Genomic DNA, 72,089 nt, shown 5'->3' on the forward strand with positions numbered 1-72,089 from the left:
CATTTTGATTTTTTTCGTCTTTTCATAATTCAAAGACCTGATCATTTAACGGAAATATGTCGTAGTCAACAAAATATCATACAGACGCTATAATACTTTAAAATTACCTTAACTACACCGAGAACTGAGTTGTGTTAAATGCCGACTAGTCGACTATATTCCTTAACAAACCGACTACAAGTTGAAAATAGCCTTCTTTAGGGTGAGGAGGGGGGTGAGAGGGAGTTTAGGTGCTACCCCACCCCCTACCTCGATAAAATCGCCCCGGTTTATAATACATTTTGTTTAATATACGTATTAAGCTTGCGAATTTTTTAATAATTTTTATTTGTATTCAGAATTTTAAATAGCTAATTTACTAAACTACGTTTTTATAAAATAAACCAACTTAAATAGTTCAATTTGATTTATTTAAGTTTGTTTATTTTGTTTGTTAATTTTATTAAAAAAAAAAAGTTTATTTAATAAAACTATTGTAAAATAATTAACAAAAAATAAAGTTTTGGAAAATAAAAACAAAACTAAAAAACTTAAAAGATTGTTTTCAGTAAAAACAACCGAATAAAACAACCGAAAAAACAACCGAGTAAACAACCGTTAAAGTTACTTTGAATAGAGGGGTTACTTTAAAGTAAATAATAATTTGACAAATAACTTTTTTGTTAAAATAAAATCAAAGTAAAAATTTACAGAATACTTTAAGTGCGAAAATAGAGTTATTCAAGGCCATTAATTAATTACTATTTGAAAATATAATTTATTTAAAAATTATATCTGCTTCAAGCAACCCCAAACTAAGTTCAAGTTTACCCCGTTTTACGATAGTTAATGGTATTACCGATTATATTTCGGTATTTGAATTAGCTTGTTATAAAAACAAACCGTTCTTATCACGACGAAAAAAAATAAAAAACAATTTCAATGAAAGAAAAAAGATGATTTTATTAGTTATTTTGAATACTACATAAGTTTTTTTAAATATTACGTATTATGTACTGCAATGGTGCGCAATTAAATTAGTTTTGTATGACAAAGTTAATACGACATAACTTTATTGTTTTTTTAATACAAGTAGGTGATAACACTAAACTTTTATTCAAAGAAAGATTTTATTAGAGCAATTTTTTCAATTATTTGAACTCTGGAAAAATAAAATCTACTAGATTCACTGAAGTTTTACTGTATATATTGAAATGTTCTTGAATTGGGTTAAAAAGAAAAAACAAATGTTTTCAAAAAGAAAAGAAAACGCAGTTTTTGATAAACGCTTATTCATGGATCTACTTCTTCATAAACAGGAAACGTTTGTCAAAAAAGAGGTGAGAAATATAAAAGAAATTTAGAAGGGTTATCATTGGGGAAGCAAAAAGCGCCACCATAGGGTAGATAACGGGACTTGTAAAAAATTTATAAAATTTCACAAAATAAAAACTAAAACTTGCTGGAGATCTGCACAAGCCCTATATGTAATTTTAAGTATCATTTAATACAATCGATTTTATTATTTATATATAAAAAGCACTTTTATTATAATGTTTCGTTTGGTCCGGCCAACTTTTACATAAATCTTTACAAGTTTTGAAGGGGTACTCTCCAATTTAACAACTTAATAATTGTTCATGGTAATTAATTTGAAGGTATTAACAGGCTATTTTAGTATTTTTGCTTCGATGCATATTATAAGTTATAAAATTTTATAAATATTTTCGAAAAAATAAACTGATTTTATTAAAAGTGTTCATAAGTTTTCACTAACCTTTATCACCAAAAAAAGTTATCGCAATCTTTATGGTAACGTAGTAAATTTAATATTTGTATTATTAAATGTTTCCAAAACAAATATAAATTAGGAATATTAGTTATAAGTAAATATTAAATTTTTTTTGACAATTGAAAATTATTTTAAAAAGTCACAATATTAGATAGTGTTGAAATAACGTCAAAGAATTATTTTGACGTTTTAAATAATTTATCGTACACTTTTTTAAATTTATTTTCATTTGTTTTATTTGTATATAAACTAAAAATATAAGCTAATTGGCCAATATTGAATTTTTTTTTTCTGTTTAAGAGATATAGCGTTAGACAGTCTCTAGTTTCAATTACAAATAAATAGTTTTATAATTTTATTTAACGGATTAGATTTATTGAACGAACTCTCCATTTTGAAAACATTTTTTCAAATCGAATAATAATACCCGTTAACGTCAAAAATAAATGTATTCTACGCTTATTTTATAATAAGGTATTTCTTATTTTGCAATTCGCAATATTTGCTATTTTTTAAGCTGTGAAATAATCGGAAATAGATGTACAGCAAGTAAACACGTGTGTCAATAATCATCATTTAGTTTTCCGGTTTATTATAAAAAGCAAGCTGTTTGCAATTAAGAAAATAAAAAAAGATCTTCGTAGTCACTGATTTATGACAAAAAATATTTAAAAAAATTAATTTCAATTGACGTCAAGCGTCATAAACATCAGAATAAAATAGCGTAATTAAAACTATAAATTAAGTGATAAATTATTATTTTATAAAAGTTTATAATATCTCTTTCAAATTAAACGCGTGTTTAAAGGAAACGTTTTTTGAGTGTGTCATAAAATAAATGTTGCGTTATTTAAAGAGCAATTGCGCACTGTAATATAATTTGAATCAGTTTGAAACATATTTGGATAAAAATAAATGAAATATGTATAAAGTAGGAAGATAAAAATAATTGAAATATTTTAATTTGGATAAAAATAATTGAAATATGTGTATAGCAGGGGTAGTTGAGCAATTTTTATTAAATCTAACAGATCTCATGGACTTTTTCAATATTTGAAAGATAATTTAACCTGCTAAAAATTCGTTCAGTTAAAAGAATAGTTTTTAATTTTTTTGAGAAGATATTTACTAAAGTTTGCGGAGCTGCTCAACCTGCCCCTGTGGGGTAAGTTGAGCAATAGTGTGAGGTAAGTTGAGCAATCAACAAATAAATAAATATGCATTGTACAAAACTTGGGTGAATCATTAATAAAACTTCTACTAACACTAAGCGTTGAATAATTTACCAACTTTTTATTTTATACACTTTAACGACGTAAGTAAGAGAAGAGAAAAAATTAAATAGTAAGTAAGCGTCATAAAATATAAAAATATTATTTTATACAACACTCTTGAACTTTTGAAGCCCGATTTAAAAATGACTAATTTTAAAAATATATTTAAATAATGTACCGCTAAATTATTTCTTATCAAAGTTGTTACGTTGTGTTCGATAGTTTAGTTTTATTTAATTTTTTCAAAGCTGCCCAACTTATCCGTACTATACAAGGGTACACATTAGTTTTAAAGTTTTTAAAGGTTTTAAAGAGAACAGTAAGAGTTAGTAAAAAACGACTGATTTTAATCTCAAGTCCGATAAATTGGTAAAATATCAACGCTTAAGTGGTTGCAGATAAAAAAATTTATAAAAAATTTATAAAAGTGGTTGCAGATAAAAAAATTTGCAGATAAAAAAATTCACAAGAAAAACAGTGAAAACTTTTTTTTTTTACTTTTTTGGTCCAAAATTAAAAAAGTGCCCATGCACCTTACTTAATTGCTTTTCAGCAACCATTTGTTGTAAAGTGTGTTGACATTCTAGTTCTCTAATTTTCATTCATTAGAATTGTTTTTTCGTGTGATGCGTAGTTTTTGAGATATTTTAGTTGCAAAACTTACTCCTATGTTCAATTTGCCCCGCTTTACCCTACTACAGTTAAAAAATGTTACTTTTTTTTATGGAGAGAACAGGGCATTTGTTAGGTAGTAATAACAGTATCGAAAAAAACCAAACTGAATTAATTTAACAAGGAACGTTTTGGATTAATATTGAAATAGAGAATAAAACCAAAATTGTGAAAAAAAGGAAAAATGAAAATTCCAAAAGCAGAATAAGGTCGAAACTAGCAGAAAATGACTAGCAGCACTCCTTGCATGTTCTACCTATTTGTCAGTCGATGCACTATGCGTCACTAAGCGGAAATAGGATTTTACTTATGTTTACTAAAAGATTTATTCACTTTTAATTTTTTATATATTTTTAAATTTTATTTTTTTAAGAAGGGAAATTTCAGGGTTAAAAAAACTCATGTTTTTGATAAAGTTTTGAACTGCTTATGATAAAAATCAAAATTCTGCATTATATTTATATAATTTCAACTTAATGGTATATCAAATTAGTTAAAAGCCAAAAAAAGTAAAAAAATATTTTTGCATAGCATAAGTTTCTTCTTGTTTTTTTCAGTTCGCAAAGACTGAACCATATTACTACAGAGGTAGCAAGTTTTTTATTTGATACGAATTCTATGCAACTAATCAAGTTTTTATAAGTAAAAAAATATTCTAGTTACCTCTGAAGCAAGATACTTTAATTCATTTTTTCGAGTGTGAACTGTATAAAAAACTCTTCTCAATTTTAGTTAGTTAGTTAATTAAGTTCCACAAACCATAGCCTTGTTAAACTTTTTATCAGCTAAGTATACGCGTATATACCCAACTCGTATGTCGGCCACTTTTGTGTGGCATTTACAGTAAACGATGAGTTGCAGAAACTACGATAACTGAAAATTGTCCAGTAGTTGTTTAAATTTATCAACTAATGTTGCCTTGATGACATTATCTAGTCATTGACTTCACGGTTGTTGAAAAAGTTATGGCTTCGCAGTTCCTGACAATCTCGCGATGAAATTTGATTTGATGTTGAGCTCTGGGTGCTGTGCTGCAAGGCTTTACGTGCTAATCAATTAAATTTAAGTTATTGAGGAGCTTATAGTCGCCTATTTTTTACATTTTTTTTACATTTAACTCCATCTGCCAGGTTTGCGTCCAAATAACAATCTTGTTTAGATTGGATTGTAAACTTGCTCGGTCTTCATCATTTTCGACAACTTTAATGAGCTTTGTGTTATCTGCGTACATTTTACAAGTGTCTGATTTGACATGATTTGGCATGTCATTAACAAATATGACAAAGAGTGTTGGTCCTAAAGCAAAACCTTGCGGAACACCGCTAGTAACATCAATCCAGTCAGATTTTGAATCTTCAAGTATATGACGTTCCTTGCGGTTTGCGGAGGCCGGATTTAAGAATTAGAATTGTATAAAAGTCCAGTTTTAAAGTTTCCTCTGTCGCTCTAACCAACTGAGCTATCCAGTCACATTTACATGTAGACTTTTAGCGCAGAGATTATTGTGAACTGGCGGAGCTTGTATTGATGTTTCTTAACAAGGATCAGACTGTCAGGTACAAATTTCACAAATCCGGAGCTATTCACACGCCTGGTATTTAACAAAGGCATTTTGCTAAATGAAACTCAAGTTGCTTTCCAAGATTCGATGGGTTCTTCTTCTGGGTAATTCAACCATCAATAAATAGAAAAATAGTTCTTTTGATTTTGTCAGGATTGGTTCTTTCCAATAAAAGAAAGTCTTTTTCAGTTGAAGCAATTTTTTTAGATGTCAAGACGATTCCAGAACAAATTAATTGAATTTTCAGACTGGATTGATTTTAATGTTATTAAATCTTTTTTAACAACTTCAACAAATACTTTTGTTGAAGTTGTTAAAAGTATTTATTGACTTTGTAAGCTTTGTAACAAATAAAGGATGTAATAAATCTTTATCAATAACACTTCATTATTTTCAACTTTTCAGGATAAGCAAAACAATTGTCGGATGTGCCATTAAGGTAGAGCGTGGCTAGTTGAGCATAAGCGTATGTTGGGCAACTAAAATACCTCAAAAACTACGCATCACATCACAAAACATTTAAAGGATAAACATCGGGGAATAAGAATGTTAAGACAATCCACAATAAAATATTTCTGGAAAACAGTTAAGTAATATATTAAGTAACACGGGCGCTTTTGTCAATTTTGAACCAAAAAAGTAAAAAAAATATTTCACTATTAAAGCGTATACCTTTAATGACGTAACTAACAGTAAGCATGTGTATAATTTATAAATTTTATATTTTATATATAAAATATATTAAATAAAGTTTATAAATTATACACATGCATACTGTTAGTGAAAGCTTTATTTGTACTGTTAGTGAAAGTTTTAGACGATTCACTCAGGTTTTGTACCACGCATATTCATTTATTTGTTGATTACGCAACTTACCGCACACTAGTTGAGCAGCTCCGCAAACTTTAGACAATATCTAATCGAAACAATCAAAAAATATACTTTTTCCTTAACAAATTTTTAGCAGGTTAAATGCTAAAAGCATGAGATCTTTTAGATTTAGTAAATATTATTTATCTACCCAACTCTAGTTATGCTACAAAATTGGTATTGAAACCATGACAAAATTATTAGCGGTATTTGGATCCATTAACGGTGCTGCTGGTGTTAGAATCTTCTGACGGAAACCACTACATTAAAAGGGAGAATATAGAAAAATTTCTTTATTCGACCCAAAGGAGATCCCAAAATATGTAAGACATATGTTTGATAAATACCAGCCACCAGGTTCGGAATCTTATATTTCACCAAACTCCAGGTTGATTTTTGATATTCTAGGTCATTGTTTATAAAACGTCAATAGATGAAATTCCATTAGATATTTGGAAAAGGTTTCCTGGGTAAAATGAGTTTCAAAGCGTTGTAAAGTTTGCCGAAATTGTATATGGTCATCAAAACAAAACTAATTTAAGAAAATGTAGAGCATGTGAAGAGCAAAGAGAAGCTCCAGAAACTACTCTAAACAAAGAATATTTAAAAAAGACTATGTGGGTAGAAAGAATCAGCTACAACGTCTACTCTCTCACTAACGGCTCTTCAATGTTAACTCAAAATCCTTCTTATGCTTTTAATAATATGGATGTTAACGGTTTTGATCCCATATAGATTGTTGAAATTTTTTAATGGTGTTAGAATAAAATTTTAATTGAAGACTAATTAAAGTTTTCCCAGCCGAATGAATGGAGAGAGATTTTTTTTCTTTGTTATGTTTTAAACTAAGTATTTTTCGCTCAAACAGCAATGTTAAGTTTAAAACCCAATTAATAAGCTTTTATAAAAAAAAAAAAAGATTTTTGAGAATCAGCATCTCGGAGGTCTTGGGTTGAGGTTTGTTTGATCCTGCGATCCTTTAACGGTAATTTTATTAAAAAAACATCACCATTTGATATAAATATAAAGGAAAAAAGATTGAAGTTTGCTGCAACCTACATAAATATAGCCTCAGAGCAAGTTTTATAATAATAAAATTCTATAAAAATTAATAAAACAGTAATAATAAATAAACAACTTTTTTAATCTAAAATCTTAAAATCAACATGTTTAAACACAAAAATTTTTCAATTAGGATAAGCTCAAAAAACTGATGGTAGAACGTTGCATTATTGTGTTATGCCACTGTTAAATTGCTACTTTGTTTTAAAAAATATAATAATAATATAAAAACAGCTATTGGGGTTTATGGAACGCATGCTTGTATATTATAACAAATGTAAATTACAATGCAGTTATAAATTTACAGTTTTATTTTACTTACTAATATTATTTAATAACATAAATAGTATTACTCACGTAAAAACTTCATAAAAACAATAAGTTATATGAAAAATAAAAAAATCTTAACCGCAAAGCACAATTTTGTAGACCAGAGCGTTTGTTATTTTTGAGCCAACAATGGGTTCTAGCTGGCCGTATGTTGGCAATGCATTGACATATACTTGGCATATCATTGAGTGTAATAATAAATTATTTCAAAATCAATCGAAATAAGTCGCTTTTCTTCTAACCGTCAATGCGGTAACGCCAGTGCCTAATATGAATAACAAAATATTATATAATAACAAATATTAGTAACAAAAATTAATTGAAAAAATAAAAATTAAAAAATACGAACTTTTTTAAAAAATACGGTCTTAATCAGTTTTAACTTAGAGAAACTTCTCTCAGCTAAAGCTATACTTACTGGAATTGTGAGCATGATTCTTATTGTTTTGTAAAAATTTGGATATATTTCTTGAAACTTATTTTCTAAATGTACTGTATAAGTCGTTTTGCATCATTTATATTTTCTAGTGAAGTTGATTCTAAAATTTGAAGTTCTTCATAAAGTTAGAAGGGATCTTTGTCGCTGTTCTCATATTCCCGAAGTATTGTACCTAAATCATTACAATGCTTGAGCAGGTACTTTCTTGGCACAAATCTTAAATAATTGATACAATAAATAAAACCAAAACAATCAAAATAGTTTTTATTTTTATTAAGCGCTTTCAATCAAGATTCAGTGTCGACTATTATTAATAAAGTTAAAAAATCTTTTAGCTGATGTTGAAGAATTAGCTGCATCTATTAGAAGCAAATTCCGACTATGACATTTGCACGGTGTGAATAATGCTTTTGGATTATTGTTGAGTATTCATGTTTTGACACCTTCATTAATGTCTACCGTATTGGTGCCATTATCAAATCTCTGTTCTCGACAACTTTGTATATCCAGATCATTTCTTTCTAGTTCTTGTTTTATAGAATTTGCTAAATACTCTCTTGTAGTTTCTGTAACGGCATTAAAACCAACAAAATGTTCCGCTTTGCTCCAGTTAAGGAATTGCAAAATCTTAATTTTATTGACATTTGTTGAACACGATTTGAATCGCTGGTACAATCGAGCAAAAAAGCATAGGATTTTGCTTGTTTAACTCTGTGTATAATTTCATCAATAACTGTTTTAGACATCAATGTAATTAATTCATTTTGAATATCGTGGTTCAGATAATTTTGAGCAACTTGTATTTCATTAATTTGTTCCAAGTGCTCTTTTAGCGTCAGATTATATTTGGATAACAACTTAAATAAGTGTATAAAATTACCACTATTTTTACTATTGTCCAGGTTAAGACCTCTAAAGGCCAGGTTGTGTAAAGCTAAAAAGTTTATTATATCTATTAATCTTTCAAACAAATAATACCAATATTTTTTCCTCATATATTGTTTTTCCGTGTTTGCTTCTTTAATAAAATTCCATCCATTTAACCATGAACTCCGTGTTTCCTTAATTTCGTGTGCATGAGATGCCCGACGGACGCCCCCGGACAACGCGCTCACACTGGAAATAAAAACAATACTTAAAAATGCTTTTATGTTATCAATAGCAGTTAAGATATTTATTTAAAGTCGAAGTAATATAATCCAATGGTCAAACCGATAAATAAAGATGTTTTTGTACAGCAAAGCAAAATAAGATTTGTAAAAATAGCATCAGTTATATTTAATATATAATATGTATACTTTAGTAAATTTTTGCGAGGCCCCCTCCAGTACAAGGTCGTCAACAGTTGCCGTCTTCGCCGACGCTTAACGCCTCACTGCATACAGTGACACTGTGACTATTAAAAATTATGCTTTGATTCTTTGTTAAACATAAAAATTTTAATAAAGTAATAGTAGGCTTTTATAAAAAAAATAATATCATTGTATTTTTAGAGCACTATTAAACTACTTCATTTATCATGCGTGTTGGATCGTGATGATGTTCTTAAAGAAATATTATGTCTACAAGGTATTGACGTTGATGCTCAGAATGAGGTTTGTCATTCATAAAAAACTTTGTTATTTTAAAATCGACTTTAAATAGGAATAAAGAATAGAAAAAAAAAGGCGGGTATAACTAATTTAATTTTATTACATTTTAATTTAAAGCAAGGCCGTTCACCATTATTTACATGCGTTGAAAATGGCTCTTCTGATTGTTTTGATATACTTATTACCCATAATGCAAACATTGAAAATAAAGATCAGGTGAGAAAGTATGTAAACACTGTTTTTTATAGTTAATCAGTATATCTTTGAGATTATTTAATCGATTTACTGAAAAATTTTGGTCCCTCCAATATATATATATATATATATATATATATATATATATATATATATATATATATATATATATATATATATATATATATATATATATATATATATATATATATATATATATATATATATATATATATATATATATATATATATATATATATATATATATATATATATATATATTGATTGGTTGTTTATGTATTATATTATATAAAAATAATACAAAAACTCTCGAACGTAAACGAACTCTCGAACAGTGCTCCATATTTCTATAATAGAGCAATAAATATTTAAGTTTTGTTTAAATGAAAAATAACATTAATTAATATAAATTAGATAATATAAAAAATCGTCCTTGTACAATAATTGAATGTACATGTGCGTATGCACGTGTGAGTATGCGTATGTGTATTAATGTGTGTGTATATGTGTATGTATGTGTGTTGTGTGTTAATATGTGTGTATGTGTATGTATATGTATGTATGTGCGTATGTATACGTGTATATGCGTATGTGTGTCGGTTCACAAAAGATGAATACCAACAAATTTATCCCAGTGACCCAATACCACCTCGTATGTATGGTGTAGTAAAGGCACATAAGCCTGAACAATCTTACCCAATGCGAATTGTAGTATCTAAAATAGGTACACCAAACTACGGAATCTCAAATTATTTAGTAAGACTAATACAACCAATATTAAATGAAAACCCAACTCGATTAAAAAATTTGTAACAATTCCTAGAATAAGCAAAATCGTGGGACATACCCAGAGACGAAATTCAGGTACCATTGGACGTTATAAACTTATACCCGTCAGTTCCTCTTAAAGAAGCAACTGAAGTACTCATAAGTTTATTAGAGGTGAGCGATAATTTTAAAAAAGCGACAAAATTAAATACAAAAGAAATAAAAATTCTGATAGAACTATGTTTATACTGACCATACTTTTTATGGAACAATGAAATACATGAACTTGAAAATTCATGTCCGATAGGTCTTTCATTTATGGTAGTTTTAGCTGAATCTTTTCTTCAACATCTTGAAAAAAGAGCACTTAAAACAGCGCTGAAAACCAACCTACTTATTGATTTAAAGTTGTTTTATAGATACGTAGATGACAGTCATGCTAGAGTCTCTAACGTTGCCCAGAGTGATCAATTTAAGACAACACTTAATCAACAGCATCCAAAAATACAATATACTATTGAATTTGAAAATGACAAAAAAACACTAAATTTTCTAGACATATGCATAATAAATAACAAAAATGGTAAATACGAATTTAAAATACACAGAAAAAATGCTATTACCAACATTCAAGTTAAGGCAACATTAAATCATGACCCACAAATTTTAAATGGAATATTCAAGGGTTTCGTACATAGAGCATTCAATGTATGCAGTCAGAAACATATGAAAAATGAACTGAAATTCCTTATTCAAGTATTATCAAAAATGGGTACAAACAGTCCAATTTCATAAACATCATAAAAGAAATAAAACGAAAGAAATCACAAGTGACTACTAAAAACATTGAAATATCACCAGTACGTATCCAACAATTTCATTAGCTTGGGTACCAATATTGTTTACCAAATTACGTAAGGTGTTTAGGAAGGTAGGATATAAAACGGACTTCAAATCAAACCTGAACCTACAGGCAATATTAACATCAACAAATAAATCCAAACTACAAATGAACAGCCACCCAGGAGTATACCTTATTAAATGTCATTGTCGCAAAAAGTATATAGGTGAAACAAAAATGCAAATAAAAACACGCATACAACAACACCAAAACGGTATAATAAAAGTTGATGCTAAAAAGTTTGATAGGAAAGTCCGTGAGGCACTTGAAATACAGTACCACCAATGTGTCCCTCAATAAAATGGCATCAATTTAGATAAGGGACAATATTGTCAACAAAATTTTGGACACCATTTCTGTCTATATACATACATATATATATATATATATATATATATATATATATATATATATATATATATATATATATATATATATATATATATATATTAGGCCATCCCATAATTTTTTTTTGACAACCAAATTACATGCGGAGTCGCTAATGAGTGGCGTAGAGGTCATATTTATAAGTCAAATTTTTTTATTTTTTCCTGTTAGAAGTATTCGCGCCGGTCGTTCGAAGTTACGCACTAGGCAATTTATGACCAAAATTGAGCAGTTTTCAACACAACGGCGCGAATCGATTCTGATGTCGAATCTAGTTAATTTTTTCATTTATATTCTCTTCATGTGTTCCCATACCAAAAAAAAACACTGTGCTTTTCGAGTTAAGAAATACACAATGCCTACCGTTCACTGATTTTGATAGAAAAATCAACATTTGTGTTATTTCAAAGTGCCTTTTTGTTGATCTATGAGGTCATTTTCAGTCATGGTGCAATATTTTTTTTTTTTTACTTCTTATTGGTATCAAATGATGTTTTTAAAAAAATTACTTTTATTGGAATCTAAGATTAAACAAAGCCAAACTTAAAATGGTTACCCCCAAAAGATTTGTTATAGGACTTTAAATATTTTGGTGTAGATTTAACTAGATCAAAATGTGTTGATATATTTCAGAAAATATCTACTTAGATTTTGTGTGTGTTATTTTAAATTCTCATTAAATTTTTAGTGCTGATCACAGAGCACCGCGGGAAAATTTTTTACTAGTAAATGTCGTTTATATGACTAAACCGGCATCAATCCTCGGACCTCCGATATTAAAGTAAGAACTCTAAGTACTGCCATAGCTGCTATTATATTTATTATATATATAATAAATTCTTTCCTTTAAGACACATATCTCTAAAAATCACATAATTTAGTTTTTTTTTAAATACATTTTCAAGGTTTAGAGTCTACAGTAAGGTAATTCTAATTATTAGAGATATTGGAAAGGTTTTGAATTATTAACTCACAGCCAGTAGCGAGGGAGCAGGCGTTGTAACTGACTCCTTGTATCCATTCTTCGTCTTTTTAAATGGCTTTTTCCAAGTGTTTTTCATTTGGAGAAGGTTCTGAAGTTTTTCCTCGCTCTTCGCACGCTCTACATTATCTTGAATGAGTTTTACTGCACGTTCTGATGAGTCGTTAACAACTTCGACAGATTTTACGAAGCTTTGAAACTCATTGTATCCTGAAAATTCTTTCCAAAAAATCTGAGGGAGTTTCATCCATAGACATTTTTCAGAAGTATGACCTAGGATATCAAAAATTAACCAGGAATCTGGCGAAATATATGATTCAAGACCTGGTGGTTGATCTATATTAAACAAAAAACTGCTATCAGAAAGGATTTTAGTTTTGGTTCTAACCGTTCCTACATTTTTAATGCCACTCCGTTGGGTTGAATAAAGAACTTTTGCCATCTTTTCCATTTCGATGTAATGATCTTTATTAGAACATGCTAGCGCCAGCACCACGGTTGATGGATCCAAATACCACATATGGTTTCGCCATGATTTTAATACCACTTCTGCGGCAGGCTCATACGCATTGTAATGGCACATCTGCCAATAGTTTCGTTGATCCTAAGAGTGTGAGTTAAAAATAATGCAATACAGATAGTAAGTAAGGTTGATAATGACACGTCTAACATCTAATGTAATAAGTGTCATTTATTTATGTCATTATTCTAAAACAATTTAGTTGGTATTTTTTTGAGACAAATTATTCTTAAATTATGAGACTAATATAAAAATATTTAGGAAATTAAGTTTTACTTCAAAAGCTGCAGAATCAGAAAACTCGCAGGTCAAAAACCACGATGCCCAGAAAAGAGAAATGTATTCAGCCATTCTGTTGATCTCTTTGACAATTTCATCACTCAGAAAAAGAACCTGTCTGATCTTAGGGAGAAGCAAATTGAACTTCATATAGTACAATGCCTTTGCCATGAACCTGGCGTGTGAAATAGCTCCGGTTTTGTGAATTTTATACCTAACTGTCTGATCTTCTTCAAGGAACATAACTACAAGCTCTGCCAGTTCACAATAATCTTTGCGCTTCTCAAAAGTCTAAATGTATATAATTTACAACTTAATTAAAAACTTTTATGTTTCTTCTTTCTATTTTTATAGTTGGTATATATATTTGGTATAAAGTTGTTTTAAAGTAATATATTTCTTTATTTTAACCTTACCTGACTATTTCTTAACTTGTTTTTATCTATCAGGTCCTTGCAAGTTTTTAGCGCCAATAGAGCTTGCTTTTCCAACCAGGTACCCTTAACATTCTGGTGATTAAATTTCAACAGCATCCTCTCGTTGTTTGCATCAATACCATGCCAGTTCTGCTTTAGAGATTTAAATAGTTGATTCTCTGGTCCAACAGATTTGTTTACTGCAACTTCATTACAAAAGTGTTTTATATGGAGCTCTCCTACATGATGGCGGCAGGCTAACAAGAGCAATGGTCGGCCATGAAAATTAGCTAATCTTGCACAAGCTCCTTTTAAATAGCCAGTGTTTGAAGCAGTGGTATCAAAACAAACTCCGTGGATGAACTGCCCTAGATCAAAAGAATCTAATAGATTTTGAATTGCTGCGAACTGAGCCTCACCACTGCCGTGTTCCAACCCTGGAGCGCCTAACAGATGGGACTGATTGTCATGCCTTATAAGCACACAAATTCGGTCTTTTGTCTCATCTATGCTACCCGTATAATCTTTGATAATTTTGCTATCAAAATGCACAATGATGGGTTTGCCGCTCGTCTTAACCATACTGGTTATGTTTGCTCTAAGAACACGAGCATCATTTCTTATTATTGTATCAAAAATCCTGTGAGTTGAGCTGTGGGATAATGTAACATTTTCTATATCTCCACCGGCATTGCAAAGAAAAGAAGAGATAAGTGCTGTTGCCTGGTTAGTAGATATTCCCATCCCAATAGCAGTTCTGGCAGTTTTTGAAAAAATGTCTTTTGGTATCTTTAGAGTCATACTTTTAACTGTCTTCTTCTTTGATGCGTTACCAATCTTAAAATCATCTTCGGAACATGTATCATTAGAGTCATCAGTAATCATTTCACTTTTAGAGGAAAATCCGGAGAAATCATGGAAAGTTTTTTTTACTATACCAGAGGTTTTAGAGTTATTTCTTGATGCAGATCTATTACTAACATCTACAAACCGACCGTCCCGTATGAAGGTTAAATCTTCAATCTTATCTGCTTCCAGTCTTAGCCTATCAGTCTTTAAACTACGTTCAAGAAGCGTAATGTCTTCTCCAGCCCAAAATAATCCTTTAAATTTAATTTTATTAGGTAAGAACAAGAAAAAGTAAACTATTTACTTCACAATAAATTAGCTTAGTACTGGCTGTTTGACTAGAAAATCTTAACATTTAATATTTATCCCCTACCTGTCATTGATTTCTCAAATTTATTTCTTGTCTCAAGATAACCAATTCCAATTTTTTTTCTGGGATTTCTTCAATGCTATGTACTTTTCTACAAACTTCTTGATATGATACATCATCCTTTTGTCACTGATGACTTTGAAGCCAGTTTTTCTCCAAGGAATTAAGATTCCGGAAAGGATACAACTGACATTGCAAAATTCATTGTTTGTTATGCATTTTAATCTATGAAGAACTTCCGTAAATTAAAAACATAACTTATTAAATTATCTTTACTATATTTGACATAAAATAACGTTCTTATCTATTGATTTCTAAAGCTAAAAGCTTACTTGAAAGTTTTGGACATTAAAGGACAAGCGACGAGATCCTTCAGTGCTTTCTTTGGAAATTGTTCTCTTAAAAATAAGTAGCGTTGGATAACGTGAATCCTTAGGGGCAGCTGGTATGTTTCCATTCTCTCCAGAGTGACGTTAACTAGGAACATGTTCTTGCGACTCGATCTTCTTTTTTTAAACATCTTCTTGAGACAGGGATACACCTCAGATACTTTTGTTGTCATAGCTAGCTTTAAAACAAAATTTCATAATGTTACTCATTGATGATAATGTTAATCACTATAAACATTTTCATAATTTGTATGAAGTTTAAAATTTTTTAAAAGTTTATTTAAAATATTATAAATGTTTAAATAACCTAATTCATTTAACTATAATTATAAAATATAACATGCATTATTATGTTATGTTGTTATAATAAACTTACTTGAGGTGGTAATATTAGATTTTTTAAAATTAAAAATTGTTAAGTAGCTTGATAAAAAAATTGTTTTCTTAACTGCGCTTTTTTTAAATATTACCCGATTTTTGCGTTTCTAAAGTACCACCTGGTAACAAATACGATAATAATAAAAATGCGCACAATCGGTATGGATAAAAAACCTTCCATTCGTTGTATTGACGCAGTTAAATTGTTAAAGGTTTATAAATTTCTATTCGCGCTGATCATTTGAAACTGCCCATAAAAACTCAAAAAATGTAAAAAAGTTAAACTTTAAACGAATGGCGCGAGAATAAATACTCATCCAGAAAAAAAAAAAAATTCATTAACAAACCAATATTAAACCAATTAGGAACATTTTGAGACACTCCGTGAAATAAAATTCGTTCATGAGGGTCAAAATGGGATGGCCTAATATATATATATATATATATATATATATATAGGTCTTTGGCAAAATTTTAGAATCAGTTAAGTATTTTTAGGTAAGTCCATAATTTATTGAAACTGACAAAAACCTAAGATTTAATTTATATTATACACAGATGTATGTTTATAACATTAATTAACCCAAGACCACCATTATCTAAGACCGCCATCCTGAAACGTTTTCTGGTGGTGTTGTATTTCTAATGCTACCCAATCAAGCTTATTAACTTCTATTTTTAAACTGTTGAGACTGTTCCACTGGATATTACCGCTACAACTTTCAAATGCTTAACTATTGCCGAACTTTTTCTCTTTCCTTAATGTAAAATTATTTTATGTCGAGTTAATACTTTGATTAATACAAGGAAAAAGTTTTCCACCTGGGTTATGGCTGAAGCTGGTTTCAGTTCTGGTTAGAAATATGTCAAGAAAAGTTAAATAAATAATATAAAAATTTTGTTACTTTTGATCATACTAACACCTTAAATAACTCTATATGCTTTTGGCTCGTATATTGAAGGAGTATTTAGCAATCAGTTGTTTAGAGTTTGCAGCAATCGATAATCTCTTATGCTATAAATATTCAAAGCAACTTTATTATTTTCAAAACACAAACCCTGCTAATCAAGGCTGCTGCGCAGAGTAACAGGTTGAGCGCGGAATATCCAGAGGTGTAGGGTGGATTTGTACCTCAAATTGTAGGGTTGATTTAAACCTAAAACATCTTAATTAAAAGTCAGGTGTTTCACAACTAGCCTATTACCGCTTTGTTAAAATATACTGAAAAAGTCTAAATGCCGATTTAAGTCATAATACAACTGATACAGTAGTAACACATTAGAACCAAGCTGCGATACGAAATGATATCATCTATATCAAAAAAACACCAATATAAACAATACAATTGATAACAATATCACAAAACCTTGATATAAATACTGTATGGTATTGTATCAATACCAGATAATAACTGATATTCTATTCCGGTTATCAATTGTAAGAATTTATATTCTAGCGGGCACAGAACGTCCGCTGAATGTGTAATAATGTTTTGGGACGCAATATCTATTTGCAGACGACAGCTGTTTTTATACTTTATTAAAGAAGGATCACCGTTCATATAGTTCCAAAATTGCCCAGTAGGATTCAGAGCCCTTTCATATATCAAAGTGTAAAACAATAGCTGTTGACCAATAAAAAATAAGTTTTCAATCCGTTCCTTACTTCTTTGCTGGAATTTAACTTTAGATACCGAAGCTTTTTTAATGCCGCTTTAATCAAAGCATTCCTATTTGACTGGTTTTATATTGATCAGTGATGTAATTAAATTTTAAATTATAATTGTGCAATAAGTGTTCAACTTTGAAATGGAACTAAAATTACAATACTGATTGCAATAAAATTGTTTAAACAATAATTAGTATTATTTGTAATAAGAATAGATGAATTCCAGATTATTGTTTGCACATCTAGTAGCGTAATATGTATCTCCAACCACAAATACTAAAACAGTCATTCATTATATTGCATATATATCACATAGTATAGCTTAAATTCTCAAAGATTGTTTGATATGAAATCATATTTATCATTATATGTTCTACATAGTATCGCTATTTTTATTTAATTGTGTAGTTTCACCTCTGTAAATTTATTTCTTATATGGTATCGTATGATACGAGACCATCTCTCTAGGTATCGACTTACACGATACCAATTATCTAGTGCTTAATTATTACAATAATTTAGTTATTAGATAAAATCTAACAACCTAATAATAAACACTAAAAATAGTTGTCAAATACCAAAAAAAGTCAAAAACTTGATGAAAAAAGACAACTTATTTTACTTTTTTGATCAATGAGTTGCCTGCAGCATGGCTATAACAAGACACACGGTAGACAACTATTGTTACGGTATTGTTAAAAGATAGACATGATGGTTACAGTCTGGCTATTCAACAAAATGCTTTCTTTCCATTTTGAGCGCTAAATAAAATCATATATGAGCTCAGTTTATAAATTTAGCACAAAACTTATCATTTTAAAATATTACAATATCTTCTTTAATATGACTTTAATAGTATATTAATTTATTTCACTGTGAGATAACAAATGTCAAACTTCCAAAGTGACTATTTTTAAGTTTTGATTGATTGTTAACGTATTCCATACCGCAATTTTTATATAATACTGTTGTAACTTCGTTTTTTATACGATTTAGATAGTATTAGCTGAGAGGAAGACTGTTGTATGTTACATACAACTATATGCTTATTTACGGAATAAAGAAATTTATAAAATTGTAATAGTTATAATAATAAATTAGATAAAATTACATTAGATGAAATTATAAACAACGTTAAGTTACTTAATTTCAAAACCTACTTTTGAAAGTTACGATTCTCATATCACAACGTTTCCATAACAACGAGACCATAAAACGCTTTTCTTTAATTCTTTAGCGAGGAAGATCAATCCTAATTGCAGCCATATGTTCAAATAACTTCATCTTTGTCAACAAAATTATGAATGTGCTACCTAAAAAGGTTTATTTTGTAAATTATTATTGAATTATTTTATCATGGCAATTGCAATTATAATATTGTCAATGTTTTGTTTAGCTTATAGAAGAATCATTGGAGTTTTGTATTTCTTCAAAAAATAGTGAAGCGCTAGCTATTTTAGCCGAATACGACTCAGTCTGTTTATTGAAATTTTCAGGACAATTCGATTTTGTTGATAAGGTTAGGTTCTTTATTTTTAGCGAGTGACTTAGTGCAGAGTGTTTAACCTGGGACTGAACTTTCCTAGGAATCGTAATTAAATATTTATGGTGCTTTAACTAAAGTTAAGGGATTATAAATCAAGTAAAAGTCAAAAAATATGGCTCAGCCACAAGTTGCCACATCTTTTGTGTTAAAATTTATGCATTCAAGTTTAAATTATTAATAAAATTATTTAAATTACTGCTTCAATCAGTTGTATAACTAAAACTCACAAACAAAGTAATGGAAAATCTTGTTTCCGGGACAAAACGTTCCTTTAATTTATTATAGAGTAATGAACCATATGATCTATTGGTCATTTTTATATGCAGACTTTTTTTTTTTAAGATGCTCCAAGAAGACCTATTGGTCTTATCACAGAGCACCGCGGAAGAGCATTAAACTAGAAAGTTCACACCTCCTTTCATACCAATGTCACTTATTATCAAACCTCATGGTTCGTGGTTCGAAACCATTGTTGCCGGTTTCAAACCACAAACTTTTTGGTTCTGATTCAGAACTCTAACCACTGAGCCACATGCAGCAAAATTTAAGTTTTTAGAAAAATTATTTCAAAGTTGCTATAAAAATAGGTATAGAAATTGCTATTAAATCTTAGCTTTATAATATACTTATATTATAAAACTAAGATTAATATATATCAGTTTTATAATATATAAATAAATAAAAGAAAACTTTTCTTATGCTTATTTACCATAAATGAAAAATTGGCGATGAATGCGACAAGAAATTTCTACATGAAATACTAAGTTTTAAAAAGGTCTTCTTTTCTTTTCTTTTCTTGGAGTATCTTAAGAACAACAAGAAAAAAACTAGTTTTTATGGAAACGAGGTTCGATAGAAGTTCTGTTATAATTGTATAAAAGTACTCAAAAGAGCTTTTCACATACTTTAAAAGCGTATTTATTTATGAATATTATTTTATATATCAATAATAATAATAATAAATAAGTAGGTATTTATTTCAATATGATTCTTTTTACAAAATAGACAAATGAAAGTCATCATGTTGATGACTTTCATTTGGTAATCCTTTAAAACTACCTTCTTGATGATAAATTAACTTCTTTCATTTATCTAAGGGGGAAAAACACCTGATTAAAATTGAATTAAAAAAAGCAAAATAAATAACTGCCTTTAAGCAAAAAATATTCCCTATTAGGCATCCATAACATAGCAACACTACTACTAAAAAAGGCCGGATTATCTTCGAGGCACGTAAAGCGCTTGCCTTAATTATACTAGCAAAAGGATTTGAACCCTCGCAATGCTCATAATAAACTACTGCAGTTATCAAAAAATTTGATGATTGGTTGGAACACACTTTTCTTCAACACGATTTCGGCTTTCCGTTAAATATATTTTCTAGATTTACAAATCTTCTATCCTTTATTTCTTAAACGAATGAATCTAAAATTCTTATTTCTGGCTGTTTGTTGATACAAACTATAAGAACAAGGCGTATCTGGATCCTTTTCTGTAAAAATCTTTATGCGCATCAATAACTTAAAGATTGTCTGGAAGCTTAATGCATGTTTATTGTGATAGTCAGAAATTTGAAGGCACCTTTTATACTCTTGTTTTATTTTTAATATAATTTTATAAATAGAAATAAGTTCTTGGCTATTTTTTTTCCCTAATTTTCCCCTAAAGTTACTCTGCATATTATGTTGTCACTTGTTAAATCCAAACTCACTCTTTACCTGATGACTCAATACACTCTTTACCTGATGACTCAATACACTCTTTACCTGATTTCCATCAACCAATAATTACACAAAGTGTATTAATTTTTCAATATAAACTTTTACCCAATAATTTCCTTTGTTTAGTTTCTTGTCTAAAAAGTAATGAAAAAATGGTTATTTTATCAAAACTTAGTGGATCTAGTCTATATGTCTCAAAAGGTTTTATTGATTTCAACTCTTCTTTTTTCGTCAAAAAAAGCAATACAGTTTTTACTGCAAACTTCCGTACATCGAGATTTTAGACAGTGATATTTTTGTTTGCGTATACTTGCTTTTTTGTATTTAATTTTCCACTCGATATCTTTTCTAGTGGTTTTTTCCTAGCTTTCTTCAGGTAAACTCACTATAAAAGTTGTGGAAAATAGTAACAATTGTCTATAAATTTGAACAAATCTTATTTGATATATATATAAAATTACATTTTACATGTGAGCGTTTTGCGTGTTTTTTTAAGACTCTTCGGTTTGTTAGATTCCATGATTCGTTAGACTCCATGATATGGATGTCAATAATGATGCTAATAACTAGGTATTTTAAAAATATTGTTAATTACATTTGAGATTTCTTTGTATTATTTTTCTAAAAATTCTAAAAATAAAGGCATAAGTCGTTTATGTGTGAATGCTATTTATGATTGTGAAATAAAGGCACTTCAAGTAACTCTAAAAACATTCAGAAAAGTCAAAATATCATAAAGTTTAACGACTTAAACAACCGTAATACAATATAAATATAAATTAAATAAACATTATATACATTGGTATGTTATTTATTCTTTTATTTATTTCAAAGAAATTATGTTAAAAATTTTAAAAGAACAAGGTGTATGATGTTGTACATTTGTTTCCAGACTTCCAGGTGTTCTGCACGTGGTCTACACGTGGAAATGCAAAGAATGCTTTGAACTTTTAGAGGTTGTAAGTGTTGAAAGTGTTAAATGCTCTTTTACAAAACCAGAAATAGTTTGCCAAGTAAGTTCACTTACTCCAAGCACCTAGAATTCATGGCTTTAAACACACTGGTATTTCATCTTGAAATTATGTGTAATTCTTTCAATTCTTTAAAATAAAAATTAAAAGTAGCTTGTTCCGATTGGGTTTAGAAAAGGTAATAATATAAATATAAATAGGTAAAATAAATAAAAAAATAAATAAAAAAATAGATAAAAGCATAAGGTTCTTTGATGAAAGTAAAGTCAATGGAGCAGAAACAGTTTTGTTAACTAAAGAACATTTAGAACGAAAATGTTTTCTGTTAATGTTAAATCGTTTTTATTGCAAATGAAAAGTAGTTTAAAAAGGTATTCTGATTTTATTCAAATAGACTTGATAGAAGTTGGCAACGTATCAAAAATGAAATATTTTTTCAAAAAAATTGATTGTTTTTTGCAACAGTTTCGATGTGATTTGAATGCGGTTTCATATATTTTGCTTTCCTAAATGTACGCCTTGCAACTTAAATTCAATTTAGTATCTTATATAAATCTTGAGAATAAAAGGGTTTTTCACAACAATGAAAAAAGTATGAAAATTTTCAAGATCAATAGCAAATTTTCTTTATCTTTGAACTGAACATTGATAAAGTTTGTATCATCATCATGATATGATATAACACAAAAAAAAAGTTTTTTTTTAAGTTAGCACAACAAATGCCAATCTCATGGTGTTTTTGCATTCTTGCGTGCTTAATACAAAGGAGGGGACGGTTATTATTTTTCGAAAAATTTTTTCACCCACCCCATGCTTATTGAGACTTTGAGCCTTTGGTTTATTCCTCTCCATAGTATAAAACTTATGTAAACATATTAAATCCTATTTGATCGTAAGCAACACTAGAATTAAATTGATTTATGCATGTTCTGTATAAAGTATTAAATTAGATATACGATGTTTTGGTTATTGGCTGACGATTATTTAAATTTAATTCAAGCAAAAGTTCGTAGCCATCTTTATATTAGGACCTCCCCCCCTCCTTCCCCACTTTCTTTATTAGATTGGGACCAAAATTTCCACTCATCTTTTATTTCCACCTCTCTAAGTATGTAAGATGAAATTCTTTGTTTAGTAAAATTTTAATAGTTTTTACAAAAAAATTTTATGTACGTAGACATTCCTATACTATAGACGTTGTACTTACAACATTTTTATCTGTATTTTGTCCCAGACTTAAGAAATGATTAGTCAGACCCTGTTAAAAAATATTTGCAACTCAAATTTAATATTTCTTTAAAAGTTAGTGAAATCAATTACTAAGAATTGAAAATGTACGAGGAGTTAACATAAAATTTAAATTTATTGTAGGCAAACTTAACCCCTCTGCATTATGCTTCAAAACGAGGATTTTATAATACTGCAGAAAAACTCATATGTGCAGGTAGCAAAAGCTGCAATCGAAACGTAAGAGAAAATTAAATTTTCACATAATATTTTAAACATTCTTAAACAAATATATTATCATTTCAAAAATTAAATTTTTTTCATATATATTCTTTAAATCTAAAGTGTAAATATAACCTATATAATTGTTCATTTATTTATTTCTGTTTAATTGTTGAATTTTTAATAAAGTTATTAATTACATAATATAGATATAAAACTATAAAGTTGAATTTCAATACAAAATATACCAACCGTAAAACTGAATTTGAATTAAGTTTATTGATTTTTTTATTATACAGTTTATTACTTATTGTTCAGAATGATAAATTTTAAATAAAAATCTTTTAAATTGTAGGATAGTATTGAGACTTTGGCATGGTCAGCTGGTCATTACAAAGTATATAGCTTACTTGTTTGTGCAGGATACACACAGGGGGATACGGTAGCTACTTTTTAGTTTATTGTATCTATTGACGTATCTGACTGTAAAGGGATAGGGCTAGAATCTTTTTTTTTTAATTATGTTTTATACAAAATATTTGTAATGCCATAATAATTAATGCCTTTATGGCACTCTTGCATTTCCATTATAAAAATATTTATAGTAGATAACCTTTATTTAATCTCCCTTTCAATAAAAAAGTATAGAGTCCATACAATAAAATTATTTGCCAATCAGAGCAACAAAAATCAACATCAAATCAACAACCCATCAAACTAACCAGCCAAATTAACAAACAGAACCTTTAGACTTACACTTTCAATCAAAATTTTCCGTTATAATATTTTTTTACTTAATAATAATATTGTTTTATTAAGAGTAACTAAAATCTATTTAAAATAATCAAAATAGTTCAAGTATGTAGTCGATGCTTTCTTATAACTTATTTAGAAAGTTTCTTCCAATTGGAAACTACTTTCAAACGAATGGGTTAAAGAAGGGAATAGCTTAAAAACGCTGTTTGACCAATTAAAAGCTATATCAGACTGCAGTGTTGACTTGATATGTCAAAATTTTACTGATCAACTTGATCTGTTAGAACTCTTCTTGAATAATCAAGTTAAGAACTTAGCTTTTTTGAGTTGCCAACTTAAGCAACTACCCACTTCACGACAAGTTAAATCATTATGCTTACAATCGTGTGTTGTTGAATGCTTTAGCGAATTACAAAAATATGCCGAGTTGGAAATGTTAACAATACGAGACTGCAATTTACAAAATCTTCCAATTTTTCTTAAAGAGTTAAAACATTTGCGTTTTTTAAATTTAAACAATAACAAAACTTTGACCAACTTGCCTCATTGGATCAATCAAGTACCTTTAAGTTATCTATCTATCAATAATTGCAACTTTAAAGCTGTTCCAGATCTTCTTCCTCCATCTTTAAATATTCTTTTGTGTGATAAAAACAAAATTCAAAGACTTTCTCCGTTTCTTTCGCGACTTGAAAGTTTAATGTATATTTCAACAGTTGGCAATCCTCTAACATTTCCAGAATATTCAATTAATAAAAGAACTACAAAAGAAATAAAACAGTATTTGGGCGCTTTTTTAGATGATAGTTTACCAAGTAACTGTGTGAAGGTCTCCTTAATTGGAAAAGAAAGGGCCGGAAAAACATCATTAGTAGAAGCTATCAAGTCGGCAAACGGTATATGCGATACAGAGTTTGCCAAAAAAACAGATGGTTTAGAAATATCGGTAGTTGAAATAAATGATCTCAAACTTCGAGTTTTTGATTTAGCCGGAGACATAGAGTTTATTGAAACACATACAATGTTTTTTTCTGAAGAGACGTTGTATTTAGCTGTGTTTGACTTGAGATCTTATTCACTCAAGTCGTCTAAAACCAATTTTCTTGCTCGAATTGAAGTTTGGCTTTCATCTATATTTGCACAAATACCTAACGCTCAAGTAATAATTGTTGGAACTCATTCTGATGAAGATGTGGTTACCCCTTCTATGTTAGATTGTATATGGGAGAACGTTTATAAAATTTTGCTCAAAGCCAAAAAAAATCATACAAATTATTTTGAATCTTCCCCCGTTCATAACTGTATTTTATGTTCAAGTAAAGAGGTGTTTAGAGAAAGTATTCAGGGAGTAGCAGGTAAAGTATTGGTTTCACAAGATATCTTTAATAAAAATGAAACTATTACAAAAAATATAAACCAAAAAACATATTTTGAAAATTCAAGTTTTGAAACTGCAGCATTAAAATCCGATGAAGACATACCTAATGAGTTTAACGATATTCCGGACGGTTCCCAAAGCTCTAGAGAAGAATCTCACAATTACAATTTTCCTCACATTGTTGGCTATTTTGAGGTTAGCAGTACATGCAAAATACCCAGAAAAATCTTTTCAAAACAAAATACCAGTATAGAACAGCTGAAATGGAATATATATTTGGCTTGTAAACAGCTTAAATCCTTGTACCCATCAATACCAAGGAAATGGATAAATCTACACGAAGTGCTATTAAAACAAATTGAAAAAAGTTACCCAGTGTTGAACTATAGAAAATTGGAAGAAATTGCAGAAAGTTGTGGGATTGCTCCAAATGATGATAACCTTATTCCTTTCTTGCGTCATTTTACGTCTTGTGGTGAGATTTTGTATTATTTTGATATTGATGAGCTCCGTGATGTAATTATAACAGAACCGCAATGGTTAAGCAATCAGCTGCGGGCAATAATTAGCTGTCGCAATCTACCTTGTATAAAAGAAGGCCTTATTGAACACAAGTACTTTAAAGACATATGGACTAACCTTGAGGATGCACATAGGTACAAATTAGTACATCTCTTTCGTCAAGCTGGAGTTTTTGTTCCTTTTTCAGAAACATCTGAACTCATTCCGTGTAGACTTCCAATTGGTCGTCCGTCAGATGATATTTGGCCACCGTTGCCATCTGCTGGAGAAAACCAAGTTGATTATTTTATTCAATTTGACAACCTTCCTCCGTCTTTTTTTTCTCATCTAATATCACTTATTGAATATCGACAACCAGCAGTTGTATCAAAAATAAAACCATTGTATCTTAGCAACCATATTGTATATATAACCCAATCTCAAGGAATTTCTTGTGAGGTTCACACAAAGGGTATGAACTCATTCGTTCTTTCATCCCCATCCAATAACAGTAAATTAAAAAATGGGATGCACTTAGCTAGATTTTTATCCCTTGACGTTGAGTGTGTTGATAGTTTGCTAGATTCTAAAGTTAGTTTATTTAGGTGTTCTGGTATTTTTGATGATTCAGAAGCATTATGTATTGATTCTATAAAAGAAACAGGAAGACATCGAATTCACTTTGCTGTACAACCTCACAAGCAGTCATTAACTATAAGCATACGAGGACCTAAACCGTGTTGCTTAGCTCCTGAAACATTAGATCTTGTTAACCGAGTTCGTTTAACAAGATACCAAACAATCAAAAGTAAATTCTACATATGTTGCCCTCAATGTGTGCGAAAAAGACAATATGATGTGTGTATTTATTCTTTAAATGACGAGAAAACTATTTTACCAATATGTTCTAAAGGCCACGATGCGGGTACTTGGATAAATGTATTCACGGGAAAGTGCGATTTTATAGCACCACTGACTTCTGAAAATATTGTTTGTAGCTTGACGGATTACCAATCTCCTCGACTTTTTTTGCTTATTCCCATAAATTTAGAGTCAAAAGATTTTTGCAGCTTTTTTACATTTTCCTATTTTAAGGAAGGTTATTCAGTTCATCTTCTTTGTGAGTATCCAAATTGTTGGCATTTTCTATCATCTCCCGGTTATCGTCTAAGTAGACCCAAAGAATTTGTTAAAAAATACGGGAGCCGGCTTAAATCGTTATTACGCATTTTAAAGTCATTTGAAACGCCAGCAAAAATTTTGAGTCCATTATTTAATCCTTTTGAATCAGTTGCAGAAACGTGTGCTTCGTTAGGATCGCTTGCTAATTCATTAGAAACTTACTTGTCTGATTTTAGCGAAGAATTTTCCTGCTTTAACAGAGATAACTCGAAAAATGAATATGAATACGTGATGAGCTATGATGGGTTAAACCGAAGAGAATTTAGGCGATTTCTGAACGTAACTGATAAAGATCATCGCTTTGCCGATCTAATACCTACTTTTATTGGTAATCAAGTAATGTGGGTGTGCGAAGAACATCATAATATGCTGATTGCTAAGGAAAATAATGAAATTTTTCTTCCTTTAATTTTTAGCTAAATTTATTTTTTAAATTGCTGTTTTAACTCTTTTTTTGAAGTTATATGTATATTATGTAGTAACATATTTATATTTTAATTTCATTGATTTAAATTTAGCAAAGCAATAAGTTCATTTTTAATATTGTTGTGAAATAACTAACGTTTTTAATATCAGCATTTAATAAAATTTATTGACTATTTGATCTCTAAAAAGTTTATGCGTATATTGATCCAATTTTTATTAAACTTAACATTATATGTTTATTTTTTATTAATATTATTATATGTTTATGTAAATTTATTAAAAAAAAATTATATACCACAACAATTAACAATTTTATTAAAATATTACAAATATTACAATTAAAGTATTAATAAATAAATAAGTATTTAGTAAAATAACTTTCAATCTTTGTTTATAAATGATTATTCTTTGATATTATTTAATAACAAAGATAATAATAAAAAAATAAACTAATTCTTATATTTTTGATAAAGAAGCCAAAATTGGCTTCATAAACTAAAGAAACAATTCCAACTTAAAACATCCCCTGCCTTGGGGCTCTTGGTTTAGTAAAGGCTAGAAATGGTGTCTCCATAAAAATATTTATCTTGGGCAGATGTTAAATGCATCCGGCAACTGTCTTGTAGAAGGCCTCCTAAGCAAAGACTCAATGGATAGGGTTTGCTTGAGTATCTGTTTTTATGACTAGGCAACTCATTCTACTATACTAGATTCTGAATACTTAGAATCTAGAATACTATTATCTCATTCTTCTTCATCATTAGAATTTTATCATCGTACCTTTTACAACTACCTTAAAGCTGACTGGGACTCTTTCCGTAAATTTCTTCGTGATGGCCCTAGGTTTCCTACAGAAGTGACCTCTAGAGCTGTCGTTTATACTTTCAAAACTATTTAACAAGTGCTTATCAGAGTCTTTTTTTTCCAGTAAGTCCTTTTTTTTCTGGTAAGCGGCATCTGTTATTGCTAATTACAAAAATTCTGGAGAGTGATCTGACTCGTTTAACTACCGTCTCAATAGTCTTCTTTCTATTATAAGCAGGATTTTTGAGTCTCAACAAACACTTAATTTCTCATCTTGAATCTAATAACTCTAATTATCAATATGTATTTCAATCTTCTTGTTCTACAGCTGATTTGCTAACAGTAATATCAAATAGGTTTTATCGTGCGTTAGATAGATGTGTAGAGGCTAAGGTTATCGCTCTTGACATTTCTAAAGCTTTTGATAAAATTTAGTACGCTGGTCTTCTCCATGAGCTTTCTTCTTGCAGCGTATCAGGTAACATTAATAAGGTTATTGAATCCTTACATACCAATTGTAGTATTAAAGTTGTCCTTAATGGACAGCACTATGCTTCATATCCTCTCACTTTAGGGGTTCTTCAAGGGGCTATCCTTGGCCCTATACTCTTTTTAATTTACATTAATGATCAGATATTTTCTTATCTAAGGTAGCATCGTTTGCTAATGATACAACCATTTATTCTTGTCTTAATAAGAAGCCAACACTCTCTGATTGCTTGGAGGGGGCATTTGAGCTTAAAAAAGATCTTACTTCTGCACAGCATGGGCTCTCAATGGCTGATGAACTTTAACTCAGATAAAACTCAAATTTTTTCAGCCAATTGTTATCGCAATAATTTAGATCTTCCTATATTTATGAACGGTAATTTACTCGATGAGTACATTACCGTTCTCGTACTGTACTTAATGAGTATATCTACCCTTTATTTATCTACCTCTCTCTTATCTTCTAGGATTAACTCTTGTTCCCGATCTTTCTTGGAAACTAGATATCAAATTGATTGCAAAATTAGTATCTGCTAAGGTTGCATCTCTTTACCGTGCTCGCCATTTTCTTACTCCCGATTCTATTCTTAATCTCTATAAATCTCAAATCCGTCCTTGTATAGAATACTGTTGCCATATCTGGGGCGGATCTTCCAAAGATGCCCTTTCACTTCTTGACAAGGTGAAAAAAAGCATGGTAAACATAGTTGGACCTGCTCTTGCAGCGAACCTCCAACCATTATCACAGCGCCGTAATGTTGCTTCGCTTTCCCTTTTCTATAAATATTATAATGGGCACTGCTCTAAAGAGCTTGCATCTCTTGTGCAATCTACTAAAGTTCATTCTCGTGTTACTTGTCATTCTATTAACTCTCATTCTATTACTGTGACTGTTCCTAAGTGATCTAAAAATTCTTATTTGTTCAGTGTTTTCCTCGTTCATCAGTTCTTTGTTATTCGTTTCCTACTTCTTGTTTCCTGATTCATATAATTGTTGGAAGTGAAGGTGTTGAAAAAAAAATGTTTATATATGTAGTTGTCGTCATATATATATGTAGTTGTCGTCCTGATGTACAATCTATATATAGATAAACATCTATGAACTAATAAGTGCTTTTCAGTTTAATAATGAAAGACTTTGTTGACCTCATCAGCTAAGCACATCTAGGGTTAGAATACAGTGTAATAATGTAAACTAGATCATTATTTCATTAAATTGAAAATAAAAATAAATATTTTTCTTATAGCTAAAATTACGATAGTAACGAAAATGCAAACGTTGATAATTTTGCCATATTAAAATCTAAAGTAAATCAGCAAAGTAAATAATATGATTTGATAAACTAATTAGGATCAACACTTTTCGTGAACTTATGAAGTACAAAGTGATTATTATTTTGTACTTCATAAATTTTTTTTTGTCACTCTCTAAATGTGATGAATTAAATTAGTTTATCAGATCATATCATTTACTTCTCTGTTTTAGATTATAATAATGTAAAGCAATCAACGTTTGTACTTTCTTTCCCTTATGGGACTTAAAAGCAATTTCGGAAAACCGGGGCTAGTTGCAACAGGGGTAAGTTATAAAACATGAAAAAAAAAAAAACTATTATTGCCAGTTACATTTAAAAATGACACTAAAGGCACTTGGCAAATAATAAAAAGAAATTATTTAAAAATAAAAATCATGCAAGGTTTTCTTTCACAGGTGATTTATATTGATAAGTTTATATGAACCAAAAGTTATTACTTAAAGAATTTAACAAATATTTTTATATTTTTATTGTTATTTATTACAATATTTATGATACAGATACAAATAATATAAAAAAAGAAAAGTTAACAAGTCAAAATATCGTTAAGAAATAAATAATAAAAATAAATATAAAGAACGCGAATACTCAAAGAAGACCATCAGGTCTTGTCACAGAGAAACCGCTATTGAAAAAATTAGAACATTTTTTTATATTTTTAATGGTTATTTCCTTTTGTTATGGTGTTTACGGCTTGCATCAATCAAATTACTGTGTCTTCCAAACAGCTGACTCACGCTAACAATAATGTCCATAATTTTCTAGATAAATCACTTTAGATGCGCACACTGAATCTAATTTGTCAAAAATAATCACTGAATCTTATTTATTGCTATATATTATTCATTATATATCACTGAATATAATAAATATACAATCTCATTTCCAGACTAAATATTATACATTTCCAGATTGTTCAAAAGGTTATGCAAAGGACCGAGATAGCCATACTATGGTTATCGCTGTGTGTTAAGCCAAATTACCGAATTTCCGTTCACGCTTTTGACAACAAAAAACGCCAAGCCTCTACTAAATATACAATTTAACGTTTACGCTTCTGAAGACAAAAACGCCAAGCCACTACCAAAGGGTGGTTTACCTCCAAACGTAGCCTACATACATATATTGGCAGATACGCATACATCCATTTTTCTTTGTTTTCTTTTTCTTATATATACAGTACTGTGAATAAGTTTTAGACCACTTATATTTTTTCAAAAAATCCCGGAGAATTCTTCTCTAATATTTAAGTTTGTAGTTCTAAATTATAAACTTATTAAAACACATGTATTTCACACAAAATATGGAACAATTACAAATTTTTTAAGTCAAACTTCATAAAAAACTCTTAATATTTACTATGTCCTCCTTTTGCCTCAATCCCAGCCAATATTCGCCAGGGAATAGATTCATACAAGTTAGTTATAAAATCCTGGGGTATGTTGTGTCATTCTATAGTTGAGCATATTTGTCATCCAAATATGCTCAACTATATTCAAAACGGGACTCTGGGGAGGCCAGGTCATCAATTCCAGAACTCCTTCCTCTGTCATTTCATTTAAATAATTTTTTGCCACTCGGGAAAAATGTTTTGGGTCATTATCCGCTGCAGAATAAAATTATGACCTATTGGTTTCATTCCGGATGATTCAGCATGGTGCTTTAGGATATCCACATAACGTTCCCCGGAGAGTCGCCCCCCTATTTTGATCAAATCACCTACTCCAGATAAAGAGAAACAGCCCCAAACTTGTAAAGAGCCTCCTGTGCGTTTAATATTTCGGTTTAAACACTCGGGCTGATAGACTTCTTCAATTCTTCTTCAAACATATTGGCGTCCTTTCGTTCCAAAAATTTCGAATTTGGACTCATCGGTGTACAGAACCCGATTAAATATTTCCTAGGCCCAACCTCTGTGTTGTTTTGCATATTTAAGTTGTTTTTCTTTATTACCACACCGTAATAATGATTTTTGAATTGCAACACACCCACACAATTTAAGTAGGTGCCGTCGAATAAATGAAGACCTGACATTTTTCCCAGTTTTCCTGTATTAATGTCTTTTGCCAGCTCGGTTGATACTTTTTTTGTATTTCTTAAAGATAGGGTTTTTAAATATTTATTGTCATCTTTTGTTAGCTTAGGAGGTCTACCACTTATTTCTACCTCCAAGGGAGCCAGTTTCTCTCATTTCTTTAACAGCATTTTTCAAATATCCTGTTTTGGATGTAGTTTTAATAAATAAACAAACAAATCCCTCATTTTGTATAAAATGCCTCTTTGAAATTCTATTGCACAAGTTAGCAATGTGGCTTTTCCCTATAAGATTTTCATCGATATATACACCTAAAAATCTTGTCACTAGAACTCTTTTAATAATTATGATAAAAAGAAAAGATAAGTTGCTAGGTGGCTGGTGCTTTTTACCATAAGGATAAAAAAGAATCCATTTAGTTTTATAAATATTTAATAATTGTTTAATCTAAACCATTCGGAAATTTTGACTAGTTCAATGTTCATATTGCTAAAAAGTGTAAAAATGTTGTTATGAGAAATAAATAAAATAGAATCATCAGCATACATAATTGCCATTAGGTTAGAAGCTTTTGGTAGATCATTAATATATATTAGAAATAGGAGGGGTCCTAATATGAATCCTTGAGGAACTCCACATGAAATATTTAACAAATTAGATAATACGTTATCATCCGCATAAACAAATTGTTTTCGATTATTTAGGTAACTTTTTAGCCAAATGAATATATTTTCAGTAATTCCGTACCACTCCAACTTTTAAAAAGAATTTCGTGATGAATAGTATTAAAAGCTTTTGCCAAGTCAATGAAAATACCTAAAGTAAATTGAGAATTTTCAAATGATTCAGATATATTTCTTGTAAATTGTAGAATGGCATGTTCAGTAGAATCGTTTTTTTAAAATCCATATTGATTCCTGTATAATAAGTTATTTATAGTAAGATGATTATAAATTTTATTATACAAAATTCTTTCTAAAACTTTAGAGAATGCAGAAAGTAGAGAAATTGGACGATATCTTTTGCTAATGTTAGAGCTTGTGGAAAAATACCCTGTTTAATTGATATTGAAAAAATCTAATGGAGTATATCTTTTAAAACATCGAGTGAACTTAAAACAATGTTGCCGTTAATACCATTAGGGCCTGCTGCTTTTTTAGATTTTAACATTTTAAAGGCAATTTCAAACTCTTCAAAAGATAATTCAAAAGAGTTCAAGTAAGAGTTTGGAGGATAACATAGATCATTAAACTGTTAGCTATAGGAATTCTTTTTGCAAGATTTCGTCCAACAGACACAAAATATTTATTTTTCCGTAATTTGTCTTTTATTATATAAAAATTCATTATTTTTATATGATAAAAGATAAGTTTAACCGTGTTTGGCAAAGAGTGAGATGTGCATTTTTTGCTGCCAGTAATTTCTTTTATTATAAACCAAGTGCGTTTAAAATTTAATTTATATTTATCTAGTAAATTTAAATAGAATTTTTTTTTTCCTGAGGCTTTCAAAAAGTTTAGCGTAATTTTTATATATAATTTTATTTCATTTGTTTTACATTTTAAGTAATTAATGTATAATTTTTTTTTAATTTTTGAAGACTTCCGCAAACCCTTTGTAATCCAAGGTGATTTAATACTTTTAGCTTTGAGATTTAAATTAACTTCAGGAAAATTAGTGTTGTAAATATCATAGAAAGTTTTAAAAAAGGAGTTATAAACTAAGTTTGTATTATCAGAAGTAATAATAATGCTCCAATCAATTAGAGATAATTGTTCTTTAAAAGATTCAAGGTTTTCATTTGTAAAAATGCGCTAAATTCAGATTACCCAATAAGTTGATAAATTTATTTTTGTGGTTACTTTTTTTCGTCATTACATAAAAACGAATTAAAATTTTTAATTTCACCTGAAGGTGGGCGATAACAACAACTTGGAATTTTGCTTTTTATTTTTTTGGTTAAAATTTCAATCGTTAAAACCTCTTTCAGCATCAGTGATGCTCATGTCATGCCGGGTAAAATATCATAAGTTATTTTTAACATAAATAAGAACACCTCCGCCACGCTTATTTTATTTTCGTGCCAATGAAATTACATTAAAACCCAGCAGTTCAAAATTGGTAAAAGAATTTACGTCATCCGAACTGCACCATGTTTCTGTTAAGCAAATTATATTAAAAAAATTACAAGTTTCTTCAATAAAATTACTAAAGATTTCAAAATTTGCAGGTTTTAATAATGAAAGGGAGGGGGGAGTAGACAGAGGGTACTGATAATAGTTGTTGTGATGACGGGGAGAGGATTAGAGGGGCATTTTGGTCGTGAGGATAATGTGTCTAGAAGTTGGAGTCGGGAGTTTTTCAGAACTTTTTTAAATTGATATTTAAAGGACTTTTTATTCTGACTTTTGGACATATTGTCCTTGCGATTGGAGTATTCTTTTGATTTTCTTTTCGTCATTACTGCAATTGTCGTCGGTGATTTTTTTTATTTTATTTATTTTTTTTATTATTAAAACCTGCAATTTATGAATTCTAAAATTAAAATTATAAAAATTGAACTTTTCCAATTAAAAAATATATATATTTATTTGTATTAAGCATGCTTCAACCAAATCCTTAAAAGGGTTGACAAAGATAAACTTTAAACAAAATCGAAAAAATCTGTGTCACCCGAAAAAGTCAAGCATTCCATCACTAACTAGGAGCATTTGCTTTAATTTTACTTTAAATTCGTCAAGAGTTTCGAGAGTTTTAAGTTTATTAGATAGGATTTTATTCCATACTTTTGGTCCTCTAATGGATAATGAAAACTCAGTTGCGGCAAAAAAACTTTTGGGCTGAATATAGGTGTTGTTTGAGTATCTGGTTAAGTATCTATATTTATTTATTTTGAATAACGAATTAAAAATGTTTAGTTTTGTTCTTTTATTAACTTTATACATGAAAATTAAAGATGAAAAATATTTATTTGGTAGACATTGAGTATATTCAGCTTTATAAATAGTTCTTTGGAGTGAGTAAAACGACCTACATTAGATATTATTCTCATTGCATGTTTTTGTTTATTAAAAAGTTTTTTAATTTTGTTTTGATTTGTGCTACACCAAGCAATGTTTGCGTAATTCAGATAACTATGAACAAAGGAGAAATATAACAACTTTAAACTAGTTTGATTTAAAAATGGCCTTGCTTTATAAAGTAGGCCAATATTTCTTGAGATTTTACTTTCAAGATAATGTATATGATTTGTCCAAGTAACGTTTTCGTCAAGGAGTACTCCTAAAAATTTAAACGATAGTTCTCTTTTTATAAATTGACTGCCAATATAAAGTTTTGGAAGTTTTGAAGGGATTTTATCGCGTTCATGAAAGCGATAGAAAAAAGAATACTTTGTTTTATCTAAATTAATGGATAATTTATTTGCACTAAGCCAATCTGTGAGTTTTATGAGTTCCATGTTAACTGAATTAAACAACATTTTAATATCGTGACAAGCGTGAAACAAATTTGTATCATCCGCAAACAAAATAGTGTCTAGTAACTTACAAGATTTGCTTAAATCATTAATATAAATTAAAACTAAGAGTAATCCTAAAATTGACCCTGGTGGAACACCACATTTTATATTCATATTATCAGTTTTTCCGCAGTTAAACGAAATGTATTGTTTCCTATTAGACAAATAGCTTTGAAACCATTTAAAATTTGAGCGCTTAATCCCGTAATTTTCTAGTTTATTTAATAGAATATAATGATCAACAGTGTCAAACGCTTTGTTAAGATCAATAAATACACCTAGCGTATATTTATTTTCATCAAATGTCTTCAAAATATTTTGAACAAGATGAATAATTGCTTGATCTGTGATTTTTTTTAAATCCAAATTGTTTGTTATAAAGAATATAGTTATTATCTAGAAAGGTAAATAGTCTATGGTACATAATTTATTCTAATAGTTTTGAAAGGCATGGCAGCTTTCTGAGGACAGTATCCTAAAATCTCACTTTATTAATAAGAAGGATCCATTGGAAATTTGGAAAACTGCAGTTGAGTATCCAAAACTCCATCAAATTGCCAGGCGTCTTCTGAGCTGCTTTGGTACAACCTACTGCTGTGAATCTATGTTTTCACAAATGACATTTATCAAGTCTTTTTTAAGGTCACAGTTGACCGATGAGCATCTGGAAGACCAACTGAAGCTTAAAACAACGAAGATAGAGCCAAATATTCAAGTTCTGGTTCAAAAGAAACAGAATCAGAAAAGTCATTGATAACTTTTGTGATACATGATACATTAAAAAATATTGTGATACATACGTTAAGAAATATTGTGACACAAGATGCTTTTTTTTAAGAGTCATGCGGGTCATTTTTTTAAGGGTCATGCGGCCCCCAAGCTCACAAAAGGTTCCCACCCCTGTTCTATGTGCTTTAATCTATGTGTTTACGGTCCATATGTTTCAATGCATGTCTTTGCTTATTATTACTTATATTATGTTTAAAAATTGAGTTTTTTTCGCAATTCCAGCGTATGATAACTATAATCTTCATTTATGTAAACCTTTTGAGTCCATAATTTCAAATATTTTATTGATATAGGCATATATATATATATATATATATATACATATATATATATATATATATATATATATATATATATATATATATATATATATATATATATATATATATATATATATATATATATATATATATATATATATATATATATATATATACACACACTACCATCCATAGTTATTTGAATGGTCATACTTTTCAAACTATTACTTTGATTGGAAGAGAAACTGAAAACTTATAATACCTGAAATGTATGCTATTTTACTAATTGTATAGTTTATATAAAAAATATTAAAAATTCCATTAAATTAATTTATAGTTTATCTCATCTATAAAAACCCCTTTCTCAGCAATAGCGGCTTTACATATTCTTGGCATTTTGCATAGCAACTTTTCCAAATTTTCAAAGTCAACTTTATGCCACTCAATATTAAGTTTTTTCTACATATCTTTTGCACCATTAGACAAAAAATTTTTAACATTTCTTTTTAATTCATCCCATAAAAAGTTTGATAGGAGAGAGATTTGGTGATTGGAAAGGCCAAATCATTCTTTTCGATATTTGATCATTTCTCTAACTCACTAAAATAATTTCTACAAAGTTTTGAGAATACTTTAGATTGTTATCTTCTAGAAAAATGAATGGCTTCCAAAAAATTTGACTTCCCGAAGGTATGGCATGTCTTTTTAAAATGTCTTAATACACTTCTTTCGTCATTATTCTCTCTATTTTTACTACGTCATCTGTGGTATTACTACCAAAACAGCCCCAAACCATTTACACTACCACCACCATGTTTCACAGTAGGGAGTACACACTGTTTTTTAATCCGTTCGCCAAGCTTTCTTTAGACAAACGATCTTCTCTTGAAACCAAAGATTTGAAACTTTGACTTGTTGGTCCAAAGAACACGTTTCTGGTCATCAATCGTCCATTTTTCGTTTAGTTTTTCTCGTTCCAGTCTCTTTTTTTTTATTATGGAGTTGAAGAAATGGTTTCCTTGCAGCTATTCTACCATCAAGTCCTGCTTCCATCAATCGCCTCTTTTGCGTTGTCACAGATATCGGAACTCCTCGAGAACTATTCAATGCATGGGTCCATTGCATGGGAATTCCCGGAGCAGTTAATAATCAATTTCTTTAACTAGTGGTCTTCTGCCTTCGGCAGCAGACGTAATTCGATCGGGTTGTGATCGTTTTCAATTGACCACACTTCCAGTTTCTTCTTTCTTTTTCAAAATATTCTAAACTGTTGAAGTCGTTGCTTTGAATTTTTTTGCTATATGACAGAATTTTTTTTATGTGAATATTGCAGATCGTTTTTCGATAAACAGTTTTGGTTTTTTTGCAATTTATATTTCAAAATTTCAACTTAAATTGCTTCGAGTACCACATCAAGTACACCATAAAAAATATTCAACTTAGATTGCGTGATTTCAACTTAAATTGCTTCGAGTACCACATCAAGTACACCATAAAAATTTTTTTTAAAAAATGGAATGTTTCCGTTAATAGATAAACCAACTAGAATCACCAAAAAAACAGCTTCGCTACTTGATAACATCATAACAAACAATATTATTAATGAATCCCTAAAAAAGCGTATTTATTTATTATCTCCGATCATTTCCCTATTTTTTTCTCCATAAATTTAGAACCAAATGAACTACCAATTGGCAAACAAATCTTTTTTAAACGCATCTACAACGAAGCAAAGGTATCAACGTTTTGGAAGCAACTGTCATTGCTTCATTGGAAAAATATAAACACTTCATCCGACGTTAACTTAGCTTACAACCAATTCCTAAAATCTTTTTATGAAATATATGATGCTAACTTTCCAAAATGTAAAATAAATCTAAAACCGAAAAATGTAAAATCACTATGGATTACGAAAATCTTCGTAATCCATAGTGATTTTACATTTTTCGAAAGACATTTGAAAGTAAAACCATCTACAAGAACTATGCGAAAGTTTTTGAAAGACTTAAAAAGAATCTAAAAAAAAATAATTTTCTAATTTAGGTGCTAAGCTGGTAAAAAAACATGAAAAATTAGGATTTTTTTTTAACTGTTTTGTATTCAAAATTTATCATAGATTTCAAAAATATATATTGTCATTGTATTTTTTTTATTTTTTATTTAAAAAAATAAGGTTTTTTAGGGTATGGTAAAAAATTTTGTTTTAAAAGTTTTTGCGGTGCACAAAAAATTTTTGAAATCGGTCAAATTTATTTTTTTCTTTATTACTTAATTTCTATCTGCATGGGATATCCAGGCCTGAATGGGTTTTCTGCTTTTAAAAAGCAGTTTGGCGGAGTCACCTTAGAAGTTATAGTTTAAATAACACTTTTACAGATGAACTTTGTTATTTAACAGTGCTTTTATAAAATTTTGTTCACTACGCTTTGTTTATTTTTTATTGCTCTTTTATTTTTGATGGCAAATAAAAAAAAATGTCGTTAGGAACATAAGAAGAAGAAGAAGTTCAAAAAACCAACACACAGCTTTAAATAATAGTATTCCTTTAGCAGAATCTAACATAAACAATGAACCTTGTCAAGTTTTGTTTTTAGCCAATGGAGAAAAAGAAAGTCTAATCCATCAACTAGTTCTTCAAAATTAAATGGATCAATAAGCAAACTCTTACATATTAAAACTGACCCTGATGACTTTTTTTTTCTTTTAAACTTTAACAAGTTCAAGGAGCTGCTAAGTAAAGTTTGTGCATGTCCTATATGCAGCAGCAGAGATGTAATTGTTTGTCATCAAGATCAAGAAAAAAGAGGGTTTAACATTAAGTTTCAATTTACATGTTTGAACTGTACCTGGCTTCATAATTGTTTTTCTTCTCCTAATATTCAACTTCCAAGTAAAGATAAATGTGGTAAAAAATCGTCCGAATTAAATGTAAGATCAGTTATTGCATTTCGTGAACTGGGTAATGGACATAAAGCACTAAAAACTTTTGCGACTATTATGAATAAACTTGCACCACTAGTCCATTCAGCATATGATGACATTAATAAATTTATTTTACCTCTTTATATTGACAGTGCTATTGCTAGTATGGCTGATGCAGCCAAAGAGTTACGGTGTACATTAAAACCTAGTAATATCGAAACCGACATTGTTGATTGTAGAATAAGTTTGGATGGTTCATGGCAAAAGCGTGGCCATTGTTCGCTGAATGACATTGTCACTGCTATTTCGACAGAAAACAAAAAGGTAATCGATTACAAGGTTTTTTCAAAGTTTTGTAAAGGATGTTTAAATTGGGAAAATCGAAAAGGAATTAATGAGCACAATAAATGGATCAAAACGTATTAGTGTAAATTGAACCATGCCCAAAGTTCAGGAGCAATAGAATCTGCTGGTGCGGTGGAAATATTTTCTTCATCTATTGAAAAATATAATATTCGGTACTCCCATTACATTGGCGATGGCGATACTGAATCCTTTAAAAAAGTTAAAGAATCAAAGCCATATGGTGAAGATTTAGAACCTATAAAATCTGAATTTGTTGGCCATGTTTAAAAAAGACTTGGCACACGGCTCCGCAAACTTCGTGTTAGCATGAAAGGTAAAACCTTATCAGATGGCTAAGGACTTAGCGGGAAGGGAAGATTAACTGATAATATTGTTAACAAAATGCAGAACTATTTTGGCATGGCTATTCGCCAAAACTCTCAATCAAGTTGGAATGGTAACAAAAGTACTGCTTTGTATATGATGAAAAAAGGAGTACTGGCAGTATTGTAGCACTGTACAGGTATTAAAGATCCTGGAGTTCGTCTCCAGTTTTGTCCCCGCACTAATGATAGTTGGTATAATTACTGGAAAAATATCAAGCAATACAAACAGTTAATTTACAAATCAGTTAATTTACCAATTGCAGTGAAAACTGCAATCTATCCAATTTTTAAGGATTTACGTAGTGATGATCTTTTTAGTCGCTGTTTAGATGGATCCACTCAAAGCCCAAATGAGGCTCTGAATCAAATTGTGTGGAAAAGATGCCCAAAAGATACTTTTGTTTCAAAAACCACTGTAGAAATTGGAGTTGCATCTGCAATAATAAGTTTTAATGATGGTATATCTGGACTTGTACGTCTTTTTGATAAAATTAAATTGTCTTTTAGAACAAAAACAATTATAGGTTCAATCAAAAAAGACACACTTCGGATTCAAAATATGAATAAAAAATCAACAAAAAAGAGTATGGAAAGAAGAAGATTGATTAGAGCAAAGAGAAAAGGATATTTGGACAAAGAAAAAGAACTAGAAGGAGAGGAATCATATCAACTTGGAAATTTTTGAGATTTTTTTTTTATGTATTGTTTTCTTGGTTTTTTAAAATCTTGTTGTAGGTTAACAAAAACATAGATTTTGGAAGACCTATTTGAGCTTTCATCTTGAAATTTTCAACACTTATATAAATTATAGAGCACTAGTGCCTAAAGCAGAATAAACCTATATACTCAAGTACTTAATGAGAAACCAGTCACTGAGCATCAAACTATTTATCTAAAAAATTCAAAATTAAAAGAATCTTCGCCATTTCGAAACGGTTGATCAATTTTTAAAAATTTTGCTTTAGGCACTAGATAATTATATATTCTTTTACTGTAGCAAATTTCATACTGATACTAGTTATAGATCGCTTAATAACCATGTTTTGCTTTTTAGCTTATTTTTTAAATTTTTGCTGACTCATCAAAAAACAATTAATTTTTTGAAGATTTTTTTTTTTGTAATAATTATTTTTATGATGGCTGTTGTGTGTGTTAATTTCAGTTTCAAACAATAAATATTAAACATTCTAGTTTTTTTACCAGCTTACCACCTTAAGCAAAACGAAAATTATTCCAAACGCACATGGCAAATTCTAAAAGAAATTACTGGTAACACTAAATCTAAATCACTGCGGAATAACTGGAAATGTTCTTAAATGGTTAAAAAGTTATTTAAATAATCGCAAACAATTTGTATCCGTTGGCGCTCCTTCACCGATGAGTTTGCTTAAGATTACCTGTGGTGTTCCACAAGGATAAATTCTCGGACCTCTGCTTTTTCTTACATATATTAACGATCTTCATAAAGTATCCAGATTAAAGACAATAATGTTTGCCAATGATATAAACCCATTTTTATCACATAATAACATCCCTACACTGTTTCGACTTATGAATCTAGAATTAAACAAGATTTCTTATTGGTTTAAATCAAACAAATTATCGCTTAACATTAAAAAAAGTAATTGAATTTTCTTCTAAAACCTTCTAAAAAAAATTAATTCCTAACAAAATGCCATCCCTTTTCATTGATAATGTCGAAATAAACAGAGTAAATGTTACAAATTTTTAGATGTTTATATTGATGATAACCTTACTTGGAAAACTCAATTTGAAAATTTATGCAACAAAACTTCAAAAAAGTATAGGAATTTTATATAAGGTAAGAAGCTTTTTGAATAAGAAAATTTTAAGTCAATTATATTTCTTTTTTATTCACAGCCATATTAACTATGCAAATATTGCATGGGCTAGTACCATCAAAAGTAAACTTGAACATCTTCATCATCATCAGAAGCACATAGCACGTTTAATAAATTTTAGTGAACGTTTTACCCATCCAAAACCTTTATTAAGAAAAATGAACGCGCAAAATGTATATCAGCTTTGATGATTTGGTTATATACTTTTAATATATATATATACTTTTTTGTATATCTCCTTTTTACCTTCTATTCATCAAAAAACTTTATGCAACTTTTTTTGGATATATATAGTATATACATCAGATTTAAATAATTTCAACAAACTTTTCTGTAAAGAAAATATTTGTAATTATCTTTTACGAATATTAGGAGAAATTATCACGTTTATGTTAGCGGTTCTCGACGACAAGACCTAACGGTCTTCTGCGAGTGGTCGCGTTCTTTTATTTTTTATCGATCTAATTTTGTAAATTTTTTTATTTTCATTTACTTTTTATTCTTATCTTGTAATCTTGTAAACTTTCTATTTTATAACGACATGTTTAAAATGTAATAAAAAACAAAAACAAAAATATATATCTACAATTTATAAAAATTATAAACTATTAGCATTTTAATAAAACTATTAGAGAACAACTATTAAAATTTGCTTGAGCAAAAGAATAGCATAACTAAATCTTTTTTTTATATATTGTAATAATAGCAAAACTAAATCTTTTGAAAGATCATATTCTGGAATAGTTAAATTTTTACATTGCTTACTTTATATAATCTTCAGATAAACATCAAATTTGATAATTGCATGATTTATGAACAGTTAACTTAAACATCGGACTTTTTCGATAATTGCGTGATTAATGAGCGATTTACAAAACAGTGCGCTCATGTAAATAATAATAAATTAACGCTAAATCAAACTTCAATTAATTTAAACATGTGTTTTGATAACTTAATGATTTTTGTTAAAGTGTTTAATTCAAAATTCATTATGTTTAAATTAATAATAATAATAATAATAACCATCTAAAATAAAAAATAAAAAAATTATCAAACATTTTTTTAAATGTTTATGTTATTCGAATAATTATGGACGGTAGTGTATATATATAACATATATATATTAAACAGGCTGGGGAGACTTGATCCTTATGGGAGACTTGGTACACAAGAATTATGGAAAAACTTAGCGCATCACATTTTTAGCTTGCAAAACTATAAGGTAAGACATGCAATAATTTTCGGTAAAAGTGATAGCTGTCATAGTTGACAGATTATCAAAGAGACGTCGCACAGTGGGTCGGATATTAGACATATGGTGGACAAAATTATTTTGATCTTTTTTTTTTTACTAAAACCCTTTATATATCCAAAGAATCACTTTGTATTAAGATATATTTACTTTTATTATAAATTTTAGTTAAATAGTTGCTAATTCTAAAATTTATTTAACAAACTTGATAAAACTTTAAAAACGCGGATTTGCAATTTTTTAGTTTCAAATCCCATAACTTCTTAATATTGTGGAACTGAATAACAAACTCTTCTGGTGGAATAAACTAAAAAAAAATTGATGCAACAAACTTTAAAAATAAAAATGCGCACTTCAGAAAAAATGAAAATTTATCACTAGATTTAAAACTCTATTATCGATATTGTATAATAGATTTGAAATATATAGATAAATTTATAGAAATATTTAGAGAATATAAATGAATATATAGATTTGAAACTTTATTATTGATATTATTATATGCCCACGACGTTTTGAATAAGTCTGTAGATTATTTATCATCTTTGTATATAAAAATATATTTTTTTATTATTAATCTATTAGCCGCACATTCTGGATGAATAATATTACAATGTTTTTATTATTATAAAGTCTACTGAGTTCTAAAGGTACTATGCAAATAATCAACAGGCACTCTTCATTCGTCACTATTTTCATTTTAACTTACCTGTTTCTAAACACTATATCCTGTAGCACCATTAAAACCAGCCTTGCATCTAAACGTCAGTTTAGTTAATTCCTTAGCACTATGTTTTGTATACCACATAGCTTTAGAAAATCTTTTAGCGGTATTTGTACTGAATAGCCATCCATTTGAATGTTCTTGGAATAGCATTTAGCTTTTGAAGATCCTATACTATTATACAAAGGATATATGTGGCAGCCGTTTTTTCAGCACCATTTCTTAGAAGCTGGTATGTTGATTTTGATATATCACCATTAATTATGAATGTTAAAGCTTCATCAAATGAATATATCTAAGCAAGTTTAATGGGTGTTTATTTTAGATAATAGAAATTTTTGTGCCAGTTTTGTACTTAAACTCACTTCTTAGTTTCAATTTTGTTGCATGTTGTATATTGCATGTTGCATGTTGCATGTTGAAGTAATTTATGGCTAAATAAAGTATTAAAAACATTGTTAAGCTTATTCTTTTTGTTTTGTTACAAGCTTTTTCGAAAGAGCGACATGGTTTCCCAACTTTATTAACTGATGATGTAGCATTTAATGAACTGTAGGTGTATTGAAAATCTTGAGCTAGCCAGTTTTTATTACTTCTCGCAAAATGAGTATTATTATTTTTTGCAGCTATCAACTTTTTACATTGTAATTTTATAAAGTTTTTTACTCAGAATCCTCTAGTTTAATATCTGCAGAAACTAGAACAGTTAATTTTAATGAAAAGAATGGTATATCATAAAAACTAGTTTATTTTGTTGTATAAGTCCGTAAATGTCACCAATTCTTATATTATTACTATATAAAAAAACAAAAAAAATGTTAGGTTAACAGTGCAATTTGTATTGAATAAAATAACAGACAAAATAACATGTATTTTTGTTTACGAGAAATAAAAGTTGATTTCAAGCAAATAACATAAGCTACAAGACATTATTTTAAAATGTTAAAGAAACCAAAAGGGGAAGTTAGGGGCAATCTATATGGTTCAAATAGACCAATTTCAAATGTTTACAAAATATTCAATCCCGTGGACATGCGCACTAAACTGGCAGGCAAAAAATATAAACAATCTGCAATAAACATTTAGGAAACTTGCATTTTATTATTTTTTCACCTAAAATTACAGCTCTAGAAAATATGGAATGAAGTATAAAATATATAAATATTAAAATATATATATATATTATGATATATAAATATTGTAATAAAAAAATTAATAAAGTTATATGTAAATATATTAGGAAAAAAGATATCACATAAAAGCTGGAAACCAATCTGTTGAACGCATTATTGGCATAGTCAAACAATTTAGAATTTTACAAACCACCGTGCCGATCAGACAAATTGATTTGTTAGATGATATAATGGTTGTAATATCGGCCCTTGTAAATTTAAACAAAGGCATTATAAAGTGATACAATGTTTTGCAGAACTGTATGAAACCTAAGCTAGATAAAAAAACAACCTAATGAACCACACCTTTCTGTCTTTATCAATTTATTGATAAATCTCCTACCATTTTGCTTAAGAATATTTACATAAACTATATTTATATATAACTAAGGGTAGTTTTATTTTATCTAATAAAGCCTAAGGAACCTTTGGGTTGTGTTAACATCACAGAGCCCAACTAATGATTCATACAGCAAATAATATTGTAGAGCTGTTTACCTTGCAAATATGTTACAAGCCTAAGGCATTTTGCAGTGGGTAATTCAGAATCAAAAGGTGCATACTGTTTGTAATAAATTGCTTATTTTATTTAAATATGACATTCTTCTATTGTGTTATATTACTATATCTAATAAAAATATAATATGAATACATAACCATAACATAAATATTAGTTATCACTAAATGGTACTTTTAATAAAGAAATATAGTAATTAACTCCTGCATTGAGGACAGAACCAGGAACTTCTTGGTTTCCTTGTAACATATACACATGAGTAATGAAACCATTTTTTGGAACAACTTGCATTACTGCATGAAATCATGAGACCAAATTCAGGTTTCATGCAAAAACAACACTGTTTTCTATGTTGAAAGTCTTCGTCTCTTTTTCTGCTGACAATTTCTGGTAAAATAACATTGAAGAAATATTTAGCCAAAACATCAACAACTACTTTAAGAAAATCATTATCACGCTGTACAGTACACTGTAAATAATTGTTTTGCTCAACTGGGGACCACATAAAAAACTCACCGAAGGTAACTTTGCAAACGAACATTTGTAATTGCATCTGGAAAAAGTAATGGTGATTTGATTTTAGACCATTACTATTAAGGGGAAATTTTTCATCACTTTGCCAGTTAATAAAACCATTTTTATAATTATATGGGCATTTAATCTCTAAAACACCCTTTCCATGACAAGAACAGGTAAATATTCCATCAGGAGAAGCTCCCAAAAAAAGCATATCAGTCATAACATAAAAACCAGAGTTAATAAACGAAAAATTGCTGTGCTTCTTTAACTGGACCTCATAATATGTATTTTTGGCACAATTTTCCATTTTCTTATTGTATTATGTAAATTTGCTATAAAAATCTTTTTTATATTGCATGACTTCTTAGATAAGAGATTCACTGAGAACAAATTTATTTGTGTAAAATACATTAAAATATATTGAAGCTGTAATTCTTCCTGCCCGATGAACCTGCCAAGCTGATGATAGATTTTGTTAATATGTTACTTTGGCAAGTTGATCGCATTGTTTTTCAAAATAAGTTCGACTAAAGTCTTGATAAAGTTGTTTCTGGTAAACAATTCATCTGATCTTCAGAACCTGACTCAGTATCACTTGATTTATGATGGCTATTACTATCTAAGCTGGTAAATATAACAGATTTAGGATTGGATTGGCGCAAGCTGTTAAAGTCGCTGACTGATATGCAAAACGATGGGTCAATATATGAATAATTCCCATTTAATTTAAACATAGTTGATGCTCTTATACTTTTTGTTTTCTTTTTTAATACAAGCTCATTAATTGAGGGTAACTGTCCTCTTTTTTTATTTTTGCTAAAATTCATAGCACTTAATGGTGCTTCATTAACACTGCGCTTTGAGGCATTCCATGAACAAAGCTGACTTGTTGACGCATCTTCTCTATTTAAACGGTGGTGCACAGCAGCCTCAAGTTTAAAAAGTAGAGCTGCAATATGTGAGCAAGCTGAACCTAGTCCCACTGGACAAGTGCAGTTGCTTTTTTTAACCCACCCATCTTTGTGAAGACAAACCCATTATACATGGAACTTTTTATGCTGACTCGCTGGCTTGGAAGAACCTAAACAAAGATAACATCTATTTGCAGTAAAATATGAAAAGTTATTTCTATTTTATCAAATTTTTGTCAACTTTGCTATACTCTAAAAAGTAGTTCTCAAAATTTAAGATTTATTTTTTGAATAATGAAAAAGTTGGATGTAATGAAATGTTTATTTAATTTCTCTTACTCTATATAGTGTAACTAAGTTATTTGACAGTGATAGTGAACAAAAATCGCTTTGCTACTAATATACTAAAATTAAGAGCAAACAAATTAGTTTAAAACCAACATATAGTACATATACCCACATATACATATATGTATATGTATATAAAAATGCAGCTGTGTATGCAGTAAATTTATTGCAGACATGTGTATGCAGACACAATTAATAACTGATTATGTATATTTCAACTATGGACCTTGTACTTGTTGTCTCAAACAAAGTAATAAATAAAAAAATAAAATATAACCTTAGTTTTTATAAAACAATAATCTTCGTTGATGCTGGGAGCATACCAACAATCCTGCACATGGCCACACAAAAAATATGTTTTATATGCCTCCAATCATTTATATACTTTGATATTTTCTTTTGTAAACTCACTAGGAGTGTCTATGAGAAAAATTAAAACGTCTCTCCAAGTAATGTCAGGCAACTTTGTAATGTCTTTCTTTCAAACTTTTATTAAAATTTTTTGGATTTACTTCGATTGGGTTTGAAATATTAATTTTTTACTTATTGATAATTGATTTTAAATAGTTATGTTTATCAAGTATAAGTAAATGTTGACTATGGTTAAACCGCTATTTTAATTTTGTTTTGCCTGCCAGTATCTGCGCGCTTATTGTTTACATCTTGCTTATACGTCACTTGAAATTGGTCAATAGGTTGTACACATATTACATTTACAAGTTCAAGCATTCAATATAGGTTCTTGTAGGTTCCCTAAATTATGTGACACTTTTTGTACAAAATAAAAGTATTAAATGTTAAAAATTTACCACGTTATTTTAAAGCCAGATTATAAGTGTATTATAAAGGCTGATCTTTACTTTATATTTTTTTTCGAAAAGCTTTAGTGTTAAATATTTTAAATATATAAACTAATCCCGTAAGCTCGTAAAATTTTAAAACTTACTGTTTACTATAGCTATGCATAAAAAATAAAAATTTCACGCTTTTTAAAAAAAAATTTTTTTTCATTATTTATGAAACCGCAGTTGATTTTTGTGGTTTTAAAAGATACTATTATACTCAAAACAATTTTTAAAATTTTAAACGAGAGTATTACAAATACGTTTTACTATATGGTTTTGAAAATAATAAACATTTATTTTTTAGGTTTTGTCCACCTGGCCCACTGTGCGTCGGTTAGATATTTGGTGCTGCATAAACAAATATTTTGCAAGTTTTAACTTTGGTTTAATCATTCCTTTTTCAACGTTATATGATAGCTTTAGGGTTTTGGTAGAAGTGACTATTAATATAGTCTGTACTGCCGAGAGGTGAAGGGGCGAAAAGGACAGTTTGTCCCGGGCGGCAGATATCCTAGGGGCGCCAACTGCAAAGAAGGTATATAAAAATTTTTGGCAAATAAAGACCCCAATCAGGGTTGCTTTCCCAAGCGGCATGAAGGCTCTCGGCGGCCCTGAATACAGTTTATTATTTTTTTAAAAGAAAGTGAAAGGGATTTTTTGTTATAAAACTTTATAACCTTAAACATAGCAGGGAACACTTGGTACACATTTATTAGTGATACTTGATTAAGGTATAAAGTCTCACATTAACAAACGTATCTTGAAATTTATTTCTTTTTCTTTCAAAATTCAGGATGCCATAAATATACGTCTAGTCATTTATATATATATATATATATATATATATATATATATATATATATATATATATATATATATATATATATATATATATATATATATATATAGCTTGAAAAGGTATCAACCAAGTTTCAAAAGTGTTTTCAGGAGAGTATAAGGAGATTGTAATGGTGTGTGAAGGATTAAATGCTTTCGAAAACCACTTACTACTTTTTATGATATTTCTCCACAAAAACTGGAAGCAAAAGTATTAAAAGGGGTGACCAACAGGAACAGCTCGATACCCGAGTACTTGTTATAATAAATTATGTAAGATGCAGCAAAGATTCTCCTAGACTTATTGCTTTTGATAATCATGAATCTCATTTAGCTATTGAATGAATTTTTGTAAAGGTAATAGAATTTATGTTTCCATTACTCCACCTCATATGTCTCAAAAACTGCAACTTTTTGACCGCATAACAATTGGGACTATGAAATCATTTTAAAACACAGCATATGATAATTAAATGGTCTCTTTTTAACCATACATAGTTTAGCTTTGACTAAAGTGATGTAAAGTCTAGTGAAAAGTATTGTGGTATTTTGACTGTTATAAACTGTTAAACTCGTCGCTAAAAACACCTAATCAGTTCAAAATTTATTATTTATATTTGATGTTTTTTTTAAAACAAACAAATATTAATTTTTATGTAATTTTTTTAAATGTATCGTCCACAATTATTTTCTTCGCGTCCATAATCATTTTCGTTGTAGTCCAAAATTATTTTCGTCGCGTCGATAATTATTTTTGTCCTATTCATAATTATTTTCGTCGCGTCGATAATTATTTTCGTAATAAAGATACTTTATTTTTCAAATGTTTCACAGTAAATGAAGAAAAAAAATCCAAGTATAATTTAATTACATAAACTTATTACGTTGAATACCTTGTAACACCTACTCATGCATGTGAGAATAATAATTTTCAAAAGAGTATCCGGTAAAAACTTAAAATTAAAATCTCAATATTAATGATAATCATTTCTTGTAGATTATTAGGTCGTGGTTATAGCCTTTTCAATAAATTTTTAATCACACCAAAAAACTCTTCAATAGGATTAAGTTGAGGGCTGTAAGGTGGTAAAAACTGGATAGTACAATTACTTTCTCGAAATGCCGATTCTAAAATTGATGAATAGTAGAATCGCGCATTTTCCATTATTACAACATATTTTCAATCACTTAAAGCTGGTCTTAAACCTTGCTCGATCCACTCGTTCAGGCTAGCAGCATTAAAGACCCCAACCTTTAGTTTAAGATCAATACATCTTACAACTGAAATGGCGCATATTAAGCTAATATTCCTTCCTCTTTGTAAAGTACGGGGTACTTCCAAACAATGGATATCCGTGATGTCGCGTATTGTGCAAATGAAAACTGGTTGTATCAATAAAAATTAGATCAGTATTTTGCGAAAAATAAGCATGATTGCAAAACGTGAACCTTGTAGCTATTATATGAGCTGAATTTCTCGAAACAACGACTGATTTAAGCTTTAACGACCGATTTAAGCTTTTTACGGGTCTCATTTATTTTAGTTCTCTTTTTGTTATAGTTGTCGAGCATTTATGTTCTTCGGGCATTATTCTGTAATGTCAATCCTAGTTAATGCATTATTTGCATTAATTAATAACTCAATTTCTCTCTTTCTTTCAATATTATCTCTAGCCGCTCTGTCACGTTTTTTAAGAATTGTGTTCGTTCAAGTTTTCGTATCTAGTTTTGAAAGACCTGTTGCATTTGCGATAGATCGATTTGATTCGTTGCTATTCATCATTTTTTCTATTGTAGAAACATTTTCTTCGGTTGCAGTTTTGTTTGTTGTTTGTTCTACGGTTTCGACATTTGAATTATTGAGGTTTGCATTGTTTTCGTTCGCCATTAAATGTTTTTTTTTTTTTTTAATTTACAATGTTAGTCGTGATACATTATAATAAACAATTGAAATATATATATATAATCACAAACATGTATATATATATATATATATATATATATATATATATATATATATATATATATATATATATATATATATATATATATATACAGTTTCGGTACTTTTTAGAAATTCAGTAAAAAGCAAAATTTCGGTCAAAATCATACCGAAAACTGATTTTTATCTACTTTAGAACTGTTAACAATATAACTACAAAATTTTAGAGAAAAATAATAACAATAATCTAAAAATTAAATAGTAGATTAAATAATTAGTAATACCGTAAAATATTACGAAAATCTTTGCGTATAACAAAAAATAACAATTTATTTGTCACGGAACATTTAAAACACTATCGTATCGCATGTTACCAAGCCCGATTTAATACACCACATTTAATTTTTTACAATGTATCGTCGAATCTCTGTACTTTCCACAGTTTCAAAGAAATCATATTCAACAAAATATAAAAATATCTTCATGAAAATAAATTACTTTATAAAAATCAATTAGTTTTTAAAAAAGATAATTCAACTGAACAAAAATCATTTGAAAACTCGTTCGGAACTTTTATTTACTCATCAAAAGCTTTTAATACGTTTACACCACATTTTGATTAGTAAACTTGAATACTATGGAATAAACTATAAAACTTTGTTCAATTCGATTTTTGATATACTTATTACGCTTAAATAATGTTTATTCTTACTTATTTCACATTATATAACTATAAGGATAACACATCAGCTCATAAAAAAATTATAATAGTAAAAAAAAACCGTAAAAGTTAAGAAAGATTTTTTTTTCCTATGTAAATTTCTAATTTGAGTTTTCAAAGATTCTTTTGGTTTTACTGAAAACTGAAAGGTATGAACAAACTAAAACAATGGGAGGTAAAAAAAATCTTTTTCAAACACAAATTAACTACAAAATATAGAATTATTTAAAGTAAATAATTATATATATTGATTAGCCTATGGAATTGCATCAAATCAAAAGGGTAAGATGAATCATAATATAACTGCAGTTTTGACGAATTTTTGACGATTGATGACGATTGATGACGGATTTTTGACGGTTGATGACGCTTGAGGACGGATTTTTGACGAATGATGACGGATTTTGACGGTTGATGACGATTGATGACGGATTTTAGGCACTTTTCTAAAATAATGGTTGCTTTTAATATAACAATAGATAAAATTGTTTACCAAAATTATTTATAATGTAGTCATGAATCCAGTAAACATGACAGACCTTTATGAAGTTTCACGAAATAAAAGTATTGTAGCTTAAAGAAAATACTTCTACGGTCTATGGATATTTTCTGTTACTAATCTTTTTTTTTTTATAAGTGAAAAAACTATGTGAAATAATGTAAATTACAAAGTAACTAATAATTTTTTTTTAGTTCTCTGTGAGGTTTACATTTTTGAAGTATTGTGTTGCGATTTACCGCGTTTACTGTTGCAACTTATACCCTGAGCAGGGTAAGTATGTTTTGTTTTGTTTTTTTCAATATTTTGCCGTAAATATAACATTTACAAATTTTGTAAATTAAAGGTGTAATATTTCCATGTTTCGCGAGTCAAAATATAAAATTGAATTTATAATTAAAATAGTACGGACATGACTTCTAAAAGAGCGCAATGATCTTATCACGAAGCTTTCACAATGTGATTATTATATATTATGATTATGTTTAATATAAATATATATCAAATACAACTATATTTTAATACTCTTTAAATTAAAATAAACGCAAGATAAACTTAAAATTAAAATAAACTCAATAAAAATTAAACAAAACAAGATGCAGCATAATAACTAAAATTGTTAAGAAAAAAAAAATCAAATGTTATTTTTGAAAAAAATAAATTTTTTAATGTATTGTTTGAAAAAGACTAAGGTCAATTAGATAATACACATAATCGTATGAGTTCACTTTGTAGTTGATGTATATGTAATTTAATTAAATATATAATTAAATTTTGATTATCTTGCAAATTGAGTTATTTTTAGTTATTAGTTTGTTACGTAACGATATTGAGATTGAGGGGCCACGATATGAAATCGAGAGTTAGGAAAGTTTTGTTTTTTTTGAATGGTGTAATAAAGTTTCCTATTTCCCTTGTGTTGTATTCATTAACGTTATTTATAAAATAGTTATTTATACAATTAATATGGTACTTGACCTAATTTAAATTTTACCATAAACAAAATATTTTAGTAAATTTTAATTTAATTAATATTAAGCGCATTCATTTCTTTAAAAAGGGGTTCAACGTGTGTAAATTTGTCGTTATGGTAGATTAGTCTTATAGCATGTTTCTGACGTCGGTCAATAAAAAACTTTCAATTCATTTGATTAATTTGATCAATATAAAACTTTCAATTTAGTTATATGCGTACTCGCCCAAGCTATATTTCCATATATGACGGTAGCTATGTATAAAAAAGAAATATAAAAATTTTGAATAACTTTGCAACAACATAGGTCTTGCCTTATAAATTAGACCTATGTTTTTTGATATTGTAATGTTTAAAGCATGTGAGCTTTCGAAGATTAATTTTCATCAATTATAACTCCTAATAATTTAGTTTCATGAGTTTTCTCAATAATTATATTTTCTATTTTTAAAGAGGGTAGAATATTTTGTAGTGTGTTACTTTGCTGACTTGAATGAAATAAAGAGTATATATTTTTTAGGGATAACTTATTTGTTTTGAACTATATTATTAATTTTTGGAGTTCTATTTGTTGGGAACAAACGAGGAGCAAGAATTGAACCCCAAGGTTCAATTCATGATCTATTGTGTCGAACGCTTTTGACATATCTACAAAGACTCCTAATACAAATTTCTTTTCACAGGTTGATTCACTAATCCTATTGGTGAGGTCTACGATAGCTTGCTCTGTTGAGTGCCGAGTTTGAAAACCATATTGGTTTTAATTCAGGATTTTGTATGTGATTAGGTATTTATACAAACGGTTATAGATTATTCGTTCGAGGAGTTTTGAAATTACGGGAAATTGATATTGGTCTGTAGTTATTAAAGGAGAAAGTTTCTCCAGATTTATAAATTAGAATTATTTTAGCCATTTTCAAATGATTGGATACAATTCCTGTAATTATTGAAGAGTTGAATAATTGGAAACTGGGTTTAATTACTTCTGAGAAAACATTCAAAATTTCATTGGGTGGGATATTATCGATACCTAAACCTTTAATAATTTTTAATTGCAGATTTATGTTCTTCTGGGAGATTTATGTTCTTCGTTTTTAGTTCTTTGAAATCTAGAAAGCAATGAGAGTCCTTAATGTAACTTTCAAATGAATAATTTTTAGGTTGAACTTTAGAAGCAAGTTTATATATTTGCAAAGAATTTGTTAAATTTTTTAGATATAATTTTTTTAACTCTTTTCCGTTTATGAGAATTTTTTGAGGTAGTCAGTTTATTTATTTTTTTATCAATTAAGTTTATTTTTTTTTTTTTACTAATTATTTCTTTTATAATATTACAGGTTTTTTTATTATCTTCTTTAAATTTTTGGATTTACTTTGAATAAAATAGTTTTTTTAGCTTTAATTTTATTTTTTCAAATAAATTTTTATATTTTATATTTTTATATTTTATATACTTAGACAAATTATCATTATGTGCAATGCGTACGGAAGTAAGCGGATGTGTTTTTTTTTATTTACGGTTGAAAAAAGTTTAATCTTTAAATAAATTTTTATAACAACATATATTTATTTACAAAAAAAAATAATAATAACAACAGGAAAGTTTGATAAATATAGCAGTCACAATTGTTAAAATTCAAAAAAATTCTAAAAGAAATGTTTTTAGAATATAAAAAAAAAAACTGCAGCTATGTTTTGAGAATATAAAAATGAGATGGCGATTATATTGAAAAAGCAAGAACAAATTGATATCGACATCTTAAGTGCAAACACCAAGATATTTAATGAAAGACTAGAACAAAAAGTTGAACGAAAAGTTAATGATAATTCTAACGAAATAAATATACATATTAGCTAATGATTTAGAGGATGTTAAGTTGAGCTTGAATTTCCACTAGGAGCTGTTTGATAAAAAAATTTGCCAGTATCGACGAACGAGAAAACGAAAAATCAAGAAAAGAAACATCATTTAGTGAAAATATCAAGGGAAAACAAAAAATTTCTGAAGATAAATCCAGAAGCAAAAATCTGAAAATTGATGGGTTGTTGGAAACTGATAAAGAAAGCTGGAATGAAACAGAAGAAAAAATTCGATCGTGTTTTGCAAATAAATTAGAATTAAAAATTGCTTTTTGCAAATAAATTAGAAGTAACCGGAATAGATGTAGAACGGGCTCATCGAACAGAATTAAAAAGAAATGGACGCCTCAGAACAATTGTTGTTAATTTGCTGAGGTATAAAGACAAGATAAAAGTTCTGAAAGAATCATATAAGCTTAAAGGAACTAACGTGTATGTGAACGAAGATTTTTCCGTGAAACAGTGGATATAAGGAAAAAGTTATTGGTGGAAGTGAAGAAAAGGCGATCCAATGGTGAAAATGTTTATCTTAGGTATGATAAAATTATTACTTCAAAAAACTCTTTACTTAAATTTAGTATTAATAAATTAAATCAAAATTAAAAAGTTATATATATTTTAAATGAATATTTAAAGGTATACATATATAGAAATTTTTTTTTAAATGGCGGAATTTTGAATGTTTTTGATATATCTACTAGAAAAAACACGATACTTTAAACAAATGACTTTGACCCTAACGTGAATTATTTTAATAACTTTCCAATAGATAATATTTATTTTAATATAAGTGATGTCTTAAGTTATTTAAAAGGAAAGCGAAAAGTTGCGCGCATCAATGAAATGATAAGTAACGTTACTAGAAAGTCAATTCAATGTTCCCTCAAAACTGTGTTATGAAACAAATAACATGAAAAAGAAGGCTGAAAACTTTGATGAAATTAAGAGCTTGAAAAAAAAATTCTATGTTCTGACAAAAGGACTATTGTTCAACTTTTAACACTGGCACCCCCATGTTGGTCAATATTAGAAGTACAAAATAACTTTGCAGTTACAGAATACCAAGCAAAAATGGCTAGACAAATTTTTAATAAAAAAGGATTGTTAGCTATCTCTCCGTTGTATAAAGGTAAAGTCTTATACAAAGAAATAGAAGATTCTCTTAAATTTTTTTATGACTCGAATGATTTATGTAGAACTATGCCTAGAAAAAAGATTATGTTAGCATTCAAAAGAACGTCCATAAACAAAAAAAACTGCTTTTGTGTAATTTAAAGGAACTATATGTATTATACAAAGAAAACAATCCAGAAATACAAATAAGTTACTCAAAATTTGCTTCACTTAGACCAAAGTGGTGCATTTTGCCAGGGGCAAGCGGTACACATTCTATTTGTGTTTGTTCTTATCACCAAAATGCTAAATTGCTAGTAGATGCCTTAAATATTGGACTAAAGTATAAACAAAGAATGCATGCTTTCACAGTGTGATAATTATCCTGGTAAAGAACCCCTTACCTAATATTTGTATGAGATTTTTGGAGAATACGAAGATGATTTTGAGATACACTACAAGCAATGGCAAACTACTGATCGTGCAACACTATTGAGTTCAACAGCAGATGTTCCAACATTTGTTGAACTATTAGTATCTTGCTTTGAAAAGCTACAAGCTCATTCTTTTATTGCTCGCTCTCAATCACAGTACCTTAACCAACTAAAACAAAATATGGATCAATCAAACATTATCATTATTGGCGACTTTGCTGAAAATTATGCTTTTGTAGTCCACGATACAAAGTTATCATTGAAACACCCAACAATGTTCTTTACATCCATTAGTGATATACTATAAAAATGATAATGGTGTACTGAAACATATTTCTTACTGTTTTATATCAGACGACATTACACAAGATGTAACTTACGTGTCCAAAATATTTCAAATAATCATACCAATATTAAAAATAAAATTTTTCTATATGTCCATATTACATTTATTCACTGATGGTTGCGCAGGATAGTACAAAAATTGTAAAAAGCTTTTTTGCCTTTAAAGTTGAATGGAACTTTTTTGCCACGTCCCACGGAAAGTCACCATGCGATGGGATTGGTGGTACTGTAAAAAAATTAACAGCACAAGAAAGTTTAAAACGACCATACAGAAACCAAATTCTCACTTCAAAAGCTATGCATGAACTTTACATTGAGAAAATCAAGGTTGTTAACTTCATTCACATAAAGGGATTAGACTTACAATTGCAACGTGAAGAGCAAAAAGAAAGGTACACTGGTGTAACAACTCTACCTGGTACTCGTAGCTCTCATCAATTTATTCATCTTGGAGATAACAGGGTTGGGGCAAAGAGGTGTAGTACGGATACTAATTATACAATAATCCACAATCTTAAAAAGAAACAAGATATATTTCAAATTGATACTGTTACTCTAGGAGGTTATGTAGCTGTAGTCTATGATGATAAGTGGTGATTGTAACTGAAACCAACCTAGAAGAAGTTGATGCTAAAGTTAAATTTCTTTACCCAAAAGGTCCATCAATCTATTTTAACTGGCCTGAAAGAGACGACAACTGTTTTATTCCCAACACTAACATATTGAAAAAACTATCTGTTCCACAAGGTTGCTCTAGTTCCGGTAGAAACTATGTGTTTGAAAATGCTGAAATAGAAGAAGTACAAGTAAAATGGGAACAATATTGTGAACTATTGTGAACACAGTCAAAATAACTTACATCTTCGATACCTTTGAAAATCTTGTTTATTCAAATAACTTTTTAAATTACGATTAACTTATTTTCATTTTATTTACAAATATTGTTTGGGAATTTCTTGAAAAAGTAACACATCTTCGAAATTAAAGTTTTATATGTTTCAGTTGTTTTTCCAGTTAGATTTTTTTTGCCTAGTAAGATTATAAGCAGCTAAAAATAATAACAGCAACAAAAAAAAAAATTTGACGGGGGTGTTTTGAGATATTGGGCCCCAAAGTTGGTTTATAGAAACTAGTTGTTTTATTAACTTTTAAGCATGTTCCTTTTATATTTAAGCATTTTAAGTGCTTTATTGAATTCAGCGTCAAAAAAAACATTATATATGTTTATTTTCATAGTTTTGCCATTTTTATTTCCTGTTTTTTTAAGAAAAATGTTTTTTCAGAATGTTATGAAAACCGGGTCATTTTGGGAAACCAGGTCAATATTAAAATTGCAGTATCTTGTCAACCGCTCAACATTTTTAGCTGAAGTTTTGCATGCAATATTTTTTTATAGTTAGGAATAATGTGTCAAAATATAACACAAAAAGAAGACACATGGTTCAATGGACTGGGTGATTTGATGTGGAATTACCCTGACGCTAATTGTGAGTCGTTAACTATTGAAATTCTTAATCAGAAAACCAAAAATATTTTTATAAACTTCTCTTTACAGAATACCTAATGGTAATTTTAAAGCATTTAAAAGGAAAAGGAAAAAACACTTAAAAGGAAGGCAAGGAAAAAACACTTAAAAAATATATTGCCAAAACTCATTAAAAAACACATTTACTTAATTGGTGACTTTAACATAGATATTCAAAAATTAAATAATGATTCCTACGCTAAACGGTTTGTAAATAATCTACTTCAGAACAGTTTAATACTTGTAATTAACAAACCAACGCGCGTAACACGAAATACTTCTTCAATTAGTGATAACATTATCACTAGTATTGCCATGACTTGCCAAATCAAAAGTGGAATATTAAAAACTGATATCAGCAATCATTTTCCAAATTTTCTTATAAATTACTCTTTAATTCCTGAATCTAAAAATTTCTTTGCAACATATTTAAGACAAATAAACCAATCTATTATAAAATTTCGAGAATTTTTAACAGAAATTGATTGGAATCTTTTAACTGAGTGCAATACATGGTGCATACAACTTATTTTTACGGTTGTTTTCTTAACAATACGAAAGATCCTTTCCAAAAATTAAAAAAAAAAACTAATTCCAAAAACTTTAATAATCCGTGGATGACAAATGGTCTCAGAAAATCATCTAGAAAAAAACAAAGGTTGTATGAAAACTTTAAAAAAAATAAAACTTATTACAATGAAATTAAATACAAAAAGTATAAAAAATGTTTTTGAAAGAATAAAAAAGCAAATTAAAAAAAGTTATTATTTTAACCTCTTAGACCATTCAATAGTAAATAGTAAAAAGACATGGGAAGTAATTAAAAAAGCTACAAGGAAAAAACAATTACAAAAAAACACCACTATTCCAAGTAGATTAAAGCTAAACTTGAATAAACAAATATTTGATAAGAAAGAAATAGCTGAAAACTTCAACAAGTTTTTTATAAACATAAAAAAATATTAGCAATAGATATAACTTCTAGAAATAAAACATTCCAATCCTATTTAAAAAAAACTTACTATGTAATGGATGAGTCGGAACTGTCTCTAATGAACTTCAGGCATCCTTTAATGCGCTTAAAATAAATAAAAGTGCCGGGTTTGACAATATTAATGTTAATATTCTAAAAGCTGTTTTTGATGTTATTAAATTACCTCTTTTGTTTATTTTCAATCTTTCAATAACAACTGGTATTTTTCCTAATCAATCAAAAATAGCAAGAGTAGTCCCTGTATACAAAAATGGCGACAATTCTATACCACCTAACTACAGACCTATATCTATTCTTTCTTGCTTTTCAAAGTTGCTTGAGTGTATTATGTATAACAGACTTTATAGTTATCTTGAAAAACATAATATCTTATTCAGCAAACAATTTGGTTTCCGAAAAGAGCATTCAACACATCATGCAGAAACTAATTTATCCAGTCAAATTCTGGATGGGTTTGCTATAATTAGTTATAAGACATGCACCTGAAAAAATCTGCGCGGACATTTTAAAGGATATTTATTTAACTATTGTATTTCGATATTAAATGCTATATATATTTTGAAAATACATATATTAATACTCTTAAATTTCTCTTAAGAAAGTTTGCGAAGTTTTGTACATAAGAACGCACGCACTTTGCGTTTTACACTCGATATCAGTTTTTGCACAGTCCGGCTGGACTTTCTCGGTAGCTCTAATCCATTTATTTTTGAAGTCTTTAATGTTTTTGGCTTCTTTTACATTAAAACTTAGTTTTCTTTTGACAAGAGCCCAATATCTTTCGATAGGACGAAGTTCGGGACGATTTGGTGGATTGCAGTGTTTTTCAACGAAATCTACTTTAATCTACTCTAAGCCAGTTTAAAGTTGTCCCAGAGTAGTGACATGATGCTAAATCGGGCCAAGGTAACGGATTACTTGTGTGTGTTCTTAAAAAAGGCAAAAGGCATTTCTTGAGGCATTCTTTTATGTATATTTTGGTGTTAATTGTTCCCGTAGTCACAAAACAAGAGCTTCTTTCACCACATTTACAAATTGCTTGCCAAACTAAGAATTTTTAAGCGAATTTTTGTATTCCAATGCATTTATAATTAGAATTTAGTTTCTTACGAATAATTGCTGAATAATATTGACGTTCTGGAAGAGATCGGAACTATGCAGCACTATAAGTTTCATCGTCAATAATCAAACAAGATTTTTTGGCACATAATTTTTATAGAGCAGCTTTGAACACGAATTGCAACATTTTCTTGCTTTTCTTCACTACGAGAAACTTTTTATAAGATTTATAGTCACAATTTATCTTCAATCTTTTTATAGTGGAAGCACTTGTCATAAATTTATTCGCAAAAGTTCGAACAGAAATCTCCGGTTCTCTGTCTTAGGCATCTTTCACTTTTTTACCAAGATCTCGTCTAACAAAACATTTTTTTCTTCCACTTCCTAATTTCCTTTTGATTGTACCAGTGTTGAGTTGAGCGTTTCACAACGCTCTGGAATAATCTCAAAGCAATCAACAACTCTTTAGAAATTGTTTTGTTTGATACACCGGATTTTCAACGAGAAAATGCAAAAAAAATTTCGCTTCTTATCTTTAATCGATGACATTTCAATTAAAATTAATTGTTTTGATAACAGAATTGTTTAAATTTTTAATAACACGAATACAATGACATTTTAAAACAATTAGCGATTTAAAATGATGCACTGTTTCCGTAAACACCACATCAGAACACGCCCAGATTTTTTCTGGTACATGTCTTACTTTCGGCTTGTTCATCGACTTGTCAAAAGCTTTTGACACTGTTGATCATAAAGTTCTTTTGTATAAACTAAAAACATATGGAGTAATAAATGGCTACAAAGTTACCTTAAAAATAGAAAACAAGGAGAATCTAATGATTCAACGTGTACAAAGTTAGAAACAATAAGCTGCAGAGTTCTGCAAGCCTCTATTCTTGGACCCTTATTATTTCTGATTTACGTAAATAATATCTGCCTATCTTCAAACATGCTAAATTTTGTTCTTTTTGCTGATGACACTAATCTTTTTTATACGTATTCCAATATAAAAACAATTTTCTTTACAGTAAACCGTCAGTGGGAAAACCTTAATGACTGGTACATTTTATTTCATCACCAATATAAATCCGATGACTTGCCTCTGCAACTTCCTCAGCTAATAATAAATAACAATATAGTAAACAGAGTTTCATCACTTAAAATCTTAGGAATAATATTTGATGAACATCTTAATTGGAAAAAATATATTACGCTAGTTGAAAACAAAATTTCTAAAACTATAGGCATTATACATAAAACAAAACAACTACTATGTAAAAAATGTTTAATTGATTTATATTACCATTTATTCATAGCTACATAAGCTATTGTAATATTGCTTGGGCATGTACGTGCTCTTCACCATTGAAAAATATATCGTCAGCCCGGAATACAAGTGTCGTATACGACACTGTGTTTAAATTGAGAAATTTGCATTCAAAGTTTAAAGTACAAAATCTCTTTATGTAAATTTAGTTACACGTTGAAATTCAACAAAGTTGACTAAAATCAATATAAGTTGTTGTTTAAATTGTTAAAAAAATAAAAAAAAATAAAAACTTTTCCCGTAACTAAGAGCGCTGTTTTTTCAAATACAACAAATGTATTTCGAAATCAGAACATTTTGTCGGAATACAATTGTCATAGATGCAATTAATTTGATAGTAAGCGAATTAAGGTTAAATTTTCTTATGTTGTAACTAACAATGACTTATAACTTTAGTATAATTTTATTTCCACTGTCGTTCGCATTTTTTCCTTTAATTCTTTCTCGGTAACCAATTTATCGGCATTATATTCAGAAATATACAGTTTTTAATCTTCAAGCTTCTTATATAGAAATTAATAAGCTTCTTATACTTTTTTTTTTTACATTAAGCAATTTTTATTAATATTATTTATTTTCAAATAATTAAAAATAAAATAACTAATTTATCACACATCTTTTAATTTGTCTGTGAAAAATGATATAAATAACTTAAACCTTAAATATAAAAAACAACCATTTCCATTATTGTTCCTTTTTTTTATAATAAAGAAATAAATACATACGTTTATTAAAACATTTTACAAAGTGATATATTTAATTGTTCAGACTTTGTGACTTAAAAAGAGTATTATAAAATTCAAGATCATCACCATCAAAATATTTTATCATTGACTTAAGGTCATTAATTTTTTTATCTGAGAGCAAAAAACGTGTTGAATCACTTTTTAATGGAGGAAATTCTTTCAGAATTTTAAGTATTTGTTTATTCTTTCTCTGAGGGGTACCTTTTACCAATCTTTCTTCAATTAACGGACCAGAGAACGATGTTTTGAATTTAATATGAAAAGGTAGATGTTTTTCATGACACATTAGTTTTACCTTTGCAAAAGGCACTTTATGGAAATATAAAGACTTGGAAGCAGGTTTGAAGTTTTTGAAGTCATCTTTGTACATTTGTATGACTTTCAACTCTACTCCAGAAGTTTTTTCAATAGATGACAGTAACTTGAATAAGGTAGGAGGACTGTAAATCTCAAAATGTCTTAATTTTTTCTCAATCACACTATGCGCAGTGTCAATATTCTGTACTGAACTATGAACAGGTTCACTATACTTCTGTTCAATGAGTGGTATTCTGCTTTCATTTTGAAAAATTTTTATTGCCATAGACACAATTGAGTTCTTATTCTGGGGAACACATGAATCAGACCACAAAATAATTTTATTAATTGATATATTAGGGCAGTCTTGAATAATTAACTTTAATAGTTTATACAGACAACTTGCAAGTTCATTTGCACCTCTACCAGCCATAGATTCATTCCAAAGTGCACAATAAGTTTTGTTATTCAATGATCAGTGGGCTGTGAAATTATAACAATTTAATTTTCTTTTGTAATAGAATGCAGAAATATTAGCAATTGGAAGGGGAAATACTTTTTCTAAATCAAAAGTTATAACTGCTGTGGTTTTGTATTCTCCATTTGCAACTTTAGCTAGGTCACATTTTCTTTCTTGTCTAGTTAATAGCTTACTCTCTCTATGCTGCAGTATTTTTTGATCATCTTTTTTGTTTTTATACTTTTGACATAAATCACACAAATCTTTCTTTGGTATATGAAATGCCAAATTAAACTCTGTATTAAAAGTTGAATAATAAACATCTTTTTTTACATTGAACTCTGGGTAAGTTTGTATAAACAACCTGTACATTTTAATTGTACTTAATGACGGCTCTAAATATTTTTTGTTAGTATTCTCTCTGCAATAGTGTGAATCAACTGTTGGAAAACTATTTATATGTTCTCTGATCTTATCTAAGACTTGATTAGGAGTTTTTCTACAAACCATTTTTCCTTTCTTCGGGGACCTTGGTAGTCCACTTACTTTATTTACCATGTTATCAAAATTATAGTAAATTCTTCTTTCACTGATATCTAATGTTTTTAGAAAAAATAATTTACAAACTCTGCTTCTAACATTGTTCTTTTCAAAATGATATTTATAAACACACTTCTTATGTTTACTAATTCCTAAACTTTTACTTTTTCAATCCCACCTTTCTATATTTTGAGTATAAAAGTTAAGTTTTTTAGTGTCACTTAAGTTCCAGAAATAAGAATGGATTTCAACTCTCTCATTAGCACTAAAAACTTTAAAACATTTTAGTTTACACACTGAAGAACAAGCTTCTCCTACTTTTCTCTCTGGTCTCTCTTGACCATTTCTATCTATGTAGGCCTTGCCACACTGCCTTTGCTTTTTTCTAACATTTATTTTCCACTTGTTAGTATTTCTTTGTCTTTTTCTTGTGAGTTTTCTGCAAAATATAATTAAAGTAACAATAAATCTATTGTATTGGAAATTATATTTGTTAAACTGCCTATTAAAAGTAGAAAAATTAATGTTATTAAAACTATAATTTAGAATATTATAAAAAAACAATGCTAAAATAAAAATAAATAAATAAAAGGTAATGATAATAAAAAGAAATTTCAAGAACTTATTTTGAATGAAAAAATAATGATCTCTTTAAAACTATTCGAGCACAAGACGTATTGTAATCAAATCTATGTACACAAGTATATTATATTTACTTTTCATTGTTAGGAGAAATGATAGTAGAAGAAAAAGATGAATTAGTAGGGTCTTCCACTACATATCTAGAAGTTTCTTCTTCCATTTGGTGGTTAGGCTCCAATACTATTGGTATCGGATTATCAGCATCACAAGCCATAAAATACTCCATATTTGTTATAAAATATTCCATATTTGTTACTTATCTTTACAAAAAACGATATATTTATAAATACTTTAGTTCTTTTGATTACGGGTAATAATTTTTATTTACCGAACATTTCAATTCAGTTCAAAGAAAAAAAAACAATTCAATATTAAAAAATAAATGGAATGCATTACTTTTTATTTACAAAAAACAAATGTTTAAAAGTAAACAAGTGAATGAATATACGTATTATTCTAAAGTCACGTGAGCAAATAGAACGCTATTATTGGTCTACGCTAATTACAACAAATGTAACTCGAGCGTTTCGTATGAAAAGTTCATTTACGACAAATGACCTACTGAAATATATTGGAAAAAATTTTAATTGAGCTACGGATAATTTTTTTAAAAATAAGTCCACAAAAAATAGATAGTTCGCATATAGGGTAAAACCACCTATTCCTGGCCACTTAATTTTAAACTTCGTTATATATTACCGCGAACGGCATAGGATCATGAAAAAATATTTCTAAACTCTTAATAAACTTCTTGAGATACAATTTATGACAAGTTTGGTAATTTTTGTCAATAAATTAACAAGTTTCAGCACAAATACAATAAGGCTTAAAAAACACCAAATCCTGGCCGGAGATCCGAAACATGGCCATTGCGAACTTATTCCTGGCCATTAAGTTTTACGAAGTAAAAGTAGTGACAATGATTTTAAAAACACAACAAATTTATTGTCTCGAGTTTAAAAAATAAGTTCTGCACAAATTTTTACTTGTGTATATTCAGGAAATATAGAATAAAAGCAAAATGCGAAAATAATAAAAAAATCCTTTTTTTAACAGCTAAACAAAAATAAATTTTAAATCGCTTCACAAAACTTAGCAAATGTCTTAAATGAATAAAAACATAAACTTGCTATACTTATGTAATTAATACTAATGTTTTTTGTCATGTCATAAAGTAGCAGTTTAAGAAAAAAGCCAGCGTTTGATAAGATTTTCAGTTTTAAAATGTATTTTACTATTTCAACAACAATCTTAAAAATATACCAATTCAAAATGGTCCTTATGAGGTTTAGTAAAAGAAGTATATTAAATTAGGCAACAAAATACATAAACATAATATAGTGATACTTTGCAAATAACTCAACATTGAATTGCTGTTTTTTTTCAAAATAAAAAAATTAAAATTTCAATAAAAATATTTAACAGCAAAATAATTAAATATATATTTAAAAAATAAAGCAAACAATTACAACACTTTTATCAGGATACCGATTCGTTCATCGTTTTTGGATCATTAAGTTACATTAACATTTTTCAACATTGTTTGCAAGAGTTGCTTGTATCGTCTGTATTTTTTTTTTGTTTAGATTGGATTAAATTTTTTTTATTTGGTTTTGTTTTATTATTCATATTATTTGCTTTGTCAGATAATGGAACTTTAGTCTTTGCAATCAGTTTTTTCTCAGCAATCTCAGATTTCAATAATTTACACTCTTCTTTTTCCTTCAACTTTTGTTAAAGTGCTTCAAATCTCTTTCTGGACCGATTCTCTTTTTCTTTATTTTTTTCTCTTTTAGTTTCTATCTCCAGAATCTTAGCATCGCAGGCTTCCTTAGATGTCAATATGAAATATGTTGGTTGCAGGCCATTTTTTGAAAATTTTTTAGTAGTTGGCAAAATCTTTTTTGGGTATGGTAATATATCATTGTCATCGTCCTCAGTGTTTAACAGATTATTTAAACCATAAGATGTAGATGCATTGGTGAGAAGAGTATATGTTGTATCATTAGACTTATTATTAACAAGCGGTGTTGAAACATGGTCAAGTGCTATTGTATTTTTTGGAAGAGCAGTTAATACATCAGGAGATAACATTTTCAAACTTTTCCAACTCATAAAAGTTTCATCACTCTTAATGTCAAATCCTTTATCAAAACAAAAAGCAAAACATTGGCGTTGTTGGTCTGTTAAAACAGATTCCAGATCATCGATGGAATAAGTTGGTAAAACAAGACTAGAACTATTCACTTTTTTCTCTACACAATTGGATTCAATAGCAAAATCTATTTGTACATTACTTACTGCAAAGTTTGTTTGATGTGGTTGTAATATAATTTCAGAAGTTTTTTCAGATTTTTCCAAAAATGGATTAATAATATGCTTCTTATCTTCGTCAAATCTTATACTTTTTTCATATTTAGCCTCAGTTAATTGTGATGGTTCATAAAGGTTGTTTGGCAGATAAGCCTCTGGTGGAATTTTATTGGGATTGAATGGAAATATACCACAGGCATTAAACCCTGATTCAATGTTCTTTTCCGATAAGGCTTTTACCCATGCTATTCTAAACAAAGCACAAAAATTCCTATGTGACACTAAAACACCTGGATACATATTCATCATATCTTGGCAAGCAACATTATAGTGTTGTTTGAGTGGTCCAAATACACTCCGATCACAAGGTTGAAGCCAATGTGATGTGTGTGCTGGAAGTTCAGCTATAATGATGTTATTCTTGATAGCTGATTCAAACAATTCTATGAAATTATGAGAACTATGACCATCCAAAATTAATATTTGAGGTCGCTCAGGTCCTATATTTGTTAAAAAAGATTCCGAAAACCAAAGTAATGCAATACCTTGTTTAGTCCACCCAGAATCAGAAACACTCCAAGTACTTCTTTCGGGAGCTGAAAGAACTTCAAAGCCATTTAAAGCTCTTCTGGTTTTACCTTTCACAATAATGTGAGGAGGTATGTGAGTGCCTGAGGCACTAATTGTGGCAATTATTGTTATTGTTTCACAATTTCCACTTGTCCGACTTTGTATATATCTTGAACATGACTTAATAACAACCTTGTCTGGTGTATGCTGCAATTGCAAACCAGTTTCATCCATATTCCACACACAATGGGGTTTGCAATAAAGACCCATCTCATCCATAACTTGCTTCAGCGCGTTAAAATAAATAGAAACCTTTTCCTTGTCCATACACTGATGGCGAATAGCAGCTGTACCCTCAGGAACTCTTAGTCGAAGAGTTGAATGTCTTTTTTTAAGTAGAGACCACCATTTTTTAGATGGCAGACCATTCTTGAATGGAATACCCCGCTTTCTTGCTATATCCCCAGCATATTTCATAAACTGACGCCTTCCAAAACCAATACCCATAGATGCTCTTTTAGATGCATATTCAACAAGCTTAAGCTCATCTTCACTTCCAAGTTTTGTAGAACAACCTGGACGTGCACCCATTTCAGTTTTTCCATTAAGACGATTTTGCAAAGTGCAACGAGGAACCTTGTAAGTTTTAGATGCAGTACGTTGAGTCATTCTTTTTTCTTTGACTGCAGCCACTGCTTCGTCCATTTGGCTTTTTGTCCATTTTAAAACTTTTACTCCTTTCCTCGGGTTAAAGTTACAGTGTTTTGTTTTACTTTTTTTATTTTTGCACATTTTTTTTATTTGAGTGGGATGCATAATTCAACCTAAAAAAATTTACTTATAAAACCAAAAAGAATAAAATGTTTCAAAACAGAAAACGTTTTCTCTTATGAGATTTATATTAAAAAACTTAATTTTAAAAACAAACAAGAAAACATATATAAATTATATTTAACATGCAATGTATATATATATATATATATATATATATATATATATATATATATATATATATATATATATATATATATATATATATATATATATATATATATATATATATATATATATATATTCATAAGTGATCATAAAGTTGTATTTTTTTATTTAGTTAAACTTTATATATATATATATATATATATATATATATATATATATATATATATATATATATATATATATATATATATATATATGTATATATAATTTTAGCATGAAAATAATAAAATAGAATAAATAATGTAGATAATAAAAATTTGACTCAACTTTATAATTAAAACATTTTATTTTAACTAACTTTGTTTTTTTATAACAAAATTTATATTACAATTAAGACCTTATTCATGGCCAAGAATAGGTTGACATGTGGCCATGATTAGGTCATTATTTATGGGTAACAAAAACTAAAAAAGTGACAACTTAAACACAACCAAACGAAGTAATTTTTATTTCAAATCAAAGTAAAATGTTTTTATTACTAGAATAAACCATTGCAATTGAGTTAAATTTTATTATTGTTATTAAACAAGATAAATCAGCGAGACGTTTTTTCGCATTTTTGTTTTCACGTTCGGAATATTTTCCACAATATAAACAAAATTAGTATAATTTTAAATCTCAAATAAAAAAACGTAGCGTTGATCTTATGTAAAGGACTGAGGTTCCAAACTTAAAGTTAGATTAAATTTTCATTTTCAAAAATTTGGAAAGCCACCAACTCAATATTTAAGACAATAAAGTTCATTGAAAAAAGGCCAGGAATTGGTGCTGGCCAGGTATAGGTGGTTTTACCCTATAAGACATTTTTTTCAAAAATGTCGAATACGACACTTGTATTCCGGGCTGACGATATATTAAACAAAAACAAGCCAGTAGAATTATATGTAATGTGCATAAATTAAATAGTTTTAAAAATATAGTTAAACAGTATTTACTTGAATTAACAGGCACAAACATATTTTTGTATTTTTAAGTAAAAAGAAAATCTTTTAATATTTCTTACTGTTTCTATTTATTTAATTTTGCAGTTTATCGTATTCTTGTTGTTATTATGTATTAACTTGTTTAAATAACGAGTATTTGTAAATTTATATAACTTGTAAAAAATACTTTACGCTTACTATAGGGGCTTGGTGCCAAGACTTCTGTCTTCTACTTGCTCCTGTCTTTCTTAATTTTTATTTAAATTTTGTTGATAAAAATTGTAAAACAAGAACGTTGTAAAATATTTATAAATGACGAATAAATGTTTCTATTTCTATCTTCGCCTCTATTTTTTAGATGTTTTATGTAGAGTTTTTGTTTTGACGATTTCCTAATTCCTCTGTTAATCCAAGAGGTGGTCAGGTATTTTAAACTTCTCTTTCAACTTTTGGAAATTGTCGAGAGTTAGGAAAATGTCTATAAAGTTAATGTAAGCGGAGTTTGTTTGTCCGAGGTTACATTCGTAATATTTTATATTTTGACCGCTAGTAATAAAATCTAAAATATAAATAAAGTATAAAAAACAAAACAAAATCATCATAAGAAGCATTAATAATTTTTCAAGTTTACTTTAATTTTGTTTTGTTTTTAATGAAAAAAGCTTTTTATTTTTATTTGATTTGTTTAAATTATCAATTTTTCAAAAGTATCAATATCTGTATATTTTTTTCTCAGGGTTGTTAGTTGACACAAAAGACCAAAGAATATCAAAATATATAAAGGCAAAAATGTTTTTTTTCCTCCACTTTCTTTGTCCTTGTCATGCCTTAAGATTACTTTTTTGATAATTAACTGAATTGATCCTATCTTCACACAAAACTCACGTTTATATAAAATGTGCTACTAAATTGCTTGCGGGTTTGCTTTTAAAAGTAACCCTGTCATTGATATAATTTGTTTTAAAATCGGTTAATATTGCTTGGGGGTTTGTTATTCTTTTTTTTAATCTTTTAAAATACTTTTCTTTTTTTTTTAATTTTATTTCATATTAATATTTGTTTAATATTAATATATCGTAACTCTTTGTAAAGACTTAAAAGTAGAAAATAAAATAGAGCAAAAACATTTGCTAAAAAAAGCTTTTTAATTTAAATTTAATAGTTCAGTAAACTAAAGATTAACAGGTATGTTTCGAAATGTTGTGCATTCCTTTCAATCTTTTGTTTACTGAACTACTAAAATAAAAAGTTTATTATCCACTTTTTAGTACAAAAAAATTATTTATTTTAGCAAATGTTTTTGCTATATTGTATTTTACTTTCGATGAATAAAAATTGTAGTATCACTTTTTACAGAATATTTTTTTCTTTCTTTCTTTTTATTAACATCTATATTTCAGAACTTTTCTTTGATCTAAAAACTAAAAAAACCAATAAATATAATAATTACACAATGTTACAAAAATTTTTTTATCTGTTCATCAAAATTTTTTAATATATCTCAATTAATTTAAACCATTCGATTCTCTGAAATCGTAGTCATCAATGAGTTTATTCGGAGTATTTTCTTCAGAATATTATGCAGCCGCTTCTTCAGATTTTAGGAAAAGGCAACTCATCCCTCCATGGAACTGGTTCAATTGAAGATGGTATACTTAGATAAACTAGAATCAGCTTTTACTTTGGCTTTTTCTACTTTGGAATTTTAACAATTCAGAAATAACACTCTACCTGATAGTTCATTGGTTTAACAGTCTACCTGATAGTTCATTGATTTTCTCCATATTCTTGGAATTACTTAGCTCATTGACTTTTACATTCACGTAACCATTCTTCCCGAGGTGATCTGCAGATGACACAATTGTAGTGTGGTGCCACAAATTGTCCTGATTTCCTATAGCCATGCCAAAATTAGAGCTGTATGCTGTAAAGAATTTATACCACTGAAAATCTTATGTTTAGTTTGTATTAATAATAATAATAAAACCATAATACCACTAAAATCAGCACGCCAAAATTACATAAGAAACATTAAAAAGTTAATATAAACAAAAATGTTGTAACATTGTGTTATTATAAACCTGCATTATAAGAAATTTTATCAAGAATATGTTAAAAATCTTCTAAAATCGACTACAATTAGGCCAGGGTTAGGGTCAGAGTTAGGGTCACATTTAAAATACTATAAATTGGAAAAATCTTAGTTACGATGTTACAAAACCCATTACTAGACGCAATGCTTGTTTTAAATCACTTTCTTGATTTTTATCCAACGTCCTCCAAGTCTTGGGAATAATGTAATATAATAAATATACAATTTAAAGAA

The 72,089-nt window shown here is 28.7% G+C and overlaps 4 protein-coding genes and 1 long non-coding RNA gene across 7 annotated transcripts; 2 read left to right on the forward strand and 3 right to left on the reverse strand.

Moving 5' to 3' along the window:
* Positions 1-854: 854 nt before the first annotated feature.
* Positions 855-27,787, forward strand: LOC105846934 (uncharacterized). 3 transcript variants are annotated; one of them, XM_065804788.1, is made up of 8 exons: positions 855-1,319; positions 9,473-9,574; positions 9,689-9,787; positions 18,933-19,016; positions 19,092-19,214; positions 23,305-23,400; positions 23,738-23,824; positions 24,275-27,787. In XM_065804788.1, exons 1-8 carry the CDS (start codon positions 1,194-1,196, stop codon positions 27,617-27,619), a joined length of 4,062 nt encoding a protein of 1,353 aa, XP_065660860.1. In that variant the 5' UTR covers positions 855-1,193; the 3' UTR covers positions 27,620-27,787. The 3 variants fall into 3 exon arrangements, with proteins under 3 accessions (XP_065660860.1, XP_065660861.1, XP_065660862.1); XM_065804790.1 differs by lacking the exon at positions 855-1,319 and having other exon boundaries at positions 9,689-9,795; XM_065804789.1 differs by lacking the exons at positions 18,933-19,016; positions 19,092-19,214 and having other exon boundaries at positions 898-1,319.
* On the reverse strand, positions 12,552-15,561 carry LOC136084580 (uncharacterized). The gene is made up of 4 exons (XM_065804787.1): positions 15,263-15,561; positions 14,041-15,143; positions 13,622-13,915; positions 12,552-13,429 (listed from the first exon to the last, which is right to left on the reverse strand). The coding sequence occupies exons 1-4, from the start codon at positions 15,267-15,269 to the stop codon at positions 12,809-12,811; spliced, it is 2,025 nt and encodes a 674-aa protein (XP_065660859.1). The 5' UTR covers positions 15,270-15,561; the 3' UTR covers positions 12,552-12,808.
* Positions 27,788-29,194: 1,407 nt separating the features above from the next.
* Positions 29,195-29,822, forward strand: LOC136085284 (uncharacterized). The gene is made up of 2 exons (XM_065806575.1): positions 29,195-29,294; positions 29,386-29,822. Exons 1-2 carry the CDS (start codon positions 29,195-29,197, stop codon positions 29,820-29,822), a joined length of 537 nt encoding a protein of 178 aa, XP_065662647.1.
* Positions 29,823-62,951: 33,129 nt separating this feature from the next.
* On the reverse strand, positions 62,952-65,221 carry LOC136084581 (uncharacterized). The gene is made up of 2 exons (XR_010640653.1): positions 65,033-65,221; positions 62,952-64,755 (listed from the first exon to the last, which is right to left on the reverse strand). It is a non-coding gene; the product is annotated as an uncharacterized LOC136084581 (long non-coding RNA).
* A 1,471-nt stretch (positions 65,222-66,692) lies between these two features.
* LOC136085285 (uncharacterized) lies at positions 66,693-68,546 on the reverse strand. The gene has a single exon (XM_065806576.1). It carries the CDS (start codon positions 68,544-68,546, stop codon positions 66,693-66,695), a length of 1,854 nt encoding a protein of 617 aa, XP_065662648.1.
* Between the last annotated feature and the right edge of the window lie 3,543 nt (positions 68,547-72,089).

This window comes from Hydra vulgaris, chromosome 09 (genome assembly GCF_038396675.1).
Source record: "Hydra vulgaris chromosome 09, alternate assembly HydraT2T_AEP".
NCBI lineage: Eukaryota > Metazoa > Cnidaria > Hydrozoa > Anthoathecata > Hydridae > Hydra > Hydra vulgaris.

Coding starts and splice junctions, on each gene's coding strand:
- LOC136085285 (XM_065806576.1), bottom strand. CDS start 68,546: ATGGACGAAGCAGTGGCTGCAGTCAAAGAAAAAAGAATGACTCAACGT.
- LOC136085284 (XM_065806575.1), top strand. CDS start 29,195: ATGGGCTCTCAATGGCTGATGAACTTTAACTCAGATAAAACTCAAATT. Junction 29,295..29,385: donor TCTTCCTATATTTATGAACG/GTAATTTACTCG, acceptor CTTATCTTCTAG/GATTAACTCTTGTTCCCGAT.
- LOC136084580 (XM_065804787.1), bottom strand. Junction 13,916..14,040: donor ACAAGTTAAGAAATAGTCAG/GTAAGGTTAAAA, acceptor ATATACATTTAG/ACTTTTGAGAAGCGCAAAGA. Junction 13,430..13,621: donor CTGATTCTGCAGCTTTTGAA/GTAAAACTTAAT, acceptor TCACACTCTTAG/GATCAACGAAACTATTGGCA.
- LOC105846934 (XM_065804788.1), top strand. CDS start 1,194: ATGTTCTTGAATTGGGTTAAAAAGAAAAAACAAATGTTTTCAAAAAGA. Junction 9,575..9,688: donor ACGTTGATGCTCAGAATGAG/GTTTGTCATTCA, acceptor TTTAATTTAAAG/CAAGGCCGTTCACCATTATT. Junction 19,017..19,091: donor TGAATGTGCTACCTAAAAAG/GTTTATTTTGTA, acceptor TGTTTTGTTTAG/CTTATAGAAGAATCATTGGA.